Here is a 72,089-nt window from a genome sequence, read left to right as displayed (position 1 = left end):
GCTCTCTCTCACTCTCTCTCACTCTCTCTCGCCTATTTTCAAAACAGACTGGGATTTTTTAATTTTAAATACACACATGCTTGGTGAGCATTCCTAAGAAGATCCTTTCTATTTTTCTAAGAGATTCCTAAGAGTTCCTTTTCACAGAAAGCCTTGGATCTGAAAGACAAGATGAAGTAGCGAATGTTTTCTCGATAGTCTTATGGAGACAATTATGAGAGATATGCACTCTGTAAAAGGATTGGTTCATTCATTGGGGAGAAAATGTCACCTTTTATTATCTTAGCAAACCAAGGGCTGGCTTATACCAGAGCTAAGGTGCCTGACGCATGTGCACAATTCACAATTCACAGGAAAACAGTTGCGGTGCAGCAATCCATTCTGCCAGCCCTGTCAGCTGGGCTAAAAAAGAAGGAAATATAGGTGAGTATAGCCCAAGGGTGGTGGGGGGGGGCTCACCTGAAGGTCGGAGCAAACCGGTTCACTCTCAGCTGATCTTCAGAACTACCGATTCACCCGAACTGGGCTGAATCGGTAGAATCCCACCTCTGCCAAGAGCACAAGAAGAAAAATACCAATTGTGTTGCATATTTCTGTATCCTGCTTAACAAAGCACTCTAGTTTATGCTGGCTTCTGAAAAGCCGCTTTAGCATTCAGCATCCTGTTTTCTACATAGCTCTCTCAAAATGCTGTTGGACAATCCAGGAGCAGTAATAAGTACAATAGCATTTTTCCTCCCATGCTCTTCAGCACCTAGCATTCAAGAATCTGATCCTCTACTCAATGGAGTAGCTAATATGGAATTGAAAAAAAGATCCCTTAACTTTTCTGAGATGGCTTTTTCAGGCCATCTCAGAAACTTGACCCCAAAATCTGAAAAGCTACAAAGCACATATGGCCTGACCTGTTTGCCTGCTTCGGTTCTACTGTATAATATCCGAAAATGGGCAACAATAGTATGTAAGCCTTGCAGAAAGCCAGTGAAATCCTCAATTTCATCAGTCTATCCTATAAACAGAAGATTTTTCTTTTCTTTTTTTTCATTTTCCCTTTATTTGTATGCCGCCCTTTTCCCTGGGGCGACTCAGGGCGGCTCACAGTTCAAAAAGGGGGGGGGAGGACAAACAATTTCCAACATAAGGACAATACAACATATTAAAAGAAACACAACAGTCACACAATTCGAGTGGGGTCAGAATCTTAACCCCAGGCCAGCCGGAACAGCCAGATCTTTAGGGCGGCATGGAAGGACTGGAGGGTGGTGAGGGTCCGAATCTCCACGGGGAGTTCATTCCAGAGGGTCGGAGCAGCCACAGAGAAGGCCCTCCTCCGGGTAGTTGCCAGTCTACACTGGCTGGATGATGGAATTCGGAGGAGGCCTAATCTATGCGATCGTATCAGTCTAGTGGAGGTAATTGGCAGTAGGCGGTCTCTCAAGTACCCAGGTCCACTACCATGAAGGGCTTTATAGGTGATAAGTAGCACCTTGAATCGCACCCGGAGATCAACAGGCAGCCAGTGCAGCTCACGGAGGATAGGTGTTACGTGGGTGAAATGAGGTGCACCCACAATCGCTCGCGCGGCTGCATTCTGGACTAGCTGAAGTCGCCGAATGCTCTTCAAGGGCAGCCCCATGGAGAGCACATTGCAGTATTCCAGCCTAGAGGTCACAAGGGCACGAGTGACTGTTGTGAGGGCCTCCCGGTTCAGGTAAGAAATGTTTTTATTTAAACATCAAGTCATACCTCTCTTTCAAACAAAGTACTTCAAGATGATTAAGAAGCCAGCCTTATAATTTTCCATTCAGCAAAATATCATCATCGTTTAGGTATCAGGTGGCCTATTTTATGTCTTAGGTAGACCACACCCTCAAGCACCTTGCAGTAAAATGTGCCAATTAAGAAAAGATTCATTATAGAAGAATCACCCAAATACTAGAAATGCCAGCAAAATAATTTACAGCTGCCCATCTTTTAAGTAAGGCTAATTTAGTGAATTGTTTCACACAAGCAGGTTCCAATCTTGTAAGCGTTGTTATTATTCCTTTTTGACTCTTCAAATTATAACTTGAGTCTATTTAGTAATGGACAATATCAGCAGGTCAGATCTGCTTGGAATGATAATATGAATTTTATGTCAAGTATTCAGAGCTCTGGAGTAAATAATACTGAACAATCCTGAAACCTGGTACAGCTTTGATAAATAGCATGGCTAATAAGGATTTCAGATTAATATTGGAATCAACAATATGGGCTGCTGAAATGATTGCCCAATCAAAGCCCCAAATCTGCTGAGGTAGTTCTGGGGATGGGAGTGAGAAATAATTCAGAGACTAGGTCCTATTTTCTTCTCTCTACTCCTTCCATGGTTCCACCTGTGTCAGTTGCAAGGCAGAATTAGCTTTTTACAGACCAAATCGTTTTAGGAAAGACCAATAATGAGAACAAACATGCTGTATGCAGAAGTCAAAAGGTTGTACTGAATAAAGCATTTAAATGGAATATTTCACCTGTTTTCTCAAATCCCCAATCTTCTTATGCAGAGGGGTCTTTGACCTGTGTCTTGGACCAGGGGAATTGTGGAATTAATCATTGAAGTTGATAAAGGAGAGCTCTCAAGTGTTCAGAGGAACATGATGAATTCTATTTCAGTGCATCCTGTTGGACCCACAGGGTTGAAGACTGATGGATGGAACCACTTTGGATAAGAATGGGGCCTACAGCCATGACCGGGTTGCTCCCGGTTCAGCCCGGTTCAGCCAAACCGGTAGTGGCGGCGGCAGGAGGCTCCGCCCACCCACCCGGATGCTTCTGCGCATGCGCAAGCATGAGCAAACAGGTAGTAAACCGGTTAGCAGCCCATCACTGGACATGACCCTATGCTCCTTAAAAGTATTTTGTAGAGCATAACAGTGAATAGGACTACAGTCTTTTATAGGTCAGAAGCAACTGCAGTTTTGTCTTACTGTGTTCTTTTCATTCCTCATAAAGGGTTTCCTGTTTTTTTTCTTATGATTTTTAAAAATAGCATTTCTGAATGGGAAGTCAGATAGCTGGTTTCAAGATACTTCTGGATGGTGTGTTACCTAAGTGTATGAACGCATATAACTACATAAATCAAAGACTCACAAGAACTGTAGGGTGGAAGAGAAGGCAAAATTATCTTTTTTTTAGAGAAAGATCCTACAAGCCTTTTTGGTAAAAAAAAGAAAAAAGGAATGTGATTTATGAGCTTGATGTTAGAAATGGTAGCTTAAGGGAGAAGAAAATTATTATACAACCTTAGAGAAAGAGGATAAAACATGAACATATAACATGTTGTATAATTGCTATCACAAAAATTGCAAGTTGCTTCTTTATGTTTTCTTTTTTCTATTTCTTTTTCTGTTTTCTTATTTGCTACTGTTCTTTATTTTTTGTGTTTCTTTTCTAATATTTGTCTTGCTTTTATCTTGTTAAAAATTCTTCAGTAAAATTATATATTAAAAACTTGAAGAGGAAAATAACTTCATGAGTGTCTACCAGGAGAGGGGAGGAAAAGACAGGAGGGTATGTGATTTTCTTTACACTATCTACTCCCCATTCTACACAGTGAAATACTGTAACCACTACCACATAAGATCCAAATGTTTATCCAATCAATTTCTAAGATCCAGACTGAAGTACTGGTTAAGATGCTGGTCTAGAAACAAAGAGACTTTGAATTCTAGTCCTGCTGTAGCCATGAAAGGCGGCTGGTGATTTTGGGCCAGTCACTCTCTTTCAATCCAATCCATCACACTGTTGCAGAGAAAATAGGAGGAAGGAATACTAGGCACATTCATTGTCTTGAGTTACTTATAAAGTAATAAAGACAGGATTTTAAAAATCTAAGGAAAAAATGAAAATTTGGAGAACAAGGAAGACATTACATTATATTTTGCCTGAGGCAGCACTACATATTAGTCACTTGACCTTGTTGGAAAACATAGAATGTTTCTATGCCTAACACTGGATTTCAATCCTTAAATATCTTTGCTGATAAAACTTATCCTCCTGTCCCTGCCTTTTAGTGGTTTATAAGGGTTTTTTAACTGTCTTTTAACCCAAGAGTAGTTTGGATGGGTAGCATATACACATTGACAAATCAATATAAATTCATTTATGTTTGGCCAGAAGATCTAATGTTGTCCTTTTATTTTTGCTGTATTGCTAAGTCAAACTTTTAAAGTTAAATCTTTGAAGTGAAAAAGATGAGGGTTATAATTTACTTCTATAAAACTAATAGCTATAAGCGATATCCTAAAACAGAGACTCTGTGAACATACTTGAAAATCATCCAATTCATTGTTTTCCTTTGGGGTATAGTAATGCTTGCATTATTATTATTGTTTTCCATTAAGTGCTTGGATTTTTGCTATTATTACCCATAAACATTAAAATGAATGAATTCTTATCAAGGATTGAGAGAATGGCAACCTCTTGCTGAAATTGTTTAGTCTAGGAAGAATTATTCAGCAGGGTCAACAAATACATCATGATAATTGTATTATCTCACATAGGAACCCATGAGTGACTGACAAGGGAGACAATTCATTTGTGGCTTTTCCACAGAAGAAAAATGGTCCTTGCACAAGACGTTGTAATTATTTCTCAAGGGGCTGTAATTATCACAGTGAAAATTACATATATAAAACAATCAAGGCACTAGACCTTTAGACAATATTGCAAAAGAGAACGAAACATGACTGAAGAGCAGGACGATAAATATTTTGAAGGAGATATCTAACTCTAGCAATACAAATGCTTTCCATGAGTCATGTCTATTTTCTTTGAAGATGATGATCCAGGGGAGCATCATCTTCAAAGCAGTTTGGACTAGGACTAGAATAGCAATATGACTTATTTGTGTCTCTCAATGGCCTAAGTCCATTGAGAGACACAAATACAACATACAATTTTCTGGGCTGTTCAGTGATTAGTAAAGACTTGAAAAATAAAATAGGTCAGGACAACTGATGACAGTCTTAATACGTATATTTTGTTAGTGTAAGAACTGAAGTTATAAGTAAAAGGCTTTTACAGGTGCTGTCAAATCAAAACAAAAAGAAACTTTAATATATCTCACAGACATCCTGGAACTGGGAGTCAGTGGTGATGAATCATTTATAGTAATAAGTCAATTGAAAGATCAATGTCTTAATTTCATTCTTGCCCATGGTAGCTTTTAACTGGGGAATTCTGGATGTTCTCAGTTAAGTAAATCCATTCCAATCTGGTTTCAAGCCTGCTTTTGGGGCAAAAGTAGTAATGAAATTCCACATGGCAATAGATTTAAGGTATGTATTTCTGAAATTCTCAATCACTTTTGCAGTTAGTTAAAAAAGTGTTTCCAGACGGAAAGTCTCAAAAATTAGAACTGGAAGATTTCCTTTTAGCCCGTGATCTTGGCTTCATCATGGTCTCATGGGATGGGAGCACTTGACCATCTAGGTCTGTATTTGGAAGCAAAGCAGGGTTAGGTCTTAATACTAGAATAAGATGGCATGAAGGCTACTTTACCTTTATTTTGGTGGAACTGTCTTTAAAGATGGTTTGATAATTTCAGCTGATGTACAATGCGCCCTTCTGAATATTCCTGGGAAATTGAGATTGGTTAATATAACCTATATATCATCAATTGCTGTATAATTAATGAATTTGTTGTCATATTTGAGATGCTGGCTTTAACCAATAAAACCATTAAAAATCTGAGTCCATGTTATTTGAAAGACTGCGATAGACACTCTTCTTTGTTTGCCCACTGCAGAGAGCAGTAACAATAGTGGTCATGATGAAGAAGGCTTTTTCAACAATGATGCTACTTCCTTTAGTTCATTTCCAACGGGTTTCTCAAGGCCCATCATCAAAGAAAATCCGATTATTTAAGGCAGTGGTAGTCAACCTGGTCCCTACCGCCTACTAGTGGGCGTTCCAGCTTTCAAGGTGGGCGGTAGGGGTTTTGTTCGATACTGAAGCACTTTCCTTTTTTTTAATTGAATTAACTTTAAAAAAAATTCATAGCATTATTTAAAAATTTTCATTAGGTTTTCATAAAATCACCATTACTGTGGAACCGGTGGGTGGTTAGAAAATTTTACTACTAACAGAGATACAAAAGTGGGCGGTAGGTATAAAAAGGTTGACTACCCCTGATTTAAGGTGTGTCCTCAAGCAGTTGGAATATAATTTTTTAAAATTTCTCCTATTACAGTATACAATCTTTTCTCTCAAGATATAGTTTACAATTCTTCATTTTCCCGGACTTTGTGATATACAAAGCATCTCATGCCAGCAATCAAATCGCCCGATCACTCAATCTGGTACAGAACCCAAATCTTGGCTGTTTGTATAAATCAGTTAGTTGTTCATATTTTTTTCTCCCAACCTTTTTGTATGGACCACAAGGATGAATGAAATTAACACTTGAGCCTCAAAGTTCATTATTTCTTTCCTAGAAACATCTAAATTACTTAGTATGGTCATAGCTCTACTTGTTAGTACCAGTATCTTCTGTCCTCGTATGGATGACTACAGTAGAAGGAGGTTCACAAAAAGCTTCTAGTTCATGCAAATTTCTTTCCATGCATGTTTGTGGAAGAACATATGTGTAGAAGTGTAGAGGAAGGTCTGCCAGGGTCAAGGGGACGGTAAAAGAGGCATCAGTTTAGAATCATTACATAATCACAAGTAAACTAAGTTGACTCCTCATTGGATGCCATTGACCCTTATCTAGTTATAACCTGGTGCTGATGATTAGTCTGAGGAGATTTCTGCGCATAGGCTTAACAATAAACCAATAATTTGGAACTTCTGCATGTGGACCTGGTTTTTTGTGCCTGACAAAAAGTTTGAGAAAGAACAACCCTTTCCCCCATCCTTCTTCTTTTGAGTTCATTTGGTGTGGGGAAGTTAGAAGCCACTACAAAACTTGTGGAAAGTCAAAGTACCTCTTGTGGATTCACAATCATTCTAAAAAATAACAGGAACTTTTGGTATGTTCTTGCCAATATGCTATCTAATTGATAGGAGCAATATTTGGAAACAATTCTTCTCCTTTTTCTGTAATCAGTTTTAGTTGGTGTCAGGGGAAGAAAATCTAACTCCAGCCCCCTGAAACGTAGGGTGCCTCAGAATTCAGATCTGAATAAGATTGCTGATCCATTTTTTTACTGATTGTCCAGTCTTGTTTATTATTGTCAGTAACTCTCAAAGATCTGAATTGATTTGCTACTTGCTGAATATTAGAAACCTGATTAATTGATGCTGAAGATTAGAAACCTGAGAACCTTTGCATGCATACTGGTAAATATTTGTCCCAGAACATATGGCTGTAGCTACAGCATATTCACGCATTCATCCAAAAAGGCAGAAAACAGCTGTGGTATTCTGAAATGATCATAATGCAAAAAATAAATGTGAACATTGCACAATATATTGTTTTGCTTCATAATCCTCCATCTGTGGTAAGACAGATCACATTTTTGGTCACCTTCCCAGCCGCTTAAGTATTTGCTGCTCCAACTCTTCCTCTTGTGAATCCTGTTACTTTCTTAGGAAGCTACAACTAACTAATTAAAAATATTGCTGCTGAAGATGCATTTATTGGTGCTACAGAACAAGTCCTTCACTAGTTTAACTGACAATTAAAACTGACAATTAAAGACTGACAAAACTATTGAGTCAAATATGCTAGTAGTATAACAGTTAAAATCTACAGGTAGTCCTCGATTTAAGGCTACAACTGAGCCCAACATGTATGTTGTTAAGTGAGAAATTTTCTGCACTAAATTTTTGTGCAGAATTTTGTGCAGAATTTTTGTGCGAAATTTTGCCACCTTTGTTAAGACAATCACTGCAGTTGTTAAGTTAGTAAGACAATTGTTAAGTGAATCTGGCTTCCCCCATTGACTTTACCTGTCAGAAGGCTGCAAAAGGTAATCACGTGACTCCAGTACACTGCAACTATCATAAATATGAACCAGTTGTCAAGCATCCAAATGTAAATCACGTGATTATGGGGATGCTGAAACAGTCGTAAGTGTGAAAAATGGTTGTACGTCATATTTTTTCAGTGCTGTTGTGACTTTGAGCAGTTACTAAATGAACTGTTTTAAGTTGAGGACTACCTGTATTTTGAAAGTAACAATAGGTTAAAAAAAAATCAGAATATTGATTTCATGTTTGAGTTTGAGTTTGAGTTTTATTTAGCTTGTATGCCGCCCTACTCCCGGAAGACTCAGGGCGGCTAACAATAAGAAGGGAAGGGGGGTACAAAAATAAAAACAACAATTACAAATTCAGCAAGTGTCATAATATAGGATGGGGCTGGATAATTCAACAGCCCCAGGCCTGCCGGAACAGCCAGGTCTTAGTTGCTTTGCGGAAGGCCGGAAGGGTAGTAAGGGTCCGGATCTCAACGGGGAGATCGTTCCATAGGGCTGGAGCAGCTACAGAGTTTAATCATATTGCAGTTTGATATCAGACTTTATCTGGACATGGTTTTTAATTTTTTTTTTAAAAAAAAGCTTTATTAAACATGCTAACAAAAGTCATTAGTAATGTTGGAAGAAAAATCTGGTCCAGTTCCAAGCCGGGAGAAAAATGCTGAAAATAAAATGGGGGAAGGCTGCGTTTTGGAAGGGATGTTTATTTAGTAGCCAGAAACTTCAGTGACAGCAGCATGTTTCCGGGATGACTGACAAAATGGGATTGAGATAGGTGAGCTTCTTATACATTCTTTGGGCTTTGTGATTGAGATGCCTGTTCCTGTTTAAGAATGTATCCTTTAATATTTTAATGGTTGTTGGCAGATTCCTATGGGGGTCATGTAGGGGTTATGGCTGGCTACAAAGAAAATCAGGAAAGCCATAAGACTCAATATGCACCTACACACAACACATATCTAGGACTCAAAGTTCAAGTCTTAAATCTTTTTCTTATCTGTTCTAACTGTATGCTATTCATTTTTTGACTGGGAGAACCAGCTAACATTTGTGCATGTTGCTACAAGGGGATTAGTCCACACTCAAGACTTCTGATTCCAATATAGTCCAATCTAACATTTACTGATGCCCAGGGCCGGATTTAGATGAAAAGAGGCCCTAGGCTATTCCACTTATGAGGCCCTTTCACCTCCCATTTTTAAGTTTGTATATTACATGAGAGACAATAAAATACATCATTACTGTGATATATATCAATATATATCAATATATATAGCTGGCCTCCCGACGGAGGGCGGCTCTGTTCTGCGGCAAAGGCAGCGAGGCCAGTCGCCTCCCCTGCTGCGCTCAGCTGCCCGGCTCAGCCCCCTCGACCTCACCTGCCTGGCCGCTGGTTGGCTCCGCGTCGACGGAGTGGCTACTGGGAGCGGCCGCGCCTCTCGCCCGACCGCCGGTGCCGGGAACGTGGGCGGGCTCCCCAACTGCCACGGCACTGGAACAATCTTAACCAATACATTTTTATGTTTGTTTATTAGTCATATGCGTAGAATTTCTCCTTATTTTCGGTTCAGTGTTTTAGTGTTCACTGTTTTTAGAATAGTGTAATTTTAATTTTGCTAACAATTTGAATGTAGGCCCCTCTTGATCTTGAGGCCCTAGGCTGAAGCCTAGTTAGCCTATAGGAAAATCCGGCCCTGCTGATGCCCCAGAACAATCTTTTTTTAGCAGGGGGATGATGGGGCTTGATTTCCAATGTATCTGGGAGACTTCAAGTCCCGTCATCCCCTTCACAGGGCAGTATTTACAGGAGCCAAAGCAAATGCACCTGGAAGATGATGCTAGATCATATGCCATATGACAGGGGTGATTATGACATACTTTAAAAAGATACTATAAAAGATGGGTAGTAGATGGGTAGTAGAAAGGAACCAGTGGTGGGTTTCAAAAAAATGTGCAACCTCTTCTGTAGGTGTGGCCTGCTTTCTGGGTCCACTGGTAGAACCTTTTCTAACCGGTTCGGTAGATTTGACGAACCGGTTCTACCGAATAGGTGCGAACTGGTAGGAACCCACCTCTGAAAAGAACGTTCCCCGATTTTGAGTTGGCATAATGCTAATGAAAAAATAGTGCAAGGACAGAGGTTTTTCTTAGCCAGTGGCCTTAATCTTGAAATGGGATATGGATTCCCATTCTGGAACTGCAGGCTAATTTTTTGAAAGTTGGCACAAACCACTTCCTTTTAGAAAAGGGGTCTAAATCTTGGCAACTTTAAGAGTTGTGGACTTCCAACACCCAGAATTACTCAGCCAGCCAGGTTTGGAGAGCCCTGCTTTAGAACAGTGGCCCCCAACGTTTGGGCACTAGGGAATGATTCCGTAGAGAAAGTTTTTTTCACGGACAAGAGGGAGCATGGTTTTGCATGCTGCCTGCATCCTACGGACGGGGCTTTGCCTGTTTGTGCAGCCCGGCTGATGGCATTCTGCAAACCAGTGCCAGTCTATGGACTGGGTTTTGGGTATCCCTGCTTTAGAAGATGTGTTTTAAAAAATCACCCTGTTTATTGTGGAGAAACAGACATTTCTTGTCTTTTTGCATGTCAGGTTTAAGTTTTCCCTACCTTTTGTTAATTTTTCTAGAATTAGTTGGTTATATTGCAGTCACTGCTTTTTTAATTCATTACATACAATTCATGTTCTGTGTTGGTATTACTGTATCAGACCAGTTCGCACCTATTCGGTGGAACCGGTTCATCAAATCTACCGAACTGGTTAGAAGAGGTTCCACCAGTGGACCCGTAAAGCAGGCCACACCTACAGAAGAAGTTCCCAACAAATTTTGAAACCCACCACTGACACACACACACACACAGACTGACACAGAGAGAGAGAGAGAGAGAGAGAGAGAGAGAGAGAGAGAGAGAGAAAGAAAGAAAGGAAGGAAGAAATAAATAAAGAAAAAAGAAAGAAAAAGAGTGAGAGAGATGAAAGAAAAAAAAGAAAAAAGGGACAGAGACAAAAGAAAGGAGAGAGAGAGAGAGAGAGAAAGAGAGGGAGGAAACACATGACCGGCAAGCCACTCCCACCAGATCACATGGCCAGCAAGCCACTCCTACAAAGGAGGCCACACCCACAGAGTAGGTTCCAAATTTTTTTGAAACCCACCACTGTACTGTATTGCTATAAGCAGTGTAGGAAAATGTCTATTTGGAGAACGAGAGAGATTATTGGTCTTGTGAATTGTAACACAAAAAGGGGAAGGGATATTTTCTATATTATAGATAATCTTAGTTCTTACAGTCTTTTAAAAGAGAAAAAAAATCTGTCATTAAAGAAATTATTAATTGAGTACCAGGTGCAAACTCAGAAAGAGAATGTGTTTCATGGCTGAGATCCCATCATGGGTCATTCTATCCTCTCATAGTTATTAGACATTTTATGTGGTTGGGACCATTGGGGCTGTTGTTAATAGAGAGCAGGGATGTATTGGGGTTTCCATTTGAGGAAAAAAAGCTGAGGCAGCAGGCCTAAAGGTCTGTAAATTTCCTTTCAAACCCAAATACAACATATTTTAATGTTGATGTTGCTTATTGTTCACCCTAGCACTTAACATAAATGACTTTAAGTGCTTCTCAAATAATTTTTAAAGATGTTTACTTGTTAAACGCCTTCTGTTGCACAATAGTGACTAAGATTACGCACTGAAAATTTTCAGATTCAAATCCAAGTTAAGCAATACATTTTCTGAGACTGTAATCCTATACCAATTTACTTGGGAATAAGCACAATAGAGCTTAACTTTTTTTCTTCTTTTGGGAAAGTTTACATTGTTTTTTATTACAATAAACTGCATTGTAGCTGATGACACAGCATTTCCTACTAATTCTTCTACATACTCATTCATTCTCCTAGCATTATCTGATATAGCCAAAATGCACTCTTCAACTTTATGAGAAGTTCTGGAGAAAGTACAAACATACTCCGTACTTTCAGAATTGTATTTTTTTAATAAATGTATTTTTATTAACATATTAATAAACATTTTAATCCTACTCCTGATGTAGTGTCTCTTAAACATTTCTCTCTCTCTCGGGACCTCTTCCCACTTTTAAAAATTATGGAGGGCCTCAAAAGAGTTTTGAGTATTCCATATTTAAAATTAAAATTGACATATTCACTGCCACTGCTTCTTATAATTCTTCAATGGGATTTAATATTGTTTTTCAACATAAACTGGGAAATAATTTTAACTTCACAGACCCCCTGAGAGGATCTTGGGGAATCCCCAGGGATTCTAGAACCTCCCTTTAAAAACTTTGCTCTAACGCAGGGGTGTCAAACTCACATCATCACAGTGGTGTTATGTGACATATCAATACTTTTTTCCCTTTGCTAAGCCGGACGTAGGTGTGGGCCAGGGGTGGGTTTCTCGCTCCGTTCCAACCGGTTCGGTTGGAACGGGGCCGGCGGCATCCTCGTGCATGCACGCAGCGCACGCATGCATACTAGCGTCTGTGTGATGCTCCAGCTGCTCCTGGAGGATCGCGCAGGCGCTGTATGTGTCCTGCGCATGTGTGGAAGCGCAGAACTCGTCAAAACCGGGTAAGGAGCACGGGCGGGCGAGTGGGCCCTTCGCCGTTCCTGGAAGTTATTTACTTCCGGGTTCACCAACCAACCAGTTCACAGGGACCGCCGCGAACCGGTTGAAACCCACCCCTGGTGTGGGCATGGCCAGTGCATGATCCATCCAGCCCACAGGCTGTGACTTTGACAGTCCTGCTCTAATGTGTTGCCCATCTGCAGATTTTAGAACCTGAAATGCCAAAATACAATATGAAACCTTAGTCTGAAATGTACAGCATGTCCAATGTCATAATTGATGGCTTTTTAGATTTGTCAGCCAGTGTGAATCTAGATGTGTCATCATAAAGCAGGATATCAGACATTAAATGAAGAAAATATCATCATCCGTGTTTTATAAAATCGGTGCAGTGAAAAACAGTTGGAATTGTCTGTAAAGAAAATGACACCCTGTTTCTATTCTTGTTCTTATTATTCCATTGGATCAAAAACTCAGCATCTGATAACTGCATGGCCTAAGATACGGACACATAAATAGTGAATTAAAAGTTTGGTAATTGTGGGTTGTTAGCAATCCAGGCGCGACCAGTGTCCTCACATGGTCATCCAAATATTGTTCCTGGCCAGTTTAGTAGAGAGCCTGAGAACCACTTTGCAGAATTAGCTGATTCTTCTATTTCACTCACTGCTGAGTTTGCTGGGTGGGCACTTTCTAGTTTCATAACAGGAACTTGAGTCACAAGCCTTGCGATCTGTGAGCACCAACTCAGCGACTTGAATTTTTTTAGGAAAGCATCGCCTAGAGAAGAAAAGGAAAGGAAAGGGGAAAAAAACAGCACCATGTGCTTATACACCATGATATCAGGTTTTTTTTTCTGTTATGTGTATAACAGTTGTGTATTAACCGATCAATAAAAAGATGCATCTGCTGCTGAAACCCTTAGTTTTTGTTCAGTTATTATAGTATCAAGGTCCTATACAATGCAGAGAGAAAGATGCTAAGGAGAACCAGATAGCAAGGCTACTATAAATTGTCATGGCATTTGCTGCCAAAAACCTTCTTTTGCAAACTGTAATGAAGCTATGAGGTGGTGGATGGGATGAGTGAAAGCTGATATCTGCCAAAATGTCAGACTAACAGGTCATTGGCATAATGTTTTCCATATCTTTCTCCTGTCAATGAGCTATTTCTAGAAGGACGGTAGACCTGTTTTAGTCAGCTTATTCGTTTTCCAAAACAATAAATAAATCTGTGCCCAAAACTAGACTAGCTGAAAAGTCCCAGGCATGAAGGAGGAGTGCATGTTGAAGTGGGAGGTGGGGAAAAAATCTACACTGAGGAAGCTCCGTCCTCCGAACACTGAGGAAACTCTCTCCAGAGGAACCCAAGTCCGTCCGGCTTGGATTCCTCTGGTCTGACAGTGAGTCCAGTTTTTCCTCACTTGATCAATTTTTATTCTATCATTTTCTTCAGTGTTTCTCAACATTTTCTTCTCCACAGACCCCCTTTAAATATTTTTGTGGCCACGTACCATGGCCACAGACCACCAACACTTACGTAACTCAAGATTTAAATTATAACATTGTTTTCAAATCTTCCTGGACTACCTGCGATGGCATGGCACCACCACCACCCCACGGAGTGGTCCACGGAGCACAGAACAGTGGTGGGTTTCAATTTATTTTACTACCGTTTTGCTCGTGCATGTGCAACACTTCTGCACATGCACAGAAGTGTCCAGGCAGGTGGGCAGAGCCTCCCACCGCTGCCACTACCTGTTCACCCGATCTGGACCAATTCCGCAGAAACCCACCTCTGGTTGAGAACCACTGGTTTACTTCATTTACTTTTATGTCGTTCAACTTTAGTTCCAATGAGGAAGTGTGAAAGGGGCTGATGAAGGAAAGTCTTGGCTAGACAGATCATAAAGGTCTTGGGTACAGAAAGGATAATTCAGAATCCACTGTGACATTGGGTTAACCTAGAGAATCAGGTCTAGGAAATCCCATCCATCCAATAACAGACCCCTTTTCTTTTTAAACTCTTAAGCCTGAGAACCTAAAAATAAGGGAAAATGTAGATGAGTGATATCTTAGGGTCCCAATATCATAAAATGAAAATCCTAGTTCAGATTCCAGGTACAGTCTGATTCTTTTTCCAAAACAATGAGAGTTTTCAGCAGGAAGGATATAGAGGGGCACAAGAGCAACATACAGCAAGTTCTCCACTTGAATAAATTTGACATGCTTTGTCCCACACCTTTCTATGTTTAAATATGTAGCTACTTCAGAGCTGCAATCACAAGTAGAGTAGTACAATGCATGGATTACAGGGAGGGATTAAGAAATGCAGCTAAGTGAGTGGCATCATTCACAAATTCAAACCTTTATGGCCAATGAACTGTTTCAACTAGTTAAGAGTTCTTACATTCTCTGGTTTATGTTAAGTCTTGTGATACTTATAAATAATATTATGGAATACTTTTCCTCTTTGAGTCAAATCCAGGAGAAACATGACCTTTTCTGAATTTCAGCAAGAACATTTTCAGAACACACACAAAATACTCTTTAATTCATCTTAAAGAAGATAAATTGTCCAGCTGCAGAGGAAAGCAGATATCTTATACTTCTAATTGCTGCGCAGGAGTTTTGGCAAATACAATTTGGCATGGGTAAAAAAATATATGCCGTAATTCCCTTTCCTGTCCTTTCAATAAAACTTGCGTCTGATCTATCCAGATGAAAATCACAGGTGGAATTCAGCAGGCTCTGGCCAGTTCTGGAGAATTGGTAGCAGAAATTTTGACTCGTTGAGAGAGCCAGTAAATACCACCTCTACTGGCCCCGTCCCCATCTATTCTCTGCCTCCCGAGTCCCAGTTGATTGGGAGGGAATGGGGATTTCAGTAACCTTCCCCTGGAGTGGGGTGGGAATGGAGATTTTACAGTATCCTTCCCCTGCCATGCCCACCAAGCCACGTCCACCAAGCCATGCCATACCCACCAAGCCATGCCCACAGAACTGGTAGAAAACATTTTTGAATCCCACCACTGATGAAAATGTAGAAATTGTCACATCCAGAAGCAATTGTGACCAGTATTACCATCACTAATTGATGTGGTTATAAAATGCAACTCCTGAGACCATGGAAACTAGTGCACAGTGATGGAAAGTCCAGCACTTCTATCTGCTGGGGTTTATTAGATAAATTGCTGTGGTTCGTTTAGCAAAGACATCATTGGCAACCTTCTTTCTTCTTCCCCATTGACTTTGCTTGTAGAAAACCAGCAGAAGTCACAAATGGCAACCCTGTGACTGCAGAATGTTGTGGCATTGTAATTATGCTGTGACACTGTAATTATTATGAGCCAGGTGTCAAGCACCCAAATCACAGTCACCTAACTGTGGGATGCTGCAACAAATTGAATGAGTGGTAGTTAAGCAAGGACCAACTGTATGGCATATATTTCTATTTGGAAACATTTTCAAATTTTGAATGTGTCTTTTTATGAATCTATATAAGAATGTAAAATCTGTGACCTTCCGAGTGTTATTGGACACCCAACCTCCCATTTTCTCTGACAAGAAGGGACCTAGAGAAATGTTTATAATGGTTGGGGGAAATTTACAGCATTGGTTGCTACAACACTTGTATAAATTTTCCTCTGGATACAGTTGTTCTTTAGAGTTGTGATACTTCACAACTTATGCAGAGAGGCAAAAGCTCTTGGGAATTTGAACATTAAATCTGAAGTGTACTATAGACAAATTTTATGGAGGACAGAGATAATTGAATTTGCACAAACACAGAACAATAAATAGTTGGACAAATATAATGCACACATGGGATATTTTTTAATATTGCCATCCAAAGAGATACTAAGTTAAATTTTGTTGTGTTCACAGCAGTTCATATAAACCTACCATTTGTGGCAAAATATATATAAGCAAACTGTGAGTTAAGGCAATGTATATCTAGACCAAGGGTCAGCAACTTTAAACACTCAAAGAACCATTTGGACCTGTTTCTCATAGAAAAGAAAACATTGTGAGCCACAAAAGTCCTAACTGGAAGCCCCTATTCAATTCTGGAGCTGATTGGAAGTTCAGTTCCCCCACCATAGAGTCTCCTCCTAGCGTGGTGTCCTTTTTTCTCTACCTGTCTTAACTGAAAGCCCTATCAACTGTGGAGCCAATCGGAAAACTCGCTTTTTGCCATAGAGTCTGTTCCTGGTGCACCGTGTTTCTCCCCCCCCCCCCAAAAAAAACCAGAAGGTCCTCCCAAAATTGTGATGCCTACCAGCAACAGGGAGCCACAGAGAAACGAAAGAGCCACATGCAGCTCCAGAGCCGCGGATTGCTGACCCCTGATCTAGACATACATAATGTGAGTTCCTAAGTATGCTATTCAGATTATATTACTGGTACAAAGTCATGCCACTTTTTTGCATTCTGAGCTCACAACTTGCTTGCTGGAAATTTATATTGATTTTATTTTGTTTTATTTTTTCCCTGCAAAGTTATAGATGAATACAATATATTCAGCGTTCAACATGGCCTATGACTTCATGGAACAGCCTCCCAGTTGAGAAGTCTAGTGTTCGGCTGAAATTTGGTTAATTATGAATGCATTCCAGGTGGAATATTTAAATCTGTCAATTACAATGAGAAATAGGTTTAGTTCTTGTTTAAAAGCATCACTGAATCACCTTTAAGTTTTGGATCATACTGTACCACTTCTTGTTTTCTTTACTGTTGGGTGTAAGTATTCAGGAACCTAATTCAGATTAGGGCCACCATTCACAGGGAAGAAGAAGCTACACCTTGGCTATGAATTACTTTGGCATGCCCTGGCAAATTGTAATTTTTAATCATTCAATCAATACCCACAACCATATAACATAAGGAATACATTTGCTACCTTAGGTGATCAACCTGAATTGGACCGAACATGATCTGAATCCTGAGTTATTTTGCCATCTCCTTTAGAGGAAGGCCCAGGAAGCTTTGATTTGATACTAGTCATAGGGAAGATTTAGTGGAGGAAGTGGAACAACCAGGATGTTGAGGAAAAATAACCATATAAGGCTAGAGTCAGTGGTGGGTTTCAAAAAATTTTGGAACCTACTCTGTAGGTGTGGCCTCCTTTGTGGGAGTGGCTTGCCATGTGTTTTCTCTCTCTCTCTCTCTCTCTCTCTCTCTCTCCTTCCTTTTGTCTCTCTGTCCCTTTTTTCTTTTTTTCTTTCATCTCTCTCACTCTTTTTCTTTCTTTTTTATTTCTTTCTTTCTTCCTTTCTTTCTCTTTCTCTCTCTCTCTCTGTGTCAGTCTGTGTGTGTGTGTGTGTGTGTGTTTCTGTGTGTGTCAGTGGTGGGTTTCAAAAATTTTTGGAACCTCTTCTGTAGGTGTGGCCTGCTTTCCGGGTCCACTGGTGGAACCTCTTCTAACTGGTTCGGTAGATTTGACGAACCGGTTCTACCGAATAGGTGCGAACTGGTAGGAACCCACCTCTGGCTAGAGTTCTTCATTTTAAGGGAAACAAAAAGAAGTGCCTTTAAACACTTAACTTGGACTTCTACAGGTTTTGACATTAAATAGCTTCCCTTGTCAAGAGAAACTAATAGCTCCAGATTCATAAGCCTCTGTAAGGGAACAAGGAAGTGAAAATGCACACATAACGCCACAAGACAAATCCCATGACTGACATACTTGTCTCACATCAGGGTGTGAATGCAAAAGGGCAAGGTTTGCACTGTGATATTCTTTCAAGTCAGCCATTTTCTTCATTGTGAAGAAACTTGCAGATACCTACTGTATGTCCAAACTTGACCTAGAACATCAAGTGAACATTCTCTATGAAAGATTGATAGGTAAACTTTGAGGTGGACAGGTGACTAAATTACAGGAAGGCTTTCAAGCACTCCATCCTCTGTGAAGTGAAGTGATCCTGCTAAGACTGAGTCAGGATTCCTGAAGGATGACATCTAAAGGGAGGCAAAATGATGAAAGCACCACCACAGTGGTGTATCACAAGCCTTGTCCCTTTTGTACCTGCAGACTTTCTAGTCACACATAAAGGAGGTGGAACGTGTAGGAAAATGTCAAAACTTTACTGCAAAATCCCGTGGATGCTGTATGAGATATGCGAAGAACAGCAGAAGGAAATTATGAAAATTGCCAACCATATTTTCAGTAGTGAAAAGCCAATTTTAACTGCAGTTCCAATTGCTCATTTTGATGAATGTTAGTGTTCTTAAACTCACATCTCTAGAGGTGACAGAAGTATGGGCAAGATGCCTTACCAGTTCCACACTTTTGATTGCTCCTTTCAGGACAACTTAGTTGTGAGTAATTGGAATGACCTGAGAAATTTTAAAAATATTATGTTCTTAGCAAGATACTGCTTTGGGAGAGTGATAGTGCAGGAACTAAGCATAGATTTGGCATGCAGAAATCCTCAGGTCCTGTCTTCATTGCAGGGAGTGATTTGTGTGGTAGGGTAGATGAACAAGCAGGAACAACCTCCTCTTGAAACGCAAAGAGACACTCCGAGTCCTGGAACACAGGAATGTAACTATACATAGATTTGATAAGTCTATAATACTATAGAAAAGTCAGTGTGGTGTAGCAATGAGGGCACCAGACACCTGGCACATTGCATCTCAATGCAAGGCTTGCCCCTTTTGTATTCACATCATGACCTTAGACTATGAATTCTACTTCTGCCTAACATACAAAACCAGAACTTTGGCTACAATATAGAACTGGAAAAGTTGGGGAAATTTTGGGGGACAACTTTAAGAATGACTATGTCTGTGGCATACGAGGAGAAGTATAAAATGTTTTACAGATGGCACTTACTGCTGGCAAGACTAGCAAAAATTTCACCAACAATATCTCCAAAATGCTGGAAATGTGAAAAAGCGCATGGAACATACTATCATATATGGTGGAATTCCAAGGTGGCTAAAAAAATATTGAAAAAAAGTTAAAAGTTGGCTGGAATTAGTAACAGGAAATCAAATTGATTGGAAGCCTGAGACATTCCTATTAGGTATAACGATGACTAAATATAAAAAAGATACCCCATATCTGATTTTACATATAATTACAGCAGCTAGGATTGCATTCGCACAGAGATGGAAGAATAAGTCAACAAGTGAAAATGAAATAATAAGAAAGATTCTGGACTGTGCTGAGATGGACAAGTTAACAAAAGAAATCCAAGGAAAAGAGGAGACAGAATATTATTTGGTATGGAAAACATGGTACAGGTGTCTGGAGAAAAGAAACAAAGATTAATGATAAGTAGCTAAGAAAGATAAACATTATAAATAAAGGATAAATGTTATATACATAAAAGAGGGATAAATGTTATATACATAAAAGTTTGTCTGAGATAATTAGCCAAAATATAAGTAGATAACAGTGATGGGTTACAGGTGGTACCACCCAGTATGGGCGTACCAGTGCCTGCCGGGAACACCGGGTACCATTCCGGTACGTGCTCCAGAGGGCCCCCCTGCCCCCCTAAGCTCTTTATCTGTATTTGAGCTCTTCCGCCCTTCCGTGGATGCGCATGGAGCGTACGGTGCCTGCGCGACACTCTGCCGAGCAGCTGGAGCGTCGCAGAGCCATCGCGGAGGCGTCATGGAGGTAAGGATGCATGCACGTGCTCTGTGTGTGTGCGCATGTGCTGCGTATGTGCTGTGCGCTTGCATGTGGGGAACGCGGGGCCCCATTGCACTGTATCGCATCAGGATCCGAACCCCACCACTGGTAGATAAGTAAATGATAGTGAAATAAGAGGGTTAAAAATGGTGAAACTCAATGGTAAGGTATTATGAGGAAAAATATTGTATATAAAAATACGTACTGATCTAAAACTGCTGTAAGAAGGAACATGAAATTCCAGCGTGTTGTAGTCTATCTCTTTGTATTTGTGTTTAAAATATTTTTTTTTATTTTAAAAAACCAGCTTGGTGGGGGGGGGAGAAAGAGAGAAAAAGAGAGAATGTTATACAGAGTACTTAACACTTACTTCATTTATCTCCCAAAGTTGTTGATGTAGAAAGAATCAAAGATGAAAAAACTAGTAGCCGCATTTCTTGTCATTAACCATTACATACTGCCTTTCATCTAGTCTGAGAAAATCCTACCCGTAAGACAAATGCTTATTAAATTTCTAAATAATAGTTAATGAACAGGGAGACAAACTCTTGTATATTTTGAATGTCAAAGGCAGTAGTACAGTTGAAAAACATGCAGGTAATGGCAGTCATTCTGCAATTAACTCAAAACACAACAGACGCTACCCAATAGCATTTCAATCACAGAACTTGATACACATAACAGTTTTGATAGCATCACACCATTGTCTTAATGCATACTATCCTAGTGTTGTATTTCCTAAATACTGACAAACAAATGAAGCAATCTAACACACTGAAATTGTTTTATTGGTTTGTAATGTGCAAGGCCAACTACTACAGTATCATTATTTCCTGTGTCAGAAAACTAATTAGTTAATAATATGTTTGTTGAAGGATAGGAGTCTTAAGAGAAAAGAATATACTGTATATTGCATATTCTATTTTGAAACTAGTCAGAAATTGCATCTTGTCCATCTATAATTCCAAAACCCACCGATTAGACATTCACCTTAAGTAATGGTTGAATGTTATTTGAACTCCTTACAAAGCAATCCCGTGCTGTCCATGGGCTTGATACCATATGATGCATCTGAGATTATAGCCCTGGTTGAAGAGCTTGATACCATATGATAAACTCAGATGAAAAGGTTTGGGTGCAATTACGAGTATCATGTCTTGGGACGCAGTGGCTCAGTGGCTAAGACGCTGAGCTTGTTGATCAGAAGTCAGTTCAGCAGTTTGACTCCCAAGCGCTGTGTAACGGAGTGAGTTCCTGTTACTTGTCCCAGCTTCTGCCAACCTAGCAGTTTGAAAGCATGTAAAAATGCAAATAATAAAATAGGGACCACCTTGGTGGGAAGGTAGTAGTGTTCTGTACACCTTGAGCATTTAGTCATGCTGGCCACATGACCCCATAGACATCTTCGGTCAGCGCTGGCTCTTCAGCTTTGAAAAGGAGATTAGCAATTTTTTTGTTCCAGATCAGTATTTCGAGATCTGTAATGGAGTGTCTTGGGTGGCTAAAATGTTCTATTACTTTGTCTAACTTGATGTCAAACCTGCATCTGTTGTTTTATGTTTTATTTAACTTATACCCTACCCTTATTATTTTTTATAAACAACTCAATGTGGCGAATATATCTAATGGTCTTCCTTCCTATTTTCCCCACAAAAACTTTATGGGGTAAATTGGGCTGAGAATGACTGGCCCAACATCATCAGCTAGCTTTCATGGCTAAGGCCAGATTTGAATTCATGGTTTCCTAGTTTCTAGACTGGTGCCTTAAACCACTAGACTAGACCAAATGCTCTCTGCCTGGTTTGTCCTATAAGATTCCAGATGCAACTTGATGGTGGCATACATCACATTAAAAGAAAAAACATTTCTGGATGCTTCTAAACCTTTATGCAAACTTATTGAAGTGTGTAATAGAGAGAGTGATGTAAATTTTATGGAGGCAAAACAAATGTGGCTTTCTTGGTCTATCTTAGCATCATCTTCCAGTTACTTCTGCTTGCTGTGAGAATCTGCTTCAGGTTGGATGGCTGTTTGTATGTAAGCATGGTGCCCGAGAAAGTGCAATATCATTATCCATTTTGGGTTGTAGCTTATTAATACTTTAGTATTTGAGTAGCCTGAGCTGTGATGTCAACACCATAGATCACGGGTGTCAAACTTGCCGCATCACGTTGCCATCACGGGATGTTTTTCCCCTTTGTGGAGCTGGGGTGGGCGTGGCCTGTGCATGACGCATCTGGGCCTTGGGCCACCAGTTTGACACCCCTGCCATAGATGCTACAAGAGTGGTGTATGCTCACCCATAACTGCTTAACTTTTGAAAACCTGAAAATCAGTAGCACAGCCCCCAATAAATCACTTTTATTGGCATTATTGATTCACTGAAGACGTGTTTATCATCTGCATTTACTAAAAAGAATCACATTCAGTTTCATGAGAACCTCAACAGCTTCTACCTCACCGTTAACCTTAACTTCAACCTATCTACAGAACAAAGCCATTTCCTTTATGTCACAATAAAACTATATAATGGACATATAAACACATTATACAGTACATGAAACCTCAGATCACCATTTATACCTATAGTTCTAGCATCTATCAGGAACACAGACCAAATCTGTGAATATAGTCTGGCATAATAGGGACATGGTTTGCTTCAAAGCTTGATTCATTTCCATATAAAATTAATACAAAATTCAAACCCTGATTTTTTAGTAAATCATCTCAATAAGTGATAGGTAAAAAAGTTCAACAATGGAACGATACAATACAATACAATACAATACAATACAATACAATACAATAGCAGAGTTGGAAGGGACCTTGGAGGTCTTCTAGTTCAACCCCCTGCCTAGGCAAGAAACCCTATACTGTTCCAGACAAATGGCTATCCAGCATCTTCTTAAAGACTTCCAGTGTTGGGGCATTCATAACTTCTGGAGGCAAGCTGTTCCACTGATTAATTGTTCTGTCAGGAAATTTCTCCTCAGTTCTAAGTTGCTTCTCTCCTTGATTAGTTTCCACCCACTGCTTCTTAGTCACCTTAGTCAGGTGCCTTGGAGAATAGTTTGACTCCTACTTCTTTGTGGCATCCCCTGCGATATTGGAACACTGCTATCATGTCTCTTCTAGTCTTTCTTTTCATTAAACTAGACATACCCAGTTCCTGCAACTGTACTTCATGTTTCAGTCTCCAGTCCCCTACTTATCTTTGTTGCTCTTCTCTGCACTCTTTCTAGAGTCTCCACATCTTTTCTACATCGTGACGACCAAAACTGAATTCCAGTATTCCAAGTGTGGCTTTAGAACAAGTTCTTTCTGGTTAGCATTCCTCAAAATTATTTTTATCTAGCTCCAATCATGAATTCATTGGCTGCTTTTAAGAAATTATCTTATGATGCAACATGGACTTTAAGTTCATTTTGAATTAGCTATCATCCACAAAGCAGTTTTAAGTCCTAGATTATGCCATGCGATTATCTTCAAACAAGAGACTCTCCTTTCATGTCTCAAGTTACTTTCAAGGCTATACTATTATTAGTGTCAATCACGGCATGTGGAGAAAAAAATTGTAGCTTTTTGGATTGTAGAAATGTTCTCATCTGTGGTATGATTAAAAATGAGATAAATAGTGGATCAATTATATTACAGGTAGTCAACTTATAATCACAATTGGGACCAGAGGTTCTATCCCAAGCAATGGGGTCATTAACTGAATCACACCCAATTTTTTGCCAGTTAATTGAATCATATGGTCATTAAGCAAATCTGGCTCCCCCCCCTTGCTTGTCAAAAGCTCCCCCCCCCCCCCCGTGCCCCTCTGGAAGGGTCAGAAATGGTAATTATGTGATCCTGGGACTCTGCAATAATTGTAAATACATGCCATTTACCAAGCACTCAAATTTTACGTCTACAGGGATGCCGCAACAATCATAAAGTGTGAAGACTGGTTGTAACATTGAACAAGCATTAAGCAATTGGTCACAAGTTAAAAATATTTTTTATAAGAAACCTTTCCATGAGAAAAGGCTGATTAGGAGGAAAAAATGAGTTTGAAGCTTTGACACTAGAGAACTAGAAATAATTTTCCTCTTTTTCTTAAGCTTCTTAGCTTTATAACTGTGAACTTTAATACAAATTGTTTTAAAAACAGTTTTGTTGATGATTTATGCCACTTAGAAACATTCTTGGGCAATCTTTTTTTTTTTGTTTCTCAAGTAGTTTACTGCAGGAAACAGTGATAAGGGGAAGACCATTGTGAACCAACATTGTGTTTACAGTATCAGATTCAGAGAGCCTCGTCCTTCCGTGTCTCTCTCCCTCTCTCCATCCTCCCTCCCTCCCTCTCTCTCTCCCTCTCAATGCTTGAATCAATTTTCTTTTCAGATCAACTTTTTTGCACAGGCTAATAATTTTTCAGCATCCTAAATGACCTCTTTTAGTTAATTAGCTATTTCATTCCTACTGTCTGCATTTGACAAAAGTGGGTTTGTTTTGAACGTCTTAGATTTCCAAACTCTCCCTCAGGCATCTCTAAACATTTTAGGAATGCAGATTAGCACATACTTCTTTCAGCTCAGAACGTTGGCTGCTTTTCTTCCCAAGCAAAGATCTCTTAGCCCCCCATGTTATACCACAAGGTTTTTTTAAACAGACAAGCACGTAAATGCATCCTATGTCTAAAATAAGATGCATTTACATAAACGCTTTGTAATGCCCTTGAATCTTGGCCGAAAGTAACACATAAAAAGGAAAGATCTTCTTCTAAAAAAAAGTCCCGTTTTCAACACACAACTCTTTTTTCTAGACAAGCATTCTCAAGCCGATGAAGGATGGTGTCCAAGAATTCCCTGAAGATGTGTACTTTATATCGATGGCAAAAGTAACATAGAAAAGCTAGCTTTTATTTGGCACTTTATTAAATTATTGGAAGAAATATGTAAAAAAGAAAAAAAGAAAGCCATGTCACATGTTCAGAGTCCTGAGGCCCAGCTATAGTCCAATTTCCTTAATTTACGAAGTTCTCTTTCCTTAAGTTTTGATAATTTAGATACACCCTCCCCAAAGCACTCTGTTGTCTGGGAAGCCTCTGGGAGAACTTCAATATCTTCAGATTCCTCTTCAGATCCCTTCTCTTCACTGTCACTCAGCATTTCTACTTCGTCAGCAATTTCACTGATGCTGTTTTAAAAAAGAAAACAGGATTATGTAAAGCGTCTTCTATTTGTCTCAAAAACACATCATTTGTTCAGAGATCCTAATAAATTGTTGTGGCCCGACAGCAGAGCTGGCAGCAGATTCAGACAATGAGGAGGTTGGGGAGGAACATGGGCCAGTCTGGGGAAGGCTCTGAGGAGGACTCTGTGTCCGAGGCAGAGATGGGGCCAGGGCCATCTGACAGTTATCAGCTGCCTTCAGAGTCAGACATCAGTGAGGTAGACAAACAGCTGGAGCCTGTTCCCAGTATGCGCATGCACAGAGTTGCCAGACGAAGGGAACAGTTAAAGAACAGGGGTCGACTTGGGAGTAAAGCCACAGGTGGACGGTGAATGGCCCCTCCCATAGGGAATAAAAGAGCAGCGAAAGGGGAGGGGTTTTGCAGGAGACAATTAGTTCATTCCTGCGTTCTTGCCAAGTATTGCAGCTTCTGAAAGATATCGGCATGGCCACTCTCCAAGCCTGATAAAGGTCAGTAATTGTGAACTATCTTGAAAGACTGTAGCCTGCGACTTTGCTGGAGAAGAATTCATTGTAAATTAAATAAAAGGGGTTTATCAGGACAAGGACTCGGCTTCGTGGTGCTGTGGAAGCCTAGGTCAGAACAATCTCCTGGCAAGAGTACATTTATGCAGTGGGAGTTCCCTTGTGCTATTTGTAGTTTGCTAAGAGTTGAAATCGAGAGGGTTGGAGATTGGCGATCTCCTGGGACTTGGAGCAAAATGTCTGCAGAAAATCTGATCAACACGAGATTGATTTGATTACAACCAAATCCAGGGTATGGATCTTACTCTCTGAAGAATCCAACTACTAAATATGCCTAGCACTCCGGGACTACCTGTATTCCAAGAAATCCATGAATTCACATGTTCATTCACCAACCATCTTTAATGACATACTCAAATGATTGAATTCCCTCCTCCCTGAAAAAGCTCCAAAAAGTAAAGAAGAATCTGGATGAAAGCAGAGAGAACAGCCCTGAAGGCATTATGGTTATTGGCAGAGATGTCCACTTATCAAAAAAATCAGCATAACAATCACCATGTGATCCAAACTCGAAAAGCAAGACTATTAAAAAAAGGGAACACACTGACCTGAATGGTTGCATATCAGATTTGGGCCACCTTCCTGCAGATAATTGTGGCAGAGGGGGGAAGGGAAGGGCTTTGGATCCTCAAATTTCTAAAGTTTCTAAATGTACCCCAAACACAAGAGAAGCATCACTACCTTGAGCTGACATTTCCGTGACCCGTCAAAACCGCGGTCCACAAAAGCGCGCTCGACGAAAGCGCGCATTTGACGTCATCACAGCGCGATGAAAAAAATTAAAAATTGAAATAAAAATAAAATTAAAGCAAGCCAATTCACATAAAGGTAAGGGTTAGGTTTAAGGTTAGGGTTAGGTTAAGGGTTAGGGTTAGGTTTAGAGCATTAGGGTTACGTTTAGCGTTAGGTTAAGGGTTAGCATTAGGTTTAGCGTTAGGTTAAGTGTTAGGTTTAGGGTTAGATTTAGGGTTAGGTTAAGGGTTAGGTTTAGGGTTAGGTTTGGGGGGGTTAGGGTAAGGTTTTCGCTTTATTTTTACATTTATCGATCACAGCGCGATGTTTTCGTCGCGCTGTGATGACGTCACGTACGCGCTTTCGTCGAGCGCGATTTTGTCGTCCGCGGTTTTGTGGTGGAACCGACATTTCATTTACTTTCCATCATTCAGAACAGAAAGGGAAGTGACCAAAGAAGAAAGAAAAACATGGCAAAGGAAGGACATGCGGTGTTTCACATCCTGCACCTTGACTAATCCCAGCAAGGGATGGTTGGGGTTGATTGAGGGGTGACAATAGTTGTTTCATTTTTAGAACTCCTGACAGGTCAGCTGGGATGTCTCGTAAATCTCTGGACACATGCAGCCTATACGGGTATCTCATCCAAAACAGGGCAATACATTTTAGCATTTTATTTCTGGGGGACCTTTTAGGTTTCTTACTTACCTTGTTCGAGGCACCAGCAAAGAGTGAATAAAAAGAGGACATAAGAAAGAAGCTGAAGGTAGTACATGTGCTGGAGTATGAAGCAGCTGGGGAGAAAACACAGGCAAGGTTAGAGCACATTTCTTAAGAGGTCATTGTAAATGTATACATTTCTGAGTATGGATTAGATCCATTCTTACTTCTTTAACAGCAGGTGATTCTTGACCTAACAGGTTCTGCACAGGAACCTTCCCAATATCCATTCCCTCTTTCATTTGCTGCCGATGCTTCCCCAATAACAGGTAAAAAGGAGTCATGGAGATGCTCTCCTCAACTGCTAACTATAAAGAAAATATGGGGGGGGGGGGAAATACCACCTACATTAAGGCATATGCAAGTAATTTTCAAGCAAGGCACAGACATTTACCAAAAGTAGTACAAAACAAGAAAACAGTAGTTTATCTTTGGAGCGCATGCTTCTTCAGCAATCAGGTGCAACAGGATGATAGGCAGTCTTTAAGTAGGTCAGCCTTTGTACGTTGGTGGAACTAGAATATCTATCTATAATATGCTGCTAGCAGAATGAACTACAGAGAGTATCCCTCAACTTGTTTGGGAGGTACCAGATTAGGAAAGCAAGGTTGAACTAGAAATACTTGACCAGAAGATTGGTGCAATTCATGACTGGCTTAGCGCCTGTTCCATGTGAAAGACAGGTATCCTGTGACGAGGCATGAAAAATGACTTTTAAGAGCCCCAAAACGCCAAGAAAGGTACTGTAAGTCCTTAAGATGAAGGCCAATTGTCATTTGGGATTGCTTTATCTTAACAACCTGATTGTAAATTATAATATATGTTTCAGTGGTGGGATTCAGTCAGTTCGCACCTATTCGGGAGAACCGGTTGGTAACTTTCTAAGCAGTTCAGAGAACCAGTTGTTGGAAGAAATCTTTTGTTTTTTCCCACTTTACAGGGCTAATTCTGTAAGGAAGGCAGGAAGGAAACATTCTGGTATTGTTTCTAGCCTAATCTTTATTGCCCTGCTTACAGAAACTGCCTCTCCAGTTAACCTTTATTACCATTGTAACAACTAAGGCGAAGTGCCCATCGACCTGAGTGACATTGACTTGGCCACACCCACATGATCACATGACCACCAAGCCACGCCTACCCAGCTGGTCATTAGGGCAGATAACTGGTTGGTAAATTATTTGAATCCCACCACTGATATGTTTATACTATTTAAAATAGATTTTTAATTTGGAAAAACTAAATATAGTACCCATTTTGACCATCCCTTCAATGCAGTATTTTCTTCTAGGCAACCCCCACGCTTTCAACTAAAATAAAGGTAAAATTATCTGCAGATACCTTTTTTTACTTAAGCATTCAAAACTTAATTGGCAACTCTCACAATTCATCTTTATTGGCCTCCTCCATGTAGCAGTAGATGGGTCCCTCAACCTTTCCCATAGTCAAGTAAAATAATAAATATAGGGTGACTACATGTTTGCCATATTTAAAAAAAATTCAATACTATCCTGGCCAAATAATGTGAAAAACAGGTATCCTGTGACGAGGCATGAAAAATTAAGAACAATAGGAAATGAGACAGTGTTGTAGATGAAGCTGGGGAAAATTTTGACACAACCTTTTAGATTCAGAGGCACTCACTGAGGTAGGCCTCACCTTAAGACGACGTTGCATTCTACTCTGAAATATAACTCAGCATTCAAACTGGATTTTCATAAAGTCATTTAGCTACAAAAATTAATACCTGTCTACTGGAAGGCGTAAGTCTCTCTTCTGGGGTCTTTGTGCTAAAAGTCATTAATTCCTACACAATCACAAGGGGAAGAAAAGCAAGATTACAGATAAGTATCCTTCAAATTACGTTGCGTTCTTAAAATGGCACACCACTCAAAAGCCCAGAAGCATATGGATATAGAACTAGTGAATTTAAATATGAGATGCGGCTGTGACTAAAACATGGGGGATAATGAAAAAAAATATTTGCTACTATTTGGAATAATGCCTTTCATTTCAAATGTTATCATAGGAAATTTCCTTTCTATCTAATAGTGACCAAATGACACATTTTTAGCGCTGTTGGGGAGAATACATTGCCAAAAAACCAAGTCCAAGCAATATTGGGATTCAGACAGGCCTAATTTCATGTCAGCATAGTTTTGCTGGCTGGAATTAAGATTGCAGGAAAATAACCTATATCTTGACACAGTAAGAGATATGCAAAATGCAGGATGCTCAGAGAAGCCCATAGATGTCAAAACATTTGACATAGCAAAACTTCTACAGCTGCCTCAATATACTTTATCTAGGCTGCAATCCTACATAGAGTAAGAGCCTCTGAACAAATAGGGCCTATTTTTAAACAAGCATGCAGAATGTGTCATTAGTGCTTGAAGTAATATAAAAGGTAAAGGTTCCCCTCACACATACGTGCTAGTCATTCCCAACTCTAGGGGAAGGTGCTTATTTCTATTTCTAAGCCGAAGAGCCAGCGCTGTCCAAAGACGTCTCCGTGGTCATGTGGTCGGCATGACTAAATGCCGAAGGCGCATGGAACACTGTTACCTTCCCACCAAAGTGGTCCCTATTTTTCTACTTGCATTTTTTTTTACATGCTTTCGAACTGCTAGGTTGGTAGAAGCTGGGATAAGTAATGGGAGCTCACTCCATTACGTGGCGCTAGGGATTCAAACCGCTGAACTGCCAACCTTCTGATCGACAAGCTCAGCCACCGCATCCCATGAAGTAATATGCATGTATGCAATTTCTATAGATATCCATCTCTGTCAATAATTCTGGGGAGGTTTTTAATTCAAACAAATACATTACAATTAAAAATATTAAAACCATTTAAAATAAATAATAAAACATCTGGATTAAATAGACATAGGAGTAGTCAGGAAATAGTGTCTTTAAGTTATTTTTTTTCTTGTTTCTATCTCCCACTAAGACAATATTGTAATGAGGGTCTTATTGGGGAGATTGGGAATAAAATAGCAATAGCAGTTAGATTTATATACCGCTTCATAGGGCTTTCAGCCCTCTCTAAGCGGTTTACAGAGTCAGCATATTGCCCCCAACAACAATCCGGGTCCTCATTTTACCCACCTCGGAAGGATGGAAGGCTGAGTCAACCTTTGAGCCGGTGAGATTTGAACAGCCGAACTGCAGAACTGCAGTCAGCTCAAGTAGCCTGCAGTGCTGCATTTAACCACTGCGCCGCCAAGTGAACATGGTAGCCTCTTTTCAGATCTGTTAGTCGTGCCTACCAATTTCCTTCTAAGTCGTTTTAATAAAGCCAGCACTTACGTGTGTTTCGGTCAGAAAATAAAACTGCGATTGGCTAAGCCACTGATATTTTTCGGAGGTAATACATTCCGGCACCTCTCTTGGAACAAAGACAGCCCACTGGACTTTCCCTCTGCAGACATTTCTTTGGATACACAAGGGCTTTGGTTCGCTGGGCTTGAACACAAACACTGAAGCAGAGAAGAATATTTTTAGCCTCTGAAAACAACCCCGTCTGTTTTTCTGACTCGGAGCTGAAGAGAAATTGAGTTACAAAGCCGTAACGATCCCAAGCATGGAGCCCCAGCCTCGATATTGCTCTTTGATCTTTTATGAAGGACAATTTAACAATTAATCTGGCAGTAAAGAGTCAAGCTGCATCATAATTTTAATGATATGAGAAAACCACAGCCAGATGACAAATCTTTGATGAGAAATAAGCTACAATGAGCCTTCCCCAACTAGTCCCGTTAATAAATTGGGACTAACAACTCCTTGAATTTCCAGCTACCATGCTGGTTCAAAATCCTAATCTCTTGATTTGGGGGAAATCAAGGTAGAGATGATTATAGTTCAGGAAAAGGAACGGTAAAAAAGATTCAGATTTTTTTATATAGCCGTCACGTCAACCCATGACAGCTTTTTAACAATGGGATTCAAACATAGTACTCTGTACTTTTTCTGTTATTTCTTCAGACAAAATGGCTTGTTCATAAAGTGACACAATATTATAATAAGACTGGTAGCTTTTCTTTAAAAACATATTTTCTTCCTCTCTAGTAAACATCTGAAAACCAGAAGCTGCTTTAACAGTAAGATATTAAATAATTAATAACAGATAGATACCCCGAAAGGAAAATAACTCCTTTTATATGTAAGATACCTTTACTCTAAATACAGTGAGTAATTGGGTTTTGATTATCTTAGGATAATCAGAATATCCACCCTTAATCAATTTTTGGCAATTATCCACTTCTATCTCAGTGTTCCTCTGTACCTTTACTTATTATATTCAAGAGGACTCAGCCCTCTGCAGGATCAAAGCAAAGGAAAATCAAAAGAAAAGATTGAAAATCTAACTAATTTCCCTTACGTTTTTTGGTAGGATCTAAGTTTCCAGGTTCAGCCCAGTTAAAAAATTTGTTTTAAGTGGCATTAAATCTAAAATATTTTTCTAGGCATGGTAATACCACAGCTTGGATCAACCATTCTCCACAAAGTAGAAAGGCCTCTTTATTCTCACCATCTGAATATTCTGAGTGCTGAGAAATTGCGGCTATGTTCTCAGACAGATGATCAGGCTGAAGAATGTTGACATGTAACTGGGCACTCCATTCCACTGTAAAGAAAAAAAAATAGTCAGGTCAAGTAAAAGAACCACAGACTATGAAAACATTTTTTCTAGAAAAGGCACAACTTGCAAGAGGGGCAAATTCAATTAAAACACAACTTTTTGAGTAGGGTCTGCATAAGGAACGAGAGTAAGACATTCCACAATGATGGCTGGCCTGAGGTTACCCAACAGGATCTCAAAAAGATCCTGAAATCCATCAATCACATTTTGGCCAGCTCTAAAGATTCTGTTTCATTCATTTGGAAAGGAGAGACCATACATGTTACCAAAGTGGCGTGGGGTAAGCAGATAGATTCACATTCTGAAATCATGAACTCTTAGAACGCAACTAAGTGTATAATTTACTATTAGTCGTCTTCGAGTTAATAACAAAATATATTAAAATATGCTCCAGTAGACAATTAAGGAAAAGGTAAAGGTTCCCTTCGCACATATGTGATAGTAGTTCCCGACTCTAGGGAGTGGTGCTCATCTCAGTTTCAAAGCTGAAGAGCCAGCATGACTAAACGCCGAAGGTGAATGGAACACTGTTACCTTCCCACCAAAGGTGATTCCTATTTTTCTACTTGCATTTTTACATGCTTTCAAACTACTAGGTTGGCAGAAGCTGGGACAAGTAATGGGAGCTCATTCCATTACGCGGCACTAGGGATTTGAACCACTAAACTGCTGACCTTCTGTTCAACAAACTCAGCATCTTAGCCACTGAGCTACCACGTCCCTAGAAAACTAGATAATTAGTTTTTCTAGAGAAAACTAGACAATTAGTTTTTCTAGAGAAAACTAAACAATTAGTTTTTCCAGAGAAAACTAGACAATTAGTTTTTCCAGAGAAAACTAGACAATTAGTTTTTCCAGAGAAAACTAGACAATTAGTTTTTCTAGAGAAAACTAGACAATTAGTTTTTCTAGAGAAAACTAGACAATTAGTTTTTCTAGAGAAAACTAGACAATTAGTTTTTCTAGAGAAAACTAGACAATTAGTTTTTCCAGAGAAAACTAGACAATTAGTTTTTCCAGAGAAAACTAGACAATTAGTTTTTCCAGAGAAAACTAGACAATTAGTTTTTCTAGAGAAAACTAGATAATTAGTTTTTCCAGAGAAAACTAGACAACTAATTTTTCTAGAGAAAACTAGACAATTAGTTTTTCTAGAGAAAACTAGATAATTAGTTTTTCTAGAGAAAACTAGACAATTAGTTTACTCTAAATGTATAGGACAAAGACAGATGATACTTCGGCCAAGAGTAAAAACAAACCAAAATGCATAATTTTCATATTATTTAGCTCACTCTCTAACACCACAGTCTTCTCCTCAAATAATCAAGAGAGACCTGCTCAATGTTTCAGAGCTAGGAGATGATTGAGGCACCCAAATTATGCAGCTCGGCTAGTCCTCTTCTTATTTCATTTTAGAATATTTTGTCTGGTGGCCTTTTGATTTGTTAGTTGCCTAGATTTCTGTAAATCTTTTATTTATTCCTAAAATATGTCTTCCTTCCCACCTCTCCTGCAGCTTCTCAAAACTCCCCTGGGAGAACATCCAATTCTCTGAATTTATAGGAGACCAATGAAAGGGGACAGGCGGTTATCCCTCTACGAGCTCCACTGCAGGCTATCCACTCTGTCACTGAGTTTCCCTCATGCAGGACTAGCAAAATAACTCTAACATGATTACTAACAGCATCCGAATTATGGAATAAGTTTGTTGGTGCTAAATTACCATATTTTTCGGAGTATAAGACGCACCCCCCCAAAAAAAATGTGGGTGAAAATTTTGACCCGTCTTATAGACCGAATATGGGCCTGTTTTTGGCCTCCCGAATCTTCCGCATGTCACGTTTTCACCCTCCCCGATTCCCAGAAGCACTCTGCAGTGCTCCACATGTCCCATTTTCGCCCAAAACGGGCTCATTTGTGGCTTCCCGAACCCTCCGCACATCCAGTTTTCGCCCTCCCCGGCCCCCAGAAACACTCTTCGGTGATCTGCACATCCCGTTTTTGGCCTGAAAGTGTTTCTGGGGCAGTGGTGGGTTTCAAAAGTTTTTCGAACCTACTCTGTGGGTGTGGCCTCCTTTGTGGGAGTGGCTTGCTGGCCATGTGGCCTGGTGGGAGTGGCTTGCTGACCATGTGATTTCTTTCTTTCTTTCTTTCTCTCTCTCTCTCTCTTTCCTTCCTTTTGTCTCTCTGTTCCTTTTTCCTTTTTTTCTTTCATCTCTCCCTCTTTTTCTTTCTTTTTTTCTTTCTTTCTTCCTTCCTTTCTCTTTCTCTTTCTCTCTGTGTGTGAGTACTCTGTGTGTGTGTGTGTGTGTGTGTGTGTGTGTCAGTGGTGGGTTTCAAAAAATGTTTGGAAGCTCTTCTGTAGGTGTGGCCTGCTTTCCGGGTCCACTGGTGGAACCTCTTCTAACCGGTTCGGTAGATTTGACGAACCGGTTCTACAGAATAGGTGCGAACTGGTAGGAACCCACCTCTGTTCTGGGGGCTGGGGAGGGCGAAAACAGGACATGCGGAGGCAAAAAACTATTTTTTTCTTGTTTTCCTCCTCTAAATCTAGATGCGTCTTATAGTCCGAAAAATATGGTACTCATTTCAATTTCTATTTAATGTAAAAAAAATCATCTAATTTTAAATAGTGATCTAATAATTAGACTTAATTCCATTTTTTTAACAGCTAGTTTTAAGCTGAACAAAAATCCTGGCCATTTGTCAAAAACATACAGATTAACTCAGTATCTTTTGGCAATTGTACCACAATTAATAATAGCAAGCAGCTGATAGTTAGCAAGAGTAATCCAGTGCATGTGCTAGTGGATTAACCTACCATTTATAGTTAAACATTTACTCAAAGGGTTTTCTTTACCCAGATGAAATCAAAACTGAAGGATTTTGTTTTCACTGACCGATTCTTTCAACTATGGTGTTCCTGTAGCATAAAATGCCAAGGAGGAAAGAACACACGAGAAGTAAAAAAAAACTTACATGAACAATTCAGCAGGTTCCAGCAGCACAAAAAGCCACTGCTGGTGGTGCCAAGGAGATATTTGGAACAAATGAGCTTTCCAAAGCACAGGCTCCTAAAGAAAGGAAAGGTCAGAATAGTTGCCCAACTCTAAATCGTGCCAGTAACATTTACTGCTATGTTCGTCAGCATCCAGGATTGAAAACTGGTGGGGAAAGAGCCGATTATTCCCTATTCCGTGAAGTATTTCATAATATGCCCCCTCTACATTAACAAGGCTCTATCTCAGAAACTCATTTCTCAAATTTGGTTGTAAGACTCCTGTGCTGGCTAACGATATACTTCAAAACGATATACTGTATACTCAACAGCTACCTATCTATTACCTATCTAACACATGGTAAATAAAAAGGTCATCTAAATGATACAACATATTGAGCTGAAGCCAGAAACATTTCTGCTAGGAATTCTCCCTGAAATTTATAATAAAGAGAATATATATTTAATCATTCATGTATTAACCGCAGCTAGAATTGTATTGTCACAATATTGGAAAAGTGTAGTGATTCCTATTGATGAAAAAGCGATAAGGAAAATATTAGACTGTGCAGAAATGAACAGATTAACATTAGCAAGTAAGGAGAAAGAGCAAACTGAGTATTATATGATTTGGGAAATATTTTACCAATGGTTGGAGAATAAAAAAGGAGTTTGGAAATGAAGAAAGCTAAAAAATAAGTAGACAATATACTTAGATAGAGATATAAATAAGATGAAAACTGTTAGTATGTATATGATGGGAATAATGATGTTTAATGTTAATATGATATTATTAGTAGAAGATATTAAGAAGAAAAATTGAGAGTTTTATAACATTTAAATGCTCAATATATTATAATACTAAACTTGGGGAAATAATGTTAATATGAATGTGAAAGATGTGGCAAAAGAGGAACGATGTTGCACAGAGATGCTTGTACCCAGATGACACACTGCATAAGAAAAGATGGGATGTTTATTTTTGTAATTGAAAAATAATAAAACACTTTATAAAAAAAAGAAGGTCATCTAAAAAGTTCCTGCAAAAGGAAGGACGTCACTGATGTCCGAGCCAGCTGGGTTTAAGATTAGCCAAAGCCTTCCAATTTCACCACTGAGCAACTTTACTCTTTTTACCTACATCTCCTAGCAGCAACTATACGTGCAGACCTGGGAACAAATTCCATTTTACAACTGTACCATTCAAACCTCCCACAGCAATCAGGCAAATGTTTACACAAAGAGGGTCAAGGAAGTCATTTGAAAAAGAGCACCTTCCGAGCAAATGGTTCTGTTGAAACCATTTCAGATAACAATGTCCTTTGCAAATGCTGGCAGGCAGGCAGGTCATGATCAATTTTAGAAGTTTGCTGAAACCATCTTGCTGACGGGACAGTAAATTAGGAGGAACTGGTTTTTACTAGCAGGAAAAATGTGAGGCATTCAAGCAGACTTGAGGGCTCAGCTGCATTGAGAACTATAGTTGTTGTTAATTTGCCTATTTAAGAATAATGTATCACAAGCACACACACTTAAAAAGGGTGGTCTATTTACTAAGCCATGATCCTTAGTTATGATGAATAGTCAATTTAATCATCCCTGCTAATCAGGCTCCCTTTACTGGCTGCGGGAAGTTTAGAAATGAATACAAGGGAGGACCAATGACCTTGCTTGTTATTCCAATGCACATTTTAGTTTCATAGAAGAGCAATTTTACATTCCTTTAGCTCATTATCTCTTTTCCCTCATTTTATTCTTACCCAAAGGATTTGATCTTTTAAAGAAAAGATCCCAGCCTAAGCTAAAATTATACCTACTGGATATGCTATTCCAAGCACAGAAAATGAGTTAATTTATGAAGACTTTTGTCTCTGTTGTCAGATCTTGTTCTTAAAATTAATTAGAGGAGGTTGTAAACTGAGAAGAATATTTCAGACTGAAAACCGCAACACTACACTTCTCAAACTGAGTTTTTTAAAAAGTGATTTAAATACAAAACAAGCAAAACAATAAGATCCACAAGCATACAAGTACATACATTATAGTTCCTGGAGGATGGCAGAAAGTGCATTTTAAATCCCACGTTTCAGAATCCCATACGGTGATTGTTTTGTCAAAGCTAACCGCAAGTAAAGAGCCATCTTCAGAGAAGCAGCAATGCGTAGCTTGATAATTATGATAACTTCCTACAAAATCACAGGTCCAAGTTATGCTTTCATCTGCTGGGGAAGAGGCACAGAGATTTAGGAAAAGGATATAAATGTTAGCTGTATGGGATGAAAAAAAAATCATGTCAGCATTTTAAGTTTTACAAATTTGGTCCGGTTTGCTTGTGAGGTTAACAATTGTATTCACTTGCTCCTTTCCTTGCACGAAAACTTTCCTTGCAACGGGGCATTGTCAAACTAATGTGGGACCAAGAAGGCCCCATTTTCTTTTTTTCACTGGAAGACAAAGAGAGCTTAGTCATCTTGGTAGTCCAGCAGAGCAATTCGACATAAACCGCATACTACTCTCTCTTTTTTCTGAAGCAGGAAAAACCACACATTTCTGGGAAGATTTCTGTCCACTTGAAAAGAATCAAGAGACCGCTGTGTGGGAGTAATACATGCCATGGCAAGCAAAAAAGTGGGAGGGGGGGAAACCAAACTATACGAGTTAAGATTTTTTTTCCTACACAAAATGGAATCCTGCTAAAAGCACGTCCATGTTTAAGTTACCTATTTTTGCTGGCACTTTGGTTCAAGAGAAATCGTAGGTTATCATACACAAATGGGTAGGTTTGCCTGACACAAACATAAATCCACAGACTTCACTTTTAAATTCACTTCACTATTTACAATCATTAATTTGAGCCCACAGCTGCAGTTTTTCTTCAAATCCCTCTCTTTTTAGACCACGTGAAAGAGAGACTTTGGTGTCATGAAATGTACATTTAATATAACATCTGGATGTGCCACATCAAGGAACACACACACACACACACACACGAAATCCCAAACACATCACTCAAAATTGCAAGATAGAAACTTCTCCAAATAGGTACTCATACCTCCACTTTAAGTGCCCAGGTTATGAAAACCAGAAATAACTTTCAAGTATAAACAACACAACACAACATAACACTAGGATATCTTAAACAGGGAAAAGTGCAGAAGCTTAAAATTAAGGGGGAGGGGGAGAGAGAATCTTATGTCTCCACAAAAATGGCCTTACAAAGATCACCAAGCTTTCATGACTGAATGTAAAGGGGTAAGAAAATACAGCTACAGAGAATCACAGGTTTAGTAGGAATTCCTATCCTAGTTGCCACTAACTAGGTGCAGGACAGAGAAACTCAAAAAGACTAAAGTCTTTCTCTTGCACTATATATGATTTTATTCCAGTTGCAAAGTTCACAAATGGTCAAATTCCATTGTACATAGAAGTGCTAAGTGACGTAGACATGTCTCTCTATGTAGAGATAATTTCTAGATATTTAAAAAAAAATATTTATCCATGTTGCAAATGAATGAAAGCTACCCTCCCCATTTTCCTTACTTTCATTGTCTTTATCCACCAGCAGCATCCAGACCTTGAAATGCCCATCATTGCTGGTTGTTACCAGAACTGGGGTTTCATTTTCAGAACCATCTGTGCCACGGAAACACATCGCTGTTATGCTGTCCTCGTGTGGCATATTTATTCGTGTGTTTAGAGTAAAGCTAACATCAAAAAGAAAGAAAGAAAATTATATTAAAGCATTCCCATGAAGTAAATAGGCTTCAAGGCACGTACTAGTATTATGCTGGGTTGATATATTAAACATTTAATTCACATTAAATGGATGGCGTATTTATTGGATGTTATAATTTCCAATTGATGGTGTGGTATTTTTATCCTCAAAATAAAAGTGGTACATTCTGTACTACTGTACCACTGGCAGAAGTAGTCTGTATAAAAACAGATCTGGTTTTAAGCCATCATGATATAAAATGAAGTAGTTGCCTCTGAGTTGGGCTTGGCTCCTGATGAATTACACCTAAATATCCATAAATTTGGGTGGATATGGCACCCAACTGCTTTGCCACTACCTTATTTTAAAGTCTTGTTTCAATGTTCTCATCTACATTAAATAGATCTGATAGGAGAGTGTATCTTTCCTATACAGTTAACAGTCTTCTATCAAACCCAGTTGCTCAAACATTAGAAAGAGGATACAGTAATGTAATGCTTGTAAGACATCTCTCTACTTATTGAAACTAGGTGGTGACTTAAAGGTATCACTGGAATTATCCAAGTATCAGAAAACATATGTTGTATATAAATGGAATGGGAATGAGAAATAAGGTAGTTGCTACTAGTTCCAGAAATGTCATCATTTGGTTTCCTAAGTACTGATAATTAGTGTGGTCAACTTAGTGCAAATTATATACATTTATACTTGGACAAAAATATATGCCAGTATATAAAAATAGCTGAAACACTGAGAACAAGGTTAATCTGCCTAACAAATCAGTAATGGAGTACACCAGCCTTCTTCAGATTGATGCCCATAGGATTAAGAGCTGCGTTGGCGCAGTGGTTAGAGTGCAGTACTGCAGGCTACTTGTGCTGATCACCGGCTGCCAGGAGTTTGACAGACTGAATCTCACCAGGCTCAAGATTGACTCAGCCTTCCATCTTTCCGAGATGGGTAAAATGAAGACCCAGATTGTTAGGGGCAATATGCTAACTCTGTAAACCATTTAGAGAGGGCTGTGAAGCACTGTGAAGTGGAATATAAGTTTAAGTGCTATTGCTATAGGTAAGTTGAACTTCAGCTCTTTGGCTGTCATACTGTATATGGGAGTGCAGAGGATGGAAATGTAAGATTAAATAATTCAGCACACTAACACAAATCACAGATTTCTTCCTGCAAAGCTAACTCTCCCAGAAAAAAACAATGTTATTGCCCACTTGCAATATGTCATGAAGTCACTGCTCTGCTTCCCTATGGCCTCTGTTCCCTGTGGCTCAAATAACACTATAAAAAATGCCAATCATGAAAACGTTTCATGTCCCTGGGGTCATGAGATCCTTGACGACTTGGCCTTCATTCTCCATGGCTAGAAGCAAAATCTAGGCTTTAAAATGACCTCAGGATATGTTAGTGCTCTGCAACATAGCAACTAGAGTAATATGACTCCCTTTGCCCAACATAAATTCAAACATGTTTAACCTTTGTGTCTGCTCATTGTAGGCCCAGAGCTTCAGCTGCATCTCAAGCTCACTGTCACTTCCTTGCCGCTGTTCCACGGTAGCCAGCCAGTCGCCTTTGGAATCAAACACAGCTTTCACTAACTCAATCTGGTCAAGACCGGACTGATGAATATACTCCTGCTGCACAACATCCAGCTGTGTATTTCAAAGAGGGAGGGAGGGAGGGAGGGAGGGAGGAAGAGAGAGAAGCAAAAGAGTTAACTAAGTCCAGGTATCTTTGGAAGAAAGTCAAAAACAAATCAGAACAAAGGACTTTGCAAGTGGTATACTATTAATCTTCTCTAAACTGAGCAATATAGGTAGTCCTTGACTTACAACAGTTTGTTTTGTAACAGTTCAAAGTTACAGCAGCATTGATCCGGGGATCATGTGGTCACCTTCTGCAACCTTCTGATAAGCAAAGTCAATGGGGAAGCCAGATTCACTTAATAACCATGTTACTAGCTTAACAACTGCAGTGATTCACTTAACAACTGTTACAAGGAAGGTCGTAAAATGGAACAAAATTCACTTAGCAACAGAAGTTTTGCCTCAATTGTAGTTGTAAATTGAGGATACTTGTACAAGGAAGGAGGCATCCTAAAATTAGTATTGTATTACTTGTATTTCTTCCATTCAAAGCTTTTGCACACCTCCGGGCACAATTCAACCATCAACATCACTTTATATCACCATATTTCTTTGATTCCGTACAGAAACTCAGACGCTTTATTCTCTTTCAGCCCACTGACCTTTTATCCTAATGGCATCAATGATTTCTACTTATACATGGCAGAGTGTACATTTTGCCCCCATATCACGTAGCCTTTTCCAATGTCAGCAAAACTTACCTTGAAGTTCTTCACCTTCTTCCTTTTCGCTCTGCTTATTACATTTTCATCCCTACTCCCAATTCATGTCATCACACAACTCATGGCTATCCCTTACACAGAGACAACTCCCTTAATTTTCACACACAAAAAGAACTTTCCCCCAGCACCAAGGCATTGTTCCCTCTACCTTGAGGATGGCATTTAAAAGACATATATTTAACAACTTGTCTAGTAAATAACTAGAACAGGGGTGTCAAACTCAAGTTCCACAATGTGGTTGGATATGGCCCGTGGGGCTGTCCTGGAAAATTTAAGGGGCCAGCCCTGTCGCTTCAACCCAGTCTACCCATATCGCTTCAGCCCGGTCTACCCAATGCAGAGGAAACATTGGCCCAGCGTGGCTTCGGCCCGATCTACCCAATGCAAAGAGGAAACATGCCAACAGTTTGGGAAGTGGCATCAAGCTGGCCACACCCAACAGCCATGCCCAGTGAGTGGCTTCAAGCTGGCCACACCAACCCAGTCAGCCACGCCCGCCTGGTCCCGAGGTCAACCACAGCCCTGATGTGGCTTTCAATGAAATTGAGTTTGATACCCCTGAACTAGAACAATCCACTAGCAACCTTGAAGCTTCTTCCTTTCCATTATCTCCTTGACTAGATGAAGACAAATGTACTGCTATGTTCTAGTTCCCTGCTATTAGTTTACCTTGTAAAATACATTTTTTTTCCAGCCTGTTATGAGATCAATAATGGGTATTTTCCTTCTCTGCTGTTAGAATGGAAACAGAAGCTCTTTTGTAAGCTAATAACCTGCCTGGATTTACAAGGCTTTATCACATATTTGCTAGTTTAACTTACATTGTACAATAGTTTATCATTTTGCAGTGAGTAGAACTGCAGATGTCCAGGCTTGCCGTTTAGAACTAAAGCTTTCGTTCTTGGATCAACTATCAATCCAGTCTTGACATCACTGCCTGAAAAAAGGAAAAGGGTTTGAAAAAGAATGGCATTTCTTCTTAAAACACAAACACAATTTCAACACCACTACCACCCCTAACCCCAAACATTACACTACGTACCTTTGATTAATCCTTGGATTACTGCAGAAACTTTCAAGTTGCTATGTATGATTACTATCTCTGTGTGTATTAAAAAAAAATAGTTAATAAACATCAGAAATAAGGCTCACAAAAAGTAAAGAAAATTATCATCTACAATTGGACAATTCAGAATATTTACTAGATCAGGGGTGTCAAACTCGATTTTATTGAGGGCTGTATCAGGGTTGTGTTTGAACTGGAGGGGGGGGGCATGGCCAGCTCGACATCACTCATGTTGGGGGCGCCTGTGGTGGCCTAAGCGCTCTGCCACTGAAAACGGCCTCCTGAGCTCCATTTTCGGCTGTGACGGCCTCCTGCAACCCTCTGCCAGTGAAAACGAAGCTCAGGAGGACAATGCATGGCCCTCTCAAGCTCTGATTTTGCTGGCAGAAGCGGGCCGATCCTACACTGTTTCCAGGGTGCCCCTATGGGCCAGACCTAAGTACCCCATGGGGCAAATCCAGCCTGCAGGCCTTGAGTTTAACATCTCTGTACTATACAATACGATACTTCTATTAGGAAAAAGAGCTTGCTTTTGATGGCACTTTAAATCTTGGGATCATTTCTGTAGTCTTGGAACAGTTTGGTTGAAGCAGCAACCAACAGTACTGTTGAGCAGCTTTGACAGAGGCCAGCAAACCTCTTTCTAGAATAAGGCTTTGAAGTTAACCAAATGCCACCTGACCTCAAAAGTAGACCTCTACAATGCAAAGCTATTCTTGAAGGCTGTTCAAAATCAAAATTAATTTAGAATAAGGCAATAGGACCATTTTCTATTGTAAGTCACTCTAAGTAGCTAACTCCCACCTGTACAACACTGATGGAGTATATGTAGCTACCAGATCTTGATAAGATTTCAAGTTCTAGCTTGTCTAATCAGCACCGTAAGTTATGGAAATTGGACTCCAAAATATCCCAAGACCCCCCCCCCAATAGTTCCCCATTCCAGAGTTGCAGCAGCCGTAATTTTGGGACCAGGTCATGGGGGTTGGGGGGGGGAGTCTGCTGTAACTTCGAAGGGTTCTAAGCGACCATTTGAGGTCTGTGATTGGCTAGTGGTTAGAATGCAGTACTGCAGGCTAACTCACTGCTCACTCCAGGAGTTCGATTCTGAACAGCTCAAGGTTGATGCAGCCTTCCATCCTTCCAAGGTCGATAAAATGAGAAGCCAGATTGTTGGGGACAATATGCTGACTCTGTAAACCACTTAGAGAGGGCTGTAAAGCACTGTGAAGCGGCATATAAGTCTCAGTGCTATTGTGTTTATCATAAATGTCACATGTTAAACCAAAACCAATACAAATCTTCCTGATTTGGTCTTACTGTTATCGGAATGTGAAGTACAAAGAAGAGTTCCATCAGGTGAGACAGAGATGTGCTGTATCGTAGCTCCTAAACGTGGCAAGAATTCCTTTTTAGCATCTGACCCATCTCGCCACTGAACCAGCACTGATTCAATCCCACCACTCAGGAGGCTAGTGCCTGTTGTTCCAAACGAAAGAAATAAATGAGTCAGAAGGCAGATGAATCAATTAACAACCAATAAGAGAATAACTTATAATAACTTACAGTAAGAATAACAAATAAGCCAAGAACAACTGAGCAACGGTTCTTTTTTTCCCAATTTACTCAAGTGATTTAAATTATTTTACATTTATGTCATCTATATCTATATATAAAAATGGCTGTGTGTGTGTGTGTGTGTGTGTGTGTGTGTGTGTGTGTGTGTGTTCCAGCATAACTCTGGAATGCATCAAGCAATTTCAACTTGGTACACAGAAGACTTACCCTCTAGGAAAAAAAATATTTGGGGGGTAAGATACTCCTAACACCCCTTGAGGTGTGTGTTCTGTTAAGATACAACCTGTTGTGCCGTAAAATGGTTTCTACTGTACATTGTAGTGGAGTTGCCATGGTAACGGCTTCACAGTACTCCACAAGGGGGCTCCCTCTGGTAAGGGGGAAAATCCGACATTAGAAATTACGTTTGGTCCGGACACTTTCCCTGTATAAATAAATACCCGGGCAACGCCGGGTTATTGGCAAGTAGCTAATAATAAAGCCAATGATTGCTTTGGCTGAGTAGTCTGTACAAGTATTTGGATCCTATGAGGATTTAATAACTTGTCATACTAGGTGGAATTAAAAAGGGCTCAGACCACAAACTTGCACAAACTGACTGAGGAATGAACTCAATGAACTGACTCCCTCCACACTGTGCAGCACTGTGTATGATAAAAGTTCTGCTGGAAAGGTGTATAATCATATATATTTTTATCTCTCTGTATATAATAATCTCACAAACTGAAATTCAACTTCTATAATGCTATAGTTAACATTTACTTTAACAAGGGATTAAGGCTTTTCTTTTAACATAAGAAACAGGATTTTCCAAGCAAAGCCTTACACTTCGCTTACGTTAGCAGAAAAATATGTTCTGCTGCCACACAGCAAAATTCCTCCTGCTTCCTGTTCAAATAAGAAGCCAAGAATAAAATAAACACGCAGGGGCCACCTCAAGTGCTTGGCAAGGTCCAGAATTTTCCAACAGAGAGCTGATTTTCCCTCAGCTACTTAGGGAATGGCTCAACCTCCCTGTTTACATACGCTGATATAAAACAGGCGCAACCATTTTATTACCTTGCTATTAATCAATCTGTAACCATGATTTACAAGCTCTGTTTTTGCTGTTGGAACCATTTCTAAACCCTTTGATAGATTTACAGATATTCCTCGACTTATGACCACATTGAAGCCCAACATTTCTGTTACTAAGTGAGGCATTCGTCAAGTGAGTTTTGCCCCATGTTACGATCTTTCTTGCCAGTGATGGCAAGTGAATCTCTGCAGTTGTTAGCTCAGTAACCAGGTTGTTAAATGAGTCTGGTTCCCCCCATTGAATTTGTTTGTCAGAATGTCGCAAAAGGGGATCACATGACCTTAGGACATTGTGATCGTCATAAATATGGGTCAGTTGCTAAGCGTGTGAATTTTGATCACATGACCATTGAGAATACTGCTATTGTTGTAAGTGTGAAAAACAGTGTGAAAAACAGTCATAAGTCACTTTTCTCAGCATTGTTGGAAATTTGAACGGTCACTACGTGAATGGTTATAATCCAAGGACTACCTGTATTTAGTATATCAAACTGTTTTTCTTGTAGGAATACTTGATGCCTTTGTAGCACATTTTCAGCTGTCTGCATATTTATGGACCATTACAATATGTGTGCTTCAAAGATTGGTAGCATACAAGATACTTCAAAATATTCTCTCTTAAAACTGGACTTTCATAACTCAGGAAATTTTACCTTCTACAGAGAAAGCAAGATCGATAACTTCATTGTGATGCCAGTGCATTGTGGAAAATGTATATTCTCGCTTATGATTAAAATTTCTCCTATAGGAATAAAAAAAAAACAGAGTTGCACTCAACTTCTCAAGAGTTTAAAAGGAGCTATTGTACAAATCACTTTGGTCAAGTGTTAAATCAAGCTTCCCCAAATCCAATGGTGTGAATTTCTTTCTCTAGCCAGCCAGTGTGGCTAATATAGAGAACTGAAGATACTGAAGTCTGCACATCCAAAGACATTTTCGCTGAAGGCATCAGTGCTAAATATTTTGGATTTGTAAGCTTGCAAAATAAGAATATTTACTTCCCTTATATTATGCCTAGACCCTACCAAAGAAAATGTAGGTGAAAACACATGTGCATCACTTGCCTGGCTGTAAACTAATGCAAAAGGATAATTAATAAGCATTATTCAAGCCCAAAGCCTTTACGTTTGACTAAGAGAAGAGTAAAGGTTTCCCTCGCATATATGTGCTAGTTGTTCCCAACTTTAGGGGGCGGTGCTCATCTCCATTTCAAAGTCAAAGAGCCAGCGTTGTCCAAAGACGTCTCCGTGGTCATGTGGCTGGCATGACTAAACGCTGAAGGCGCACAGAACACTGTTACCTTCCCACCGAAAGTGGTCCCTATTTTTCTACTTGCATTTTTTACGTGCTTTTGAACTGGCAGGTTGGTAGAAGCTGGGACGAGTAACGGGGGCTCACTCCATTATGGGGCACTAGGGATTCGAACCGCCAAACTGCCGACCTTTCTCATCGACAAACTCAGCATCTTAGCCACTGAGCCACTGTGTCCCCTATAGAGAGAAGAGGAGTCCCAAAGACAACAAGCCTCAATTTATACCATGGCCAAAAAAAAAAGTTGGGAAAAAAAAAGTATACTTTTTTTACTATCCCATCCCAATGAACTTTGTGGGTTCAAAGGCACTGTTGCAAATAAATATGCTAGAACATGGTGCCTTGCAGCAAGCATACAAGCCTTCTATTTCATTCTCAATTAGTATTTCAAATAAAGTGTGGAGCCCAAGGTACAATGAAATGTTTTTCTCTTTTTCAATGTTGTCAATAACTATTTGATTTTTTTCCCTTTACATATAGAAAACTGGATTAAGAACCGAAAACCTCCTACTGTCATTCATTGATTTATCAAGAGTAGATAGTTTAGTGTTGTGGCCAGCAGGAGCTGTTGGAGCTGCCACCAGACTCAGACAGTGAGGGGCCCTATGAGTCAGCTCTGGAGGATGTGGAGGATCCTGGACAGGGTTCCGACTCCGAGCAGAGCGCAGAGAGGCTGGTTGGCTACCAGGAGGCGCCTGAGCATTGGAGCAGTGGGGAGGAGCCAAGGGAATTGTTCCTGGATGCCCAGCACCAAAGAGCTGATAGGCGTAAGGAACAGTTGTGCAGTTATAGGAGATAATTGCACTCAGCTGGTGGTAATTAGGCTCCTCTCAAGATATAAGAGGACTGCTTGTGCACACGCCCCGTTGCAGGAGTCAACGCATTGACTAAAAGTTGGAGAACTTTTGTGGCTAGCTTGGCAGGCTGGATTCTGCCAAGGCTTGTCTGTACTGGATTGCTGCCAAGGCTTGTCTGTGCTGGATTGCTGCCAAGGACCTGTCTGTCTGCTAATAAATTCCTTAAAGTAACTTTGGCTGGCGTGCTTTGGTGTGGGACGAGGGGGGTCAGAACAGCTTTGTATATGTACCGTGTTTCCCCAAAAATAAGACAGGGTCTTATTTTCTTTTGACCCCCGAAATAAGCACTTAGCCTTATTTTCAGGGAGGTCTTATTATTTTTGAGGTGCAGGAGGCAGCGAACGTTGTCAATTCATGGCTGCTGCTATGTTGCAATATTTTTGGAGAGGGATTATTTTCAGGGGCGGGCTTATTTTAGAGCATGCACTCAAAAGCCTGATTTGGCTTATTATCCAGGGAGGTCTTATTTTTGGGAAAACAGGGTATTTTTTGTCATTAGCCCCAAGAATGACCTGAAGGCAAATCCCATCCCTTAAGATAAAATAGCTTTAGCTATAATATCCCTGCAAATCTGTATTATTTGCCCGAAGACTGTTCTCCAATTGTGAAAGCCTTCACCATTGAAAAAAATTCTTTCTCCTTATGTTCTGAATGCCATATTATTAATCCATATTCCCATGAAGGGTAACCATGATCTCTGATTAAAATTTAGGAATTTTAATACATTTAAGCTACACCAGAGGAAATATCTGCAACAAGTCTTCCAAGAATGAGCACTGTGCTGGTTATTGTCAAGGCTCATTGGTTTAAAGGTTTTTAATTTCTCTGTACAACCCGGTCAGTGATGTGGTATTTCAAGGTGGGCATGACAGTATTAGCAATTTTATTTTTCATCTTGTGATCTGTAATGGATTGAATCCCCGTCCAATCTCTAGAGTGAGATTTTTCTTATTATTTTGTAATAAATCATTGCCATCTTGCAATCTGCGTGGAACATATCCTCATCTGGAATTCGTCAATTCATTTGAAAACAGCTTTTTATCAAGCTCTAAACCAGGCATGCCCAAACTGCAGACTGCAAACAGCCCTGGACAACTAGTAATGCAGCCCCACAAGATTGAAAAGGAGGTTTGTTATGTATATACATTAACCACATGTGGTTGGTGATAGGGACGTGGTGGCGCAGTGGCTAAGACACTGAGCTTGTTGATCAGAAAGGTCAGCCGTTCGAATCCCTAGCGCCACGTAACAGAGTGAGCTCCCGTTACTTGTCCCAGCTTCTGCCAACCTAGCAGTTTGAAAGCACGTAAAAAAAAAATGCTAATAGAAAAATAGGAACCACCTTTGGTGGGAAGGTAACAGTGTTCCGTGCGCCTTTGGCGTTTAGTCATGCCGGCCACATGATCACAGAGATGTCTTCGGGCAGCACTGGCTCTTCGGCTTTGAAATGGAGATGAGCACCGCCCCCTAACGACTAACACATATGTGCAAGGGGAACCTTTACCTTTACCTAAACCACCTGCAGACTGCAAACAGCCTTGGACAACTTAGTAATGCAACCCCACAAGATCATAAAGGTTTGTTATGTATATATATATTAACTATGTATGGTTTGTATGCAGCCCAAGACAATTCTTCTTCACGCAATGAAGCCCAGGCAAGCCAAAATGTTGGACGCCCTTGATCTAGACCAGTGGTAGTCAACCTGGTCCCTACCGCCCACTAATGGGCGTTCCAGCTTTCCTGGTGGGCGGTAGGAGTTTGCTGTAACTCTGCTTTATAAATTTTATAAAGTAAAGTTACTTCCCCCTACTTTATAAATCACCATTACTGTGGAACCGGTGGGCAGTTCAAAAATTTTACTACTAACAAAAGTGGGCGGTAGGTATAAAAAGGTTGACTACCTTTTTAGGCATCTATCTAAACAGTAGAGTTTTGCCATACACTTAGGTATACTGGTGACAAGAGGTTTATGCTCTGCCCTTACACTCTTCAGGAAATATGTGCTTAGAAACAGTTGCCAATCCCAAGAATAACAAATGCTTGCCTCACCAAAGACGAATTTTGCCATCTTTGTGTCCGCTTGCTATGCAGTCTTCCTTTGGGTGACAGGCTATACAGGTGAAATGGCTGGTTGAAGCATTCCTAAGATTTTTACCTATAGAGAAGCTTCAAAAAGAAGGCGATATAGTTAGTGAGTGCAGCTGCTAAACAGAATTACCCAAGAAATTAACCAAATTTAAACGCTAACTGCAAGAGCCACCTTCTCACAGGAATGCAGCACACATAACAACACGAAGACTGCAACATCCTCTATATGAGATTACCCTTTGAACACTACTCAAAAACTGAAACTGATTCAGAATATTGCTGCAGTCTCGATATCTATTTTGGCATCCATTTCATTTGTTTGGTATTCAGCAGTCTCTCAACCTAATTCTTCAATAATTGTATGTCTAAAAAGTTTGGGAAGCGGGAATGAATTCTACGGAGACAAGCATAGATTTTTTTTTAAATTTCTCCTTTAATCTGTTTTCCTTTCTCTTTCACTGCCGTCACTGCATAGGATCAACTCCAGTAATTGAATGAGTTGGGGATTCTGGGACTTTTCAGGATGGAGTTTGAAAGATACTTGGCCTTTCCACATCTTTCTCTTCTAATAACAAATTCTTGGAAGCCAAAATAGAAAATGTTTCATCAATATCCACATAAACCTTTAAAGTATGGGTCAACCCCAGTAGAGGTAAACATTTGATGCGTTTTTCAAACAACGAATTGCAAGTTGTTATTTAAAACAAGTCATAACAACAACTCGCAACAGGGCAAGATGGGGTGGCATAAATAAATGAACTCAAATTTGAAAAGAGGATGCATTTTGATTCCCAAATTTTATTTTTATTTAAAAGTTTTATATAGATGGATATCTTATAAATCGCAATCTAGTTTCCAGCACACACATGCACACTCGCCAGCTGGTCTTCGCGGGCACAAGAACACTGGAAAACGGCCCAAAAGCACCGGAAAACAACTAAAAAAAGGCCAGAAAGTGGTCCTGAAAACAGCCCAAAAAAGAGCCAAAAACATGTATGTGTGCCCTGGCCAGCTTGTCTTCATGGGCGCCAGAGCAGAGGTGGGTTCCTACCAGTTCGCACCTATTTGGTAGAACCGGTTCATCAAATCTACCGAACCGGTTAGAAGAGGCTCCACCAGTGGACCCGGAAAGCAGGCCACACCTACAGAAGAGGTTCCAAAATTTTTTGAAACCCAACACTGGTCCTTGGATATGATTATTCTACACTATCATGCTCATATTTATGAAACTCAGTGCCTCTGTGAAAGGTAAGGATGACTACTGCATTTGTGGTGCAATCAGAACATTGTGTGTGTTGAAGTTGTTTTAACGCAAACCAAAGATGCCTTTTAAAAAATAAGTTTACATCATATTCTTATGCATGCCAGTGCTGTGCATGAGGTAATTTAAGGTGGCTCTGACAAGTGTCGTCGGCATCTTTATATCTGGTCACATGGGCGGCAAGCCACTCCCATCCAGTCACATGGGCGGCAAGCCACTCCCACAAGGGAGGCCATACCCACAGAGTAGGTTCGAACAATTTTTGAAACCCACCACTGCGCCGGAGCACCTGAAAACTGCCTGAAAAACAGCCTGAAAATGGCCCGGAAAATGGCCAAAACAGCCCCAAACAGGCAAGCACCCACTGGCCAGCTGCCTTTGGGTTTCTGGCTCTCTGGCGCACGCAAATGCATGTGCATGCACGAGCATTCTGGTTTGGGTACTCAGTGCCAAAAAGGTTCGCCATCACTGTCCTATTGCATAATAAGGCTTCCTAGGTTTTCACAAGGTCAGCAGGAGAGTGGCCTTCCAAAAGGACTGTGTCAAGAAGGGACACCCCCTAGGTCCCACTGAGCAGAAATATTCAAGGGAAAGAAGCTGGACTATGTTCGCCCTATGCAACTTGTTGGAACAGGCAGAAATCCTCCCAGAGAGGTGGTCCCACAAGTATCCTGCCCCTTGTCATTCATGGCTTTAAAGATGAAGTCAGAAACTTCAAAAAAATACAGGTTGATAGATGGAAGAGTATAATTTAAAACTAGCTAAACTTAGTTAAATTTAGTGACAATAGGTATAGTTAAATAAAAATTGATGATGATAGTAATGTATACAATGTTGTATACATATTTCTACAGTATGTAAAGAAGGAGGATTTGTATGTTTGTTTTGAAATAAATAAATAAATATATACATATACATATACACACATATATATATACATATACATACATACACACACACACACACACACACACACATATATATATATAGAGCACAAATTTTATTTATTTATTTATTTATTTATTTATCAGCACAAATACAACACAAAATGTAACAAAGGCAACAGTAAAAATATTGGGTTTCTGTCTGGATGGTCTCTTGTGACGAGCCGATGGACAGAGAATGGAAGTAGTGAACTTCCTCCCATATTTGGGTATACCAGGGGTTGTGACTTTACATACATACATACATACATACATACATACATACATACATACATACATACATACATATTTTTAAAAAGCACTTTCATTATTGGTTTATAAATGGTTTTTATTTGCAGTAGCCAAACGTCCTTTCAGAAAATCTAATCAATTAACTGGTTAAACCCAAACTGGATATTCTTTTTTTTTAAAAATCAAATTAACTGATTCATCCCTCGACATCCACATTGGTAAAAGAGGAAATAAAGAAGAATAACTGATCAACATATTGCCTTGGATATCACACGGTAGTCAACTTACACTTTTAATTCTCACCTGTAAGTCTTATTCTTCTTGAAGAAACAAACAACAAGACAAAGCTTCCAGACTGATACTACATATTCACCCTGTCATAATGAAAATATAGTTGGAAACTTCAACCAGCTTCAACTTAAGTCTTACTTTGCTTAAGCAATTTGTTGAATATATCACCTTAAGTTGCAAACCAGGGCTTTAGAATATATGGGTGCGTGCATAAATTACAATAAGCCAAAATCAAGGAAAAAATATAACTTGGTGCAACGTATGAACCTGGATTTACTTTCTGTCAAGATCTTAAATCTTTAAGTCAACATTTCTGTCAAGATCAAAACATTCATTTGATTACAAAAATAATTAGAAGAGTTGTGCATGTGATAACAAATAGGGGACTCCAAGAGAAACCCATTAATTTAAAGCAATTAAATTGCTTGGAGTCCCCAAAAAAAGGTGACCTCATGCATTGGTAGGCGATCTGATGCCTCGCACATATTTTGCATCAGCCTCAGTCATTATGACACATGACAATGGATTGTAGAAGTTGTAGAAAAAGACATCTGGAAATCATTAGGCTGCCCATTCCCTTGTTAAAAACACCAAGAAATTACATCTTTGATTATGCGACCCAGCTGTCACTGAAATGAACCATTTCCACATCACGAACTGGATGGAGAGCATTCAGTGAAGCCTCCTGAAGGCTCCGGAGGGTGAAAAATGGCCCTACGGGCAAACCGGAAATCATAGTTCCCTAATTTCTGGGTTGACCATAGGCCTGTTTTTCGCCCTCAGAGGCTTCAGGGAAGTTCCTGAAGTCTCCAGAGGACCTCCGAGGGTGGCGGGGGAGGCTGTTTTTGCCTTCCCCAGGCTCCTAGAAAGCCTCTGGAGCCTGGGGAGGGCGAAAACAGAGCGCCAAAAGCGGGAGGGCGCATGTGCATGCGTGCTGGGGTCGTGCACATAGCATTATGGATGTGGGCATGCCCATGCATGACCCCCCCTGCCTTCCCCCCGCTTTTGGCACGCGATCCAAAAAAGGTTAGCCATCACTGATCGAAAAATTTTGTTTTTAAAAAAATATATTTTTAATTTTTGATCATTTAATCATCAAAAAAAAAGGCAGCACAAATTTTGGGAAAGAGTGGAATGACTGATGGTGTCCTCCCATCAGTGACAACAGAAGGGATTGCCAAATCACTATCCCATCCCCACAGGATCAGCCATTTTTGCTACAGCTTAAGAGTAAAGAAAGTATACATACATCTCTTCCAAATGCAGTACATTTGGGTGACTGGCTTACATCATCTAAAACCATTTCTAGGTCATTGGCTTCCACTTCTTGATTAGGTGTTTTTGGAAGTTTCACAGTCATGAGCTGAAACTTATCTGGTGAAGGAAATATTTCTTATTAATAAATTGGTGCACATCGTCATAGGTTGCCTTTTAGATCATTGATTTACAAAAACCTACATCACAATAAAACTGTTAGCATTCCATGAACCGCAGTATTTCACATTGTTTTTGCAAATGGTATAGAACAAGTATAAAAGGTAAAGGTTCCCCCACACATGCATGCTAGTCGTTTCCAGCTCTAGGGGGTGGTGCTCATCTCAGTTTCTAAGCCGAGGAGCCAGTGCTGTCCAAAGACCTCTCCGTGGTCATGTGGCTGGCATGACTAAACGCCAAAGGCGCACAGAGTGCTAGTTCATGATTCCTATTTTTCTACTTGCATTTTTACATGCTTTCAAACTGCTAGGTTGGCAGAAGCTGGGACAAGCAATGGGAGCTCACTCCATTATGCGGCTCTAGGGGTTCGAACCACTGAACTGCCAACCTTTCTGATCAACAAGCTCAGCGTCTTAGCCACTGAACCACCGTGTCCCTCATAGAACAAGTATACATCTGTCAAATACAAATTAAAAATCCTAAAATAGAAAGAGGAGAATAACCTTAAAATAAAATAAGTAATTCTGAGACTGTAGGAGCTTATGCATGCCTACTTTTATTTTTCATAATAAAAGGCAGAGTATCCCAAGCAGTGAATTGTTTTACCCCAGCCTTCCATTCTTTAACCAAAGTTTTAAAGAGATTCATGAGAACATTAGATCTACAGAAGAAAAAGGACATGGGTTATAACGTACCTGATTTTTCATCGTTTTGCTTTGAAATGATGATAAATGCAGAATTCTCAGAACTTGCAAGGGTGTAAAATGCAAAGAGCTTAGACCCAACAACAAATGTCTGGAAGGAAAGAACAAAGCAACACAAAATCTCTATTACATTTCAGCCAATCTCAAGGTGAAATCCTGGCAAGAAATATAATTTGTCCTAAGTTCCAAGCAGCTTCTTAAAGCAAAACAAGAAAAAATACCCCTGCCCCAAATTCCAAAAGTGTTTGTTCTTTTGGTTTGACTTGATTAAAACATAGTTGCTCTTATGCCCAATAACTGAACGTGTTCCTAATTATATTAAAATATTTCTAAGATTGTTATGCACATTATTCAAACTGATTATTTCTTTCCATTATTAAGCAGCCTAAAGCTCACATGATGAAATTGGATAACCCTTCCACCTGAATTATTTTTTAAAAATACATAAATCTGCAAAATTACAGGTAGTCCTCAGTTAACAGCCATTAGGCCTGGAATTTCGGTAACTAAGCAATGTAGTCGTAAATGTGATGAGATGTGACCACATTGCTTTGCAATTGCAATGTTCTGGCACTTCCTCATTGCTGTCATTAAGCAAATCACTATGGGTCATTAAATGAGGACATCACGTGGTCATCATTTGCCACTTCCTGCCAGTTTCCCTATTGACATTGCTAGTAGAAAATCAACAAAAAAGTCCATGGAGGTTGCTGAACAAATGGTCATTTAGGGATGACCAGTGTATCAGAACAAACTGAAATTATAATAGACTATATATTAAGAAACTTCTGTTCACATCCTGGGCATGTGCATAACAAGGCACATTGTACTTGCTACATATAGTAAGTAGAGAAAACCTATTTATTCCATTTATTCCACTGTCAAATGTACAGGAATTGCTATAGCTGTAAACAGCGACAGTAAAACATTTTTTTAAAAGCCCTAAAATATCCACAGTAGTCAACTTAATACTAACAAAAATTACTCCAAGAAAATAGTAATAATAACAATCATACTGAACAATCATAACCAAATATAATACAATATACTATTTTTCCTAGTCTTATAAGCCAGTCCAATCACTTGGGGAACATAAAACTTGGCATCTGTACATCAGGTTAAAACAGTAATGAGATAATAAAATAAAAATAATGCCTGCTAATATGAACGTATATCCAAATATATAAATTTGACAACATTAATGACATTAAGCAATACTTCAATATTGGAAAGAAAATCCACATCATCTCAAATCCCCCAGATCTCCTAAATGGCCAGGTTTTCATGTCTTTCACAATCATTGGGAGCCATTTGAATTTCTGGATAAATTTGGTTTGCTATTTTGAATGATGTCTTGGATCACATTTCATGTGCAGTAAATGATTTACATTAACTAACATATGAGATGCCTAAAAGCATCAGATTATAACTACACCAACATACAAAAATCACAGCCAATATCATCCACTATACATAATGCATATTACTTAATTTAATTGCTGAATTCAAAATAATATTTCTGGCTTCATTAGGTACAAATCTGATTACTACTTTATGGTTTGATATCTTTGTGAGCATAAATTATGAAAATGCTATATAAAAGATTAAAGGAAAGAAAAACCGAACAAACCTTGATAAGAATTCCATCCATAAAATCCCAGAGTTTAATAGTGCCATCTAGAGACCATGAATAAAGCTAGTAAGAGGGGGAAAAGAAGTGATTTGTAAGTTTCAATTTTGATACATATAGAAAAAATGTTGAGTTTCAGTACTCCTAGTGGCTCCTGCTTTATTTATGACATTATAGTATATGATATTTTAATGTATTTGGTAAAATCATTCATTTAATTAAAAATAATGTGCACATATTTATTCCTGGTCCCTGTCAAAACATAGGCTCATAAATAGCATGAACACAGTTTGTTTGTTTTTTAATTATAATAAAAACTTGCCTGAAACCCAGTAACAATTAAACCCAACCAACATGATAGAATTTGAAGGACCATTTTAGGTCCCACAGATACATACAAACTTTAAGTCCTTATCTACCAAGATACCCAAGATACACTGAGTGGGTACAACAGATGCAAAAGGTACTTCTGAGCCTAACCAATTCTCTTTTCCATATAAGGATAGAGATGCAAAGCAGCATTTACTCCTGAAGCCCTTTCAATCCTAACTGAATGCCCAATAATCAGAGATAATGGAAATTGAGATCCAATAAATCTAGAAAGCAAATGCTTCCCTAATTTGCTTTAAACTATGCAGGCATCAAATGATATGGAACTTTTAAGCTGTACAAGAAACTAGTAAATCAATGCTGCTGGCTCAGAAGAGAAGTGTCAAACTCAAATCATGCTACACTTGGATGGATATATGCCCAGCAATTTGATCCAGAAGTAAGCACAGCTTTCTAGACAGTGAAAAGTAAAAGCCATACACAGCCTTCACAAGTTTAGTGTGATAGACAGCTAATCCTATTTTCAGCAAACTCCAATTTTCAATTATAAGACCTTTATATGCCCCTCTACCCCAATGATGTGTGAATGAAATGACATGCAAGACTTAAGTTAAAAATGATAACCTGTAAATGGTTTTGAGGGTTCAACTGGATTCCTGTCACTAGATTGTTGTGACCTTGTAGGATATGTAGACATTCTTCTGTAAGCGTACTGTAGACTTTAATGTAGTCACCTGAAGCACATAGGAGATACCTGTAAATGATTTTTTAAAAAGTTAATGTAAAAGGCATCTACGTAATTCTAACAACATATGTATGTTAACTAGAATCAGAAAACATGATTCCTTTAATATTAAACCTAAAAGCTAAAATATAAAGTGGTCAAAATCCACTAAACTATGTGATCTATCAGCACTAAAACTCTGTGCTGACCTAGGGTGTTCAAAAGCAGAATATGGGATAATGTTTTTTCAATAAATATGAAGCGATTACAAACTTATTAAGATCCATATACTTGTATCATTTTACATTTCACATCCATATGGAACATAGACCCACCACCAGAAATTTACAAGCCAAAATCCCAGAGAAACGTCTACAAGAAAAAAAAAAGGGATACACCTCTATTTTTACATGGCTTAAACATACTGATCTGAGAACTAAATCTAGACTCTCTATTCAGAAAGACTAAAGATTACAGCAAGAATCATTAAGAGGGAAGTCGCATTCTAAATACAGATCCTATGGCACTTTCCCCATTTTAAGTGACATTACGGACTGCAAATTCATCTAAAGTAATTTTTTTGGAGCAAATTTTTGGAGCTCGAAAGCAGTTGCTTAAGATATTGACAGCCTAACCCAGAAAAAAAAACATCACCACTACAATTAGGTGAATATCCTCGCTTATATAACTTCAACTTATTTCTCAGTGCACAATATATGTACAATGAGATTGATTGAGCTCCCCGTCTACCGATGCATCAGGGCAAGCGTTTTATCTACAAGTGCATTGCACACGCGCGAAGTACATGTCAATAAAATCAACGCCGTCCTCCTTGCAATTGCAGCTTTCCCGCGTAATGGAAGCTCGCCGCCGGAGAGAAAAGAAAAGCGCTTTCAACTCTCCAATTCTACTAACTTCGAATCTGCAGAAAACACCGCGCGGCTCCCGCTCAGCCAGCTCCCCCCGCAGCGAACCACGCGGAGCTCCTCGCGGGCCACCATTTTTCCCACACATGAGTCGACCTCCAACCTCCGTGCCCCTCCCCTCCGGGAAATCCAGGAAGGAACAATCACTTCTCTAGCCGAAGTATTTCCTGGAGCTCTATGGTACTGGGTCATCTTTTCCTGTAAAAGGAAGTTACAAAGCGGGAGGGGTTCCGTTTTCTTGCTTTCACGTTTTAATAGCTTCAATGAAAGTACTGAGACATAGAGAGGGGTTGGACAGAGTGTCTTTTGTCTTGCCCCGGTTAGGATTTCTTAAGCAAATCCATTCCGCTTTCAACATGAAGCCACGCCCACCCACCCCCGGCTTCGTATTGAAAGTGGAATGGATTTTGCTTAAAGTTGAGCTAAGAAGCAATTCGAGTTTGGGCAGCAAGAAATTTGCCTCGGACAATCCAGCTGCGGCGTCTTTGCCGTAACTTCCATGTGATTCCCCCGACTTGCCATTTAAGATGTATAGATAGAGGCTTTAAATGTGGATATACAGGAGGGCAGAGCGACATCGTTGAATTGCAGATGAGTTAGTCTGAGATGACTTCTGGAGAAAAGTGAGCAGAGTGGAGTGTACATTCTGTGTCAAATTTCCCCGTGCTGCCTTTTTTTTTGATGATGATTAAATGTTCAAAAATTAAAGATATTTTTATTAAAAAACGCAACTTTTCGATCAGATAGTGTATAGGCAAGTGATTAGAGTTTTCCGGCTTTTGTTCCCTCCTTGGGAGGTAAACCAATTTCATTAAAACAAATAAACATAAGAACACCCTGTGTCAAATTTCCATATAAATGCAATAAATTCAAATTCAATTCAATTCCTATTTGAGCCGAGGCTGCTGTATTTTTCGTGATTGGGGTACAATAGTTCCGGGCTCAGTTGAATACACCAGCTAACTGAAACCTAGGTAGAAATAATGCTTTGTTATTCATTTTGCCGATTGTATGAATTGCTTCGAAATACACACTGCGTGCTGTCTTACATACATTCAATGCATTTAAGAGACAGTTTGGTGTAATGATTAAAAGGCACAAAAAAAGCCAGGTTGGCGACCCTGGTTCAGTCTCTCAGCCCTGAGAAGCAGGCAAAAAGCAAACTGCTTCGGGAATATTTGGGCGAGAAAGTTGCAGGGATGTGTCGTCAATACACACACACACACACACACAAAACATTTAAGTTAGAGTAAAGATGGGAAATACAAAAGGATTGCAAAAATGGGGTCCCCACAAGAAAGATAAGCAATTCGCTGAATACAAAGATACAATTGTTCTCCAGATTTTATAGTTTGAATGCCATTCTTAAACAGCCTTTTTGATTTGCTGACTTCCTCCAAGCCCTCTGGTCCTAAATGCAATGTAAGTCTTAAAGCAAAAGAATCCAGATAAATTGCTCCTCTGATTCCAATCAATCACTCACTCAATGGCGTATAGAAGCTCTATATTCTGTGGCGCACATTGGATTTACTGGATGAGCAAAAAAATAATATCAAGTAGTATACTGTATCAATTAGGATATGCGTTAATCTTTTTTTTAATAGATCTATGATCAAGGTAACATGCCCCTCCTCCACTGGCCTTTTCTCATAAGTCCTTTTCGCACCTCGGGCTGCGTTTTCCGCCAGCTTCACTTCATTGGTTGCAATGCGTGCTCGTCATATCGCGCACCCAATCAAAATCAGAGTGGTCGTTCAATGGCTTCTGCTTCAAAGTCCCAAGGAGAAACAGACGAGAGTGGCAGGAGGGTGGACTTAAAATTGTACGTATGGCTACCAGAATTAAATAACCAGATTATAAATATGTTACAGATTTTTAAGAACGGGTAGCGGGGCGGAAGCGTGTTTTGGGGAGGTTAGGACTGAGAATAATCTAGAGCAGGAGTTACGACTTGTGGACTTCAACTCCCAGAATTCCTGAGTCAGCCATGCTTGAGATCCCCAAACCATAAAGGATCCATCGTTCCCCAGCTCTCCATTATAGAGCAGGGGTCTCCAACCTTAGCAACTTGAAGCCTGGCGGACTTCAACTCCCAGAATTCCTCAGCCAGCTTTTGCTGGCTAAGGAATTCTGGGAGTTGAAGGCTGCCATGCTTAAAGTTGCCAAGGTTGGAGACCCCTGCTGTGAGGTGAGTTGGGCTGAGAGAGAGCGAGAGAGAGATTGACTGGCCCAAAGACACCCAGCCCTAGAATTTGGGGATCAGTTCATATTGCTGGGCTGGACAATATAAAGAATATATAGAAAAAGAAGAGGGAACGCTCATCTATGTTGTGCCCAAAATTTGGCTCCCATAACGCATCTACATCACTCTGAAGGTGCAACATAATTTTATTAGCCTGTGGTCACTAAAACAATATTTCCTGGATTCCCAGCTAAAACTTGGCAGCGTGTTGGCAGCCCTGAGCAAAGGCAGAATATACCATATACAGGCTTATATTGTACATACTGTAACTAGTGGCAATAGCTGTTATTAGTAACAGCCCGCTACATTGCAAAGGCAAGACAAAGGAAAAAGCAGACATGGTGTAAATTACAACATGATATTCGAATGAGTAGGATAAACGTATCTGGCTGACCGTATTATTTATCCCTTCCAAATAGGGCAGGTGCCAGCTAGCCATACTACTAACTCTTTGGGATGTGGTCAGTGAATAGTAACAATGTGGTTTACTCAGCCACATATTCCTGCACATCCATCCTCCTGGCACCTCTAGGGGTGAACTCAGCTTGTTGTGAATGTTTTCTTACCAGGCCCCCTCCAAACAGTTCATAAGAATTGGGATGGGGGGCATTTTGGAGGTTTGGTTGTGAAAGCAACTCAGATGCTTTTATCTCTACACCTATTCACAAAAAAATATGCAGCTTTCTCCTTTTACAGAGAGATTTTGCATTGGGTACTGGCTGTGAATGTAATTGGAGAATTACTCTGGTTTCTTGTTTTTCTTCAGGTCTTGAGATCCTGTCATCTTTAACCTGACAAAGGAGCAGTAAATGATTATATCTGCCACTGGAAAAGAACCTGGGCTGCTTCTGACCACGCAACAGGAGCAGATGTCAAGCCAAGCACTACTAAGGGAAGGAGGGGAAGGGTCAAAGTTGCCTGATAAAGAAGAGCTGAACAGAAAGGTCAGTGGAAAAGCAATGAAATTAATAGAATGAGAGATACTAATATGGACAATTTACATCTGTAACTTCTAATGGTAGAATATTGATACAATAGTACTAAAATCTGCTTTCAGGAGATGCAACGGAATAACTTTCAGAAAGGAATCCTGTCTAGTGATACCCGCTGTTTAATAGCCCAGACTATGCTAAACACACATTAAGGATCAGGCTTCATTGGATTTGGGGCTTATATGCAGCCTAATGTAGTGCACTTTGTTGAAATAATAACTTCTCTTTGAAAAATATAATCGTCTTTTAAAAAGAACAATTTCCACTGAAGATGGAGATGCTTCTTTTAATATAGAAATTTAGTTTGGATTATATTGAATTTGACAAAAATGTACATGTTTTTGCTCCTTGCTGAAGCTGGAGTGCTAAATATCTTCAATTCGGCATGTTGCAAAAATTATAGGTGAATGTAAAAAAAAATTGCTGGTGGGGGGAGAAATAGATTTGTCATATGAATCCATATGGTGATAGTAAATGTCTTAAAATCTGAGCTTTAGAATTTATTTGTAATTATAGTGGATGCAATCTCTAACCCTAACAGTCCAAGTTTTCTTATTCACTGAATCATTTAACCACGTTTGGGATAGAAGTTTATGCGATACTATTTACTGACATGGCTTGAATGTATATTTTATCTGAACTGAATTCTGTGCTTCTACTCATCTGAGTACTGTGGGGAGTTTTTTTTTAAAAAAATAAATAAAACAATTCAAAAATTTAAAACAGAAATTAAAACAAATGCTTGAATTATAAGGCAATTGAAAGTTAAATGTCTGGTAAAAAAAATGGGCTTTTAAATATTTTCTGAATGGAGTGGAGACTAAGCAATAACTCCTGGAGAAGTAAATTCTGTAGGCTGCAAGTGATATAAAAGAATTGTTCTTGCCCATCAGATAGCTCAGTCTGTAATAGTAGGACCCTCTCTTACTTGCATGTTGGTTGACACTTCTGTGTGAAGATGCTACACAAGAGTTTCTAAATAGACATCACTGTCAGTTTTTATAATGGAATAAACTTGATGCATGTAAATAAGATATGTTTATTTTAGTTTTAAAAAGTATATTTATATATGTTAGGAAAATTTAAAAAGCTAATTTACAAATCATGCTTGGAAATCTTGGGCTTGTTTCTCGTGGAAGTGAGATCTTTTTCTATCATTTAATTGCAGATTAAAGAGCAAAAAATTGTAGTTGATGAAATTTCCAACTTGAAGAAGAACCGGGTAAGTGCCTATAACAGTCTTATAATAGATTATTCATAATTATAAAGGAATTTATAACTGATATGTGTACTTATTTGAGCATTATGCCAATATAGAATGAGCAGATGTAACTATGCTGACACTCTAAAATATATTATTTTATTAAATTGGTTGAATTGCAATGGTCTTATATGATTTGGTAACAGGTTCTGATCCAATTCCATCTGCTCATCACCCATCTGTTGGTATTGTTACAGTATTCCATAAAGCTAATACTATATATATCTAGTGATAATGACTATTATTGATAAACCAGAATTAATCTACTTGGAGCAGCAGTCAAAATAATACATAAATGTGTAAATCACAGTAAGCAACATTGAGCACTTCCACATGTACGCATTCTTACAGCATAGCTTCTGTGCAAAACAGAAACCATTCTGTAAAAAAATTAACATTCGGTTGATATGAACATTTTGTTAAATTTCACATATAAAGTGAGAATTTGTAAATCGATCTGTAATAAACACACTGTACCATGAAAGTAATATGCAAGGTGAATGCATTTTTAGATTACAAAGCTGTGAGTAGGAACTGATTTTTTTTTTGGCAAATTCCTCTGAATACTATTTCCATGATTACAGAGGACAATTAAACCTGTTACTAAAGGTTACTAAATAGAGAAAGGGGGGTGGGGTAGGGTGGGATGGGGGAGAGAGTCATATTTTTGATGTAATCCAGCTAGGAATTAATTTTTAACCTCAGAAAGGATGATGTATTGAGAATTTAACCCCCAAAAGTTGTATGGACCAGGACTACTTAATGTATGCCTACTATTGAGGATAACACAGAAATTATATCTGCTGCCAAATGTGGCTGGGATTGTAGCATCTTTGGAACCTTCTTTGAAACCACACTTGCATTGCCATTATTCATTGGCTGCCAGTAGTCTTTTAGCTTCAATTGAAAATACTATTGCCTATGAAGCCCTATGCACTACAGCTATTGAGCTCAATAGAAACTGTTTTCATCACTATCATTGTCATGTTGTGCTCAAGCATCTAAGGAGGATCTGCTAAGGATCCTACATATATGGATATATAGACCAGGAAGCAGGCCTTCTCTTTTACATATTTTATAAAATGTGTTACACTCAGCACTACATCTGGTCCCATTATTTCTGGCACTATGGAAAGTGGTAAAATATTTTGCAATGGCCTTTTGTTTCTTACCGTTTTCTACTACCCAATAGTTATGTTTAATGATTTTCAGATTTTGCTTTACTGCGAGAGATTGTGTATTTTCTTGGCATTTATTACTTATTTAGCACCCTAAACTGATACCATCTTAACAAGTGTCTAAAAAATGAAAGATAGATAATATTATATGATTCCAAAAATAGAGCTAGCTTGCAGATTTTTTTTTAAATGGGGAGTTTGAAGCAAGCTTTGTTTTGGTTGAAGAAGAGAATTTCACATCTGTTTCTATAGATTTTGTACTTTTAATCTCAGTGGGAGATAACTCAGAAATGGAAAGGTGAAACTAGAAAAAGTCTTTAACGTTGAACCTTTTTAATTTGCAGAAAGTATACAGACAACAACCAAACAGCAACATATTCTTCCTAGCAGACAAAACTCAAACTCTCTCCGAATGCAAAAGTATGTTCCTCAGATATATTTATATTTTAGACATTTTAGAATATATAACTTAATATTAAATATTGTTCAGTGAGATGAATTGACATTTTTGTTTTCACACAGTGGGGTTGTAGTATAAAAGGTTGGCATTTTTGTATGCTCAATGGATTATTTTTATCTGAAGTGATAAAATAATGCTACATGTTCAGAAACATAATATGTGCATCAGAGGTGGGTTGCTACCGGTTCGGGCAAATCGGTAGTAGAAATTGGGACTGGGTTGCCAAACCGGTAGGGACCGGTAGAGTCACGCATGCCGTTGCTGGCATGTTTTTAGTCATTTTCTAATGTTCTGTGCATGCGCAGAACAACTTACAGGCAACTGCGTATGCGCAAGCAACGTGCGGTGCGTGCAAGCGAAGCAAGCAGTAACACCGGCAGCAACCTACCCCTGATGTGCATATGCAGGTAGTCTTCATTTAACAGTGGTAATTAAGACTGGAATTTTGATTGCTAAATAATGCAGTCCTAAAACACAATTCTAAATATATTTAAAAAATAGTTCTGTAATAACTGGAAGGTCATGTATTGCTCATCCTTTCCCTTTGGGAATGATCCTCAGTTCTGTAATGCTACAGCAAAGAAGACCCTTTCCTTTATCATCATGTAACTATGGAAATACATATCCAAAAGCCTCCCTGAAAATCTTCAGGAACGTATCTCGAGCTTTTTGGAACATGAAAGTTACATACTATTGTTTAAGTTAATAATGTTAATTAGGCAACTCCAAAACTCAGTATAATAATTTTCCATCTACCTACACAGTTGTAATTCTGTCAATTTGATTTTGAGCTAATTGAGGATATCGCAATCAAGGTTATAGATCAAAATTTTAATTACCGTATATTTGTTTGGCATTTACATGGAACCAAAAGATTAATGTTTAAATAGACTAAAAAAATCAGCTAAATAATATATAACGGGGGGATGTTTCATTATTAAATATGGTTTTTATACAGATAAGGATCTGATATTTTATTTCAGTTATACATGAGGCAGTAAATATTCTGAAGGGAGTTACTGTAATTAAAAAAGGACTGCTTTCAAACATTTGAATTAAATGGTAGTGCATTATCTCTAGGGAGAGTTTATTTCATAAGCCATGTTGACAGTTTGTTCCAATAATAATGCTTTTTCTTACTGCTATATTTTCCATGTCTATCAAAGGCAGTAACAGCGAAGAAGACTTCTTCCATTCTGTGCTTTGGTTGAGGTGTCCCTGAATAACTGACCAGATCAATGGTTTCGCTAGGGAGTGAAACATATGCAGCTGATATTTGTTCGTGCACTGGATTAGTATAATTGAAAGGACTGTAAGGCAGATTCTTATGTATGGGTTATGGTAAACGTGTACACTGGAGATGCATTGAACTTAATTGTATTTGTATTTATAAGCTACTTTAAATATTTGCATGATTCTCTACACCATTTAATTAATACGTTGAAAGCAAGATATTCTCTCCCCCCCCCAGTTACTTTAGATGAACTAAAGAAGGCTCATCAAGAAATAGAGAACCCAGAAAAGACCAAGACCAAGAAATAAATAAGTCCAGTACAAGTTTACAATGTGTGGAATTTGCTGTGTGATCAGCTTATCTGCTTATGCCCCTGGAAGTAGCATCTTGGAAGAAGATATCCTAAATAATCTTAAAAGAAGGGGGCCCGATAGAAGCCAACAACTGGAAAAGGCTGTATTTCATATTCCATATTGGTGCTTATTTTCTGGCCATGTACTTCATTTAAGGGGGCCAATGACTTCACAGCCATTGGAAGCCTCTGGTAATGTATTCCTTTGGAATGGAGAAATCTTCAGTGGGATTTCTATGGAAAGGGAAGAGAATGACACTCAAGTTATTTTTCGCCGTCTCTGCTCTTGCAATAGTGACTCTGATTTTTTGACAGCCCTGTCCTCCGTTCAAGGTCCATGGTCTTTCATTTTTTATCAAGCATCCAGGCATTGCTTATGGTTTGGCAGGGACTATTTTGGCCGTCGAAGTCTGCTGTGGCAGTTTAATAAAGAGGGTAATGCTGTTCTTGCACTGAGTTCTGTTAGTTCTGCCTCTCATCATCCGTGGCTAGAAGTTCCAGCATCGGGGATTTTTCAGATGAATCTGCAGGATTGTGTTGCTCATAAATCTATTACTTTAATGTTACATCCTTGGAGATTTCCTCCCAGACAAAATGTAGTTGGAGAAGTAGCCCCTGGAGATTTAAGCATGGTTTCTAAATCTTTACCTGCATATGTGTCTCTTGTGCTGAAGATATCCACTTCTTTGATAGCTCCTGTCATTCCTTTAAATAAGGAATTTTCTGACATGACAGTAGAATCCCAATCATTTAGTTTTCCCTCGACTATCGCCGATGTGGAAGTTCTTCAAAAATTCCTTACAGAACCTCACAGGAAGGAAAGAGTCCATCAGTTTATTGATGTATTGAGTAGAGCTGTAAAGAAACGGGTTTTATGCCTAATGAGAAACAGTCATCCAATCAGAGAAGAAACATCAGAGAAAGACCTGAAGAAATCGTATATTGCCATACTTTTTTCTGGTGGCCTTGATTCCATGATTATAGCTGCCCTTGCTGACAGGTATGTCCCCTTGGAGGAACCAATTGATCTTCTCAACGTGGCCTTCGAAGTTACAGGCCAAGGTACCCAACACAATTCCATTAAGAAATACAGCAAAGAGAAGAAACAGTTTCCCCCTTGTCAGGAATATTTAAATGTCAAGAATACTGCGACCAGTGACTCTTCTTCTTTTAATGCTCCTGATAGAATTACTGGCAAGGCAGGATTAGAAGAATTAAAGATAATTAATCCTTCAAGAACTTGGAATTTTGTGGAAATCAACGTTACGCTCGAGGATTTAAAAGCAATGAGAGTGAAACATATAAGACACTTAATTTATCCACTGGATACTGTTTTGGATGACAGTATAGGTTGTGCCGTATGGTTCGCTTCCAGAGGAGAGGGTCTGCTTACCAATCAGGGAGCCGTTCAACCATATAAAAGCCCTGCAAAGGTATGAAATTATTGACCATCTCCATTTTTTCGATTCAAATTGCATAAAACTGTTTAAACTCCATAACTGGCATTATAAGCCTAATGCTACTTAATAGGGACTAATCTCATTGGTGTCTAATGGGACCAATCTCCAACATACTAAAACTCACACTACACACAGCTTACACTACATGCATAACCCCATAATTGTAAAATTAAGAGTGTTTTGTGGTAAAATAATGCTACCAATGATGAAAGAGGTTTAGAGAATGTTTGTAGTATACAAGGAAGTAGATACATGCAGCTACATTGAATTTAGCATTGGAAATTGTGGCAGAGAAACCAAAAACAAGTCCATTTTGGGCCCATACTATTACGCACAATTTGCTTTTTAAGTTTACAATTTTAATTTCTTTTGTTATATTTCTTGATGATCAGGCTTAAAAAACAAATCCTTTCTTTTTTTGCCTTTTTGTATTAAGGAAGTCTTAGTAAATATTTTTCATTGTGGCTTTTATATAGCCATGCTACATCTTGTAGCTATGGCTAGATTTTCATCCATTAAACAACTTGTATAAATTGGATTCTCCATTGTAAATTACTTTTAGATTTATTTGGAATATACTGATGATGTCTGTGTTAGTATTCTCTGCTCATTACAGGTGGTATTTCTATATTCATTACAGGTTGTCCTTACAGGAATTGGAGCAGATGAACAACTTGCAGGGTATTCCAGGCACCGAGTTTGCTTCAAAAAAAGTGGTTTTGAGGGTTTGACTGAAGAATTAAGAATGGAACTAAGTCGTATTTCTTCTAGGAATCTGGGTCGAGATGATAGAGTTATTGGAGATCATGGCAAAGAAGCTAGGTAAGCAGGTGTGCAACAGATAAGTCTGTCCTTGACTGGACATATTAAAATTCAGATGATAATAATAAGGAATAAAGGCAGCAAAATCTAATAGATAAATGGGAGAAACAGTTCACATGTTATGGTAAAAAAAGGCAGAGTCTACTTTCAAAAGTCCTTTTTTGTCATGCATAATACAATATTTTCTCCTGGTAGATAATATCCCAGAGTTCAATAGCATTATTAACTATTAATTCAGTACTAATAATTGCCATATCAGAAAAAAAATGTTTGGAATGGGAATCCAACTTCACAAACATATCCATGAGATTTGTTTGTGAAGTTCTTACAGACGTGAACTATGATGCATTTCTTTCTTGGGGTGGAGGAGAACATAGAACAATATTTAATATTTTTATCAGCAATTTTCTTTTCTTTGTGCACACAAACTCAGTGGCTCAGATCCAAGAAATGCTGTGAAATAGCATTAGGAAAAGAGTGCTGAGACTAAAGTAGCATTATCTGGGTCCTTAAGGAGGCTTTTCAATACACCTGTTGAAATGGGTGATTATAAAAATAAATTTACAATATTTCAATGTATTGTAAGCAGATTACAGATTAACAGAGTTGGAAGGGACCTTGTAGGTCATCTAGTCCAACCCCTCGCCAAGCAGGAGACCCTACACCATTTCTGACAAATGGGAGTCCATTATCTTCTTGAAAGCTTCCAGTGATGGAAGCTCCCACAACTTCTGAAGACAAGCTGTTCCATTGGTTGATTACTCTCACTGTCAGAAAATTTCTCCTTATTTCCAGGTTGAATCTCCCCTTGTTCAATTTCCATTCATTATTCCTTGTCTGGCCTTCAGATACTTTGGAAAATAGGTTGACTCTATGGGAATCTATATAGGAATCTATGGCAGCTCCTCAAATTTTGGAAGACTGGTATCATGTCTCTTCTCTTCACTAGAATAGCCATGCCCAGTTCATTGTATGTTTTAACCTCCAGTCCCCTAATCATCCTGGTTGCTCTTCTCTGCACTTTTTCTAGAGTGTCAACATCTTTTTTTTAGGGGTGGTGATCAAAACTGGATGCAGTACTCTAGGTGTAGTCTAACTAAGGCTTTATAGAGTGGTATTAATACCTAATTTGATCTTGATTGTATCCCTCTGTTAATGCAATTTAGGCTTGCATTGGCTTTTTTGGCTGCCACCGCACATTGTTAGCTCATATTTAATTGGTTGTCCACTAAGACTCTTAAGATCCCTCTCGCTGTTACTGCTATTAAGCCTGGTTTCACCCAGTCTATATGTGTACTTTTGGTTTTTCTTGCCTACTGTAAGTGTAAGACTTTACTTTTCTCTACATTGATCTAGACTAAAGCATTGAAATTAACTATAGTTGTTATAGTATTCAGGATAGTAGCTGCCAACAGTTTTGCACTAATGCCTTTTTGTACATGAATGTATTAAAAATGGGCATTTTTAAAAAAATATACAATTAATTTATCAAACAGTTCATTAAAGAAAGCTTTGTTTACATTTGTTTATAAAACTTGATTTTATCTTTCTTGCTATAATTTTCCCTTTCAGATTTCCCTTTCTTGATGAAAAGGTTGTGTCATTTCTTAACTCGCTTCCTGTATGGGAAAAAGCAAACTTGGCTCTACCTCATGGGATCGGAGAGAAATTGCTCTTGCGTCTAGTAGCTGCTGAGCTTGGTTTGATGACCTCTGCTGTTTTGCCAAAACGGGCCATGCAGTTTGGTTCTCGAATTGCAAAAATGGAAAATACCAGTGAAAAGGCATCAGACAAATGTACAAGACTTCAGACAGCTTCAAGAGAATAATTTTAGATATATATATATAGTCCACAGCTACTTTTTCAAGAGATTTTTTTTTTTTGCTTAACAAACTTCAAAGACCTTGGATACAGTTACACTAGGATAGGATTCTGCACATTTAATTGGAAATAAGCACCAGAGTCTTTCTATTATTTCTTAAAATGTTATACATAGGAGCAGGGGCTTCCCATTGAGGTAAGAATTATAGAAATAATCACTAAAATAAGTGTTATAGTTACATCATAACTATTTGGATTACCTGCAATAAATTTTATCCTATATGTTTTTGTCACAGATTTATTTATTAATATATTGGATGCTAGTTCAAAGAAATGTTAATCAAATCAGTTTCTTCGCTTGTTGAGGTTCCACAATAGAAACTTGAAGCTACTCAAGGGATTAAGAGTTAGTGGCCCTCAACTCTCAGTAGGAATAAAGGGACTGGGATATATTGTAATATTTTATTTATGATTTATTTGTAATACTATATTTCTACTCAGATCCAATACCCGGACAGTCATGTATTAGCAAAACAATCTGTTGTTTTGTTTCTCTAAATAAAATATTCATGGTACACAAACTGTCTCTAACCCTATACAGACTGCTGTTATTCTGTATCTGGACAAGAAACATAAAGTCATAATGGCATGTTTCTAAGCTACAGTCCACTTTACCATTTAGTAGACTTTTATGCTTAAGTTTTTTAAATGATGTTAACTTTTATTTAATTCAATAACAATTCAATAATTTTATTTAATTCAATAACAATGGAGGAATTCAAACTACAAAGAGCAATGCTTTTGTCATTTTTATTCTCATTGTTTATTTTCATTGTCTATCCAGTATTCAGCAGTAGAGTCCTCAGAATCCCAGCTATTGTTTTGAGAGAATGTTTATCAATGGATAGTTCTAAATCTGTTAGTTGTTTTTTTTTTACTCTTCCTTTTTGGATTGTAAATGAAATTTTAATGTATAAAAATCTCATGCATCTTTTATCTAGTGTCTTTGACAAAGTGCGACCGCTAGGTATTTCTTATCTGTTCCTGATAAGAACAAGGTAATGAACAACAATATGTGATGCCAGCTCTGTAGCAATCTGTTTGGTCCCCTTAAAGGTGCCCGTGTTTTTTATCTAAAAAACCTTATGCCACGTGCTACTACTGAGAAAGCTCAGCGCTCTTTGCTCCCCAAAAACTGTAAATTCACCAATAGTAGGAATTCTTTTACTGTTCTATGGTATCCATAGTGACAGTCCTTCCTTTCTACTCCCTTCTTCACCATGTAACAGCTGAGGATGTGAGCTGGAGGCTCTCTAGTCTCGGGACAAAAGGCAAGCCAGTCACTTATTCATAGATTTACATGCGTAGATTTGTGTTTCCTTGCTTATCTGGGATTGAATTTCCAGAGACCTATTAGAATTCTTCTCTTTTTCTGGTCTCTGTTAGTTTTATTCCCTGATTTGGCAGAGGTAACCTTTAAATGGTTAGGTGCCTTACTGCTTTTTCTCTTTTCAGTCAAGATGCTTAAAGAACATGAAGAAAGTAAGGTTTCTCTTTTCACTCTCCTCCCTTCCCTCAGGCTGAAGTAAAAACGTTATGTAAAAATGTTTGACGACTTCTAATCAGACCAAGGACTGAAGGAATGGCTTGACTATGGTAGGGATACACATGACTCTAATCTACAGCATGTATATCACTACCCCAGTGTTTCTCAACCTTGTCAACTTGAAGATGTCTGGACTTCAACTCCCAGAATTCCCCAGCCAGCAAATGCTGGCTGGGGAATTCTGGTAATTGAAGTCCAGACATCTTCAAGTTGACAAGGTTGAGAAACACTGCACTACTCACTCCTGGTTCATTTCCTGGCTGGATTCACACCTCAAGCCATCTGTTTTTTTAAACTACAATTGACTATATTCATTCATTATGTTCAGTCAAAACCAAGCAGTCTACAGCTTGGTGCAATGTATACACCCAGTGACATCTTTATGGAATACCTAAAGAGTTCACATGAAGGCCAGTTTGATGATAAAAGTATTTTGAAAAGGTGCTGCTTGGTCTCCTGCATCTAAGCTGCAGGAGGCTAGAAAATCAGAATGCTTGCTATTTGCATTCAAACTTTTTATTCCATGTTTAGGAAGCCCCCTCAACTTTATATCTCCCATACTTTTACTTTTTTTTTTTGTCCAATAATTTTTTTGACAATTTTTTTTTTGCTCACTGATTTTATTAAGTTCAAATTGTTGCTCCTATAGCATATTTTAATAATTTGTCTTTGTGCGTTCATGCACAGATACAGACAAATCTTTTTTTTTTTTGCATAGTCCATCTAACTGCTGGTCTGTGAGTGAATAAAGATTGATTGATAGTCAATCTGTTTTCTTCAAAGAAAATGTATTTTATTTGTATCTTGCCTTTATTATTTTTACAAATAAGATGGTGAACATACCAACCTTTCTCTTCCCGCTTTCCAGAGAACAACTCTGAGGTAACTTGGGCTGAGGAGAAATAACTGGCTCAAAGTCACCTAGCTGTCTTTCATGACTAAAGTGGGACTTGAACTCACAGCATCCTGCTTTATAGCTTGGTACCTCAACCGCTACACCAAATTGTCTCTGTAGTCTTCTACTGTAAAACTCAGTGCTACTTCTTGTT

The 72,089-nt window shown here is 39.0% G+C and overlaps 2 protein-coding genes across 5 annotated transcripts; one reads left to right on the top strand and one right to left on the bottom strand.

Moving 5' to 3' along the window:
• Positions 1–25,096: 25,096 nt before the first annotated feature.
• On the bottom strand, positions 25,097–57,716 carry WDR75 (WD repeat domain 75). 3 transcript variants are annotated; one of them, XM_032218669.1, is made up of 21 exons: positions 57,602–57,716; positions 56,587–56,716; positions 55,633–55,698; positions 53,994–54,093; positions 53,114–53,238; positions 51,877–51,947; positions 49,099–49,215; positions 45,532–45,620; positions 43,544–43,702; positions 42,200–42,259; positions 41,979–42,094; positions 40,266–40,441; positions 38,606–38,769; positions 37,104–37,287; positions 35,047–35,141; positions 31,957–32,052; positions 30,735–30,904; positions 29,173–29,232; positions 27,596–27,736; positions 27,417–27,502; positions 25,097–25,394 (listed from the first exon to the last, which is right to left on the bottom strand). In XM_032218669.1, the coding sequence occupies exons 1-21, from the start codon at positions 57,685–57,687 to the stop codon at positions 25,187–25,189; spliced, it is 2,499 nt and encodes an 832-aa protein (XP_032074560.1). In that variant the 5' UTR covers positions 57,688–57,716; the 3' UTR covers positions 25,097–25,186. The 3 variants fall into 3 exon arrangements, with proteins under 3 accessions (XP_032074560.1, XP_032074568.1, XP_032074578.1); XM_032218677.1 differs by having other exon boundaries at positions 37,104–37,284; XM_032218687.1 differs by having other exon boundaries at positions 56,587–56,696; positions 57,602–57,688.
• Positions 57,717–62,045: 4,329 nt separating this feature from the next.
• ASNSD1 (asparagine synthetase domain containing 1) lies at positions 62,046–70,055 on the top strand. Of its 2 annotated transcripts, none has more exons than XM_032221791.1 (4): positions 62,046–62,068; positions 63,630–66,764; positions 67,432–67,613; positions 69,186–70,055. In XM_032221791.1, the coding sequence occupies exons 2-4, from the start codon at positions 65,310–65,312 to the stop codon at positions 69,439–69,441; spliced, it is 1,893 nt and encodes a 630-aa protein (XP_032077682.1). In that variant the 5' UTR covers positions 62,046–62,068; positions 63,630–65,309; the 3' UTR covers positions 69,442–70,055. The 2 variants fall into 2 exon arrangements, with proteins under 2 accessions (XP_032077682.1, XP_032077690.1); XM_032221799.1 differs by lacking the exon at positions 62,046–62,068 and having other exon boundaries at positions 63,630–63,705; positions 64,912–66,764.
• Positions 70,056–72,089: the final 2,034 nt, after the last annotated feature.

The sequence above is a fragment of the Thamnophis elegans genome, chromosome 1 (assembly GCF_009769535.1).
Source record: "Thamnophis elegans isolate rThaEle1 chromosome 1, rThaEle1.pri, whole genome shotgun sequence".
Classification (NCBI taxonomy): Eukaryota; Metazoa; Chordata; class Lepidosauria; order Squamata; family Colubridae; genus Thamnophis; species Thamnophis elegans.
This window is presented reverse-complemented; position numbering and strand designations above follow the sequence as displayed.

What these genes read in the sequence shown, in the direction of transcription:
- WDR75 (XM_032218669.1), bottom strand. Translation starts at nt 57,687, where the DNA reads ATGGTGGCCCGCGAGGAGCTCCGCGTGGTTCGCTGCGGGGGGAGCTGG. An exon ending in GCAAAACGATGAAAAATCAG is followed by an intron (nt 53,239 to 53,993) that starts GTACGTTATAAC and finishes TTCCTTCACCAG; the next exon opens with ATAAGTTTCAGCTCATGACT. An exon ending in CATCCTCCAGGAACTATAAT is followed by an intron (nt 35,142 to 37,103) that starts GTATGTACTTGT and finishes TCCTTTCTTTAG; the next exon opens with GAGCCTGTGCTTTGGAAAGC.
- ASNSD1 (XM_032221791.1), top strand. Translation starts at nt 65,310, where the DNA reads ATGTGTGGAATTTGCTGTGTGATCAGCTTATCTGCTTATGCCCCTGGA. An exon ending in CATATAAAAGCCCTGCAAAG is followed by an intron (nt 66,765 to 67,431) that starts GTATGAAATTAT and finishes TATTCATTACAG; the next exon opens with GTTGTCCTTACAGGAATTGG. An exon ending in GATCATGGCAAAGAAGCTAG is followed by an intron (nt 67,614 to 69,185) that starts GTAAGCAGGTGT and finishes TTTCCCTTTCAG; the next exon opens with ATTTCCCTTTCTTGATGAAA.